This window comes from Rutilus rutilus (genome assembly GCF_951802725.1).
Source record: "Rutilus rutilus genome assembly, chromosome: 13".
NCBI lineage: Eukaryota > Metazoa > Chordata > Actinopteri > Cypriniformes > Leuciscidae > Rutilus > Rutilus rutilus.
The window spans coordinates 14,427,411-14,498,825 of NC_140218.1; the positions used below are offsets into that span (position 1 = coordinate 14,427,411).

Sequence of the window (71,415 nt, forward strand, 5' to 3'; positions counted from 1 at the left end):
TGATTCCATCCTTGTGTTTGCCTTCTTCAATTGTGACATTAAGGTGATCAATATTACAGAAGCTTATTTCTGCTACGGAATAAAACATTTTTTAAAAACTTTTTCAGTTTTTTTCTCTCACAATTCTATGGGGAAAAAAGTAAGAATTACAAGACAAACTTGCATTTGCGAGTCAAAATGTCAGAATTATAAAGACAAAAAGTTGCAATTACCTTTTTAATTTTCTTATTTCGTGGCAAAAACAAACAAACAAACAGAATAACGAGATTTAAGTATAAAGGATCAAACCATTTTTAAATGTAGAAACATTTGTTTTAAATAGATTCTTCTTGACAGCTACAAGCCTGCATTTATTTGATCAAAATCAAAAAAAAAAAAAAAAAAAAAAAATTAATTCCTGTGATGCAAAGCTGAATTTTCAGCATCATTACTCCAGTCTTCAGTGTCACATGATCCTTCAGAAATCATTCTAATATGATGTTTTGCTGCTCAATAAACATGTCTTATTATTATCAATGTTGAAAACAGTTGTGCTGCCCAATATTTTTTTGGAACCTGTGATACATTTTTCAGGATTCATTGATGAATAAAAAGTATAAAAAAAACACAGCATTTATTCAAAATATATCTTTTCTGACAATATAACTCTTTACTATCAACTGTTTTATCAATTTAACACATCTTTGCTGAATAAAAGCATTAATTCCTTGATTTAAATAAATTACTGACCCCAATCTTTTGAACGGTAGTGTATATTGTTACAAAAGATTTTTATTTTAGATAAATGCTGTTCTTTTTTTACTTTTTACAGAATAATTTCTGAAGGATCATGTGACACTGAAGACTGATGGCTGATGAAAATTCAGATTTGCATCACAGATATAAATTATACTTTAAAGTATATTAAAACAGAAAGCCATTTTTTAAATTGTAATAATATTTCACAATATTACAGTTTTTTCGGTATTTTTGATCAAATAAATGCAGGCTTGATGAGCATACGAGACTTCTTTTAAAAACATTAAAAATAGAAATGTTTCCAAACTTCTGACCGATGTATATATCAGAAGACATCAGAATAAAAATAATAGAACAAAAAAGAGCTGCTAAAAATGTGCACAAATACTAAGAACTGACCAATCAAATCAGTATGCAAATAGGTGCAAGAAGAAAGACCCATCACAATTGCAATCACAAATGCAAATCATAATGACATCAAGGCCCTGTTCTTAATCACATGCTTGATGTGGATTTGCGGTCTCATGGCCTTTTCATTCGCATACAACCATGAACTTCACAGAAACTGCAGGGTGTCCTATTTGACATTTTAGGCTTGAGAAGAGTGTCCGTATCGAACAGTCCATGAAGCAAAGCGTCGACTCAGAGGAAGACCTCTAGGTATCAGTGTTCAATTTGGGACAGGGCCAAAGTGAAAGGGAAATTTTCAATTTTAATAAGTTTCTATAAAAAAAAAAAAACTAATATAGATAGTTCACCTAAGGGTGAAATTATCTGCAAAACAAAGTGTGAATTGAGTATGTAGAGCTGAATTAATTAAATTAGATAAAAAAAAAAAACAGTTTGAGGAATTTCAACACACAACCTTGCAAGCACTTAACAGAATCCAAAAGGAATGAAACACACAGAACTGTCACAGAAAGTTTCACTTCCTTTCAGGCCATTTTTACTTAGTATGGATTTGAAAAGTGCAGCCATACCCTGAGGCTATAGAGGCCTCTTCTAGAATTACAGGATAACATTCGGACAAGGTCATGTCGACAACCATTGTTTTGAGTCCATGTAAAGGTCTTTAACACAAGACTGACAGGAAACTGTCACAAAGCTGGATTTACTGAAGGAAATGTTAGTGGTGCTTTTCTATAAATGCTAGTATTTCTAGTTATTTACTGGCCCAGGTGGGAAAAAAAAAGTTCACCCTCCAAGTGTCTGTGGTATAATGGCCATTACAAATGTTCCTTCCTAAATGTGATTTTTTTTACCTTGAAAAGTAATTTGCCTCTCCACAACAACTAACACATTTTGAAGTATAATTCATAGTTACGCTCCATACTTGGGGTAAGGATAAAAAAAAAAAAAAGTCTGTTTAGACCATAACATAGAACTTCCTGCACCAAAACACACAGTAGATGAAGAACAGGCATTCAAGGGTCCTAAAAAGATGACATCACGTTTGACGGAGAGAGCACCTTTATCAGATTTCTTCCTAATTGGAAGTTTAATTAAAAGTTCTTTAGAATGTGTTTTACCACTGGCTGGGGGAAATTGCATCAAAAAGCCTACAATGGGGACACAACCTGCCCGCGCTTCTCCAGTCAGCAGTTCTCTTTGTGAGAGGGAACACTCGCCCTATCTGAGCTCTCCGGCTTTACAGCTGTTTCATTATGGACCACAGATATCCAATTACACCAAAACGGCAAGGGCTGCTTTGGGACACGACACGCAGATCTGATTTTGATGGGAGAGGCAGATTGTACACTATCTCTCGTGTAAATCCATTAGTGTGGTATGGAAACACGTAAGATGCTGCCTCTAAAAGCATTATGAACATTTGCATGTCTGTCCACAAAAGGAAGTTGTGACCTCCTGTTGGAAGGCCCCGTGTTGTGTGCCTGAATCGTATATTCACTATAAATCACTATTGCAAAATGAAGCGCAAAAGGTTAATCAGGTCTTGTGTATTTCAGAGCTTTTAATAGCAATAATATGTACATGTCCTGCTCATTATAACAACTATTCACTAAATAAATAAACGTGTTTTATAGTCTTAGCATGTTGTTTCAAAGCCTCTGCTCGAATAAAAATTGGCTTTGGCGAGTATACGAAACAGTGTCACCGGTAACATTTTTATGAATTCAGTGCATGAACTTGAACAAAGCTCGGGACAAGAAGACGCAAAAGGGAGCTCATTTCGTTACTCCTTACACATCCAAAGCACGCGCCCAGAAAACTGAGCTCTCTTTCATGTCTCCTTGCAATTGAGTAAATAAATTCACAGTACTCACATAGTCGCTTATGTCTTAAGTGAATGTTAACAGTTGAGATTGAGAAAGTAACAGAGGAAGCACATGCACAGTATCAGTATCGATCCATTCATTCGCTCTTAAAGAGATAGCAGCCTAAAATTCCTGCTGCTGTCTGTTTTTAATGTTAATCAAATAACAAAGGGAAAAAAATTATTTTCATTTGTATCTTTGTGCTTTTGCTTGTAATTTGATTATTTGTTCGTATTTTTTTTACTGACTGTTGGTTTTAGGCCCTGCCTAAAAGCCTATGAAGGAAGACATTTGACTGTCTTGTCTTGTGTACTTTACAGAAGTGTTTTTTATTTTATTTATATTCTTTGTCAGTAAAATAAGCTTCTTACAGACTCCCAAAAAGAAATCATAAAGTGATACGTGAAACACTTAATACTTGAATTCTTGCCCAAAAATCTTTAAAAAAACATGTAGATAATGAAAACTTCTTTGAAATGTTTTTGAAAGGCTCTCCTACAAGGAGAAAAAGGTTCTTTGTGGCATTTCTTTTCTAGAGATGTGAAAGAACAGATTAAATGTGCATGTGTGTATGAGCAAGCAAGCCGATCTTCAATGCCTGCCCATCTGGATGACAGAGGGACAGCTGCCCAGTTTCCACAAAGCATTGGATCATTTGTTCATCAATTGGCTGAGGTAGGTTGGCAATCTGTCCCGTGTACAAGCTACCTTTGATACAGAGAAAAGAGCTTTGTGGTCCTCTAGTGCTTCTTTTCGCCTTAACAGCCAACAGCGACAAGCTCCAAGGTTTTGAATCAATGGAAATTGGGTGGGCCACACCAAACACATGAGGACGCTGCCTCGAGGTGAATAGTGAGGGGAATTTCAGTTTATAAAATGAGACTCTTTAGCATTAGATCTAAGACAAATCAACCAAGACCGCTAATTTACAGTTACATCAGGCAGGAGAAAATAAAGATCCCGTACAGAAACCTAGTGAGCTGTCTACTGCGTACAAAGGAAGCATCTTAACTGAGGGGAACCTTACTAACCCCTGGTTTAGATTTACACTTGCAATGCTCTACACAGGCAGCACCTTTAAAATTCAGAACTGAAGAACTGGTTTTGTTTCCATTCACAAGTTGGAATTTGAACAAATTGATTCTGTCTGTAAGGCCTATAAATCGACATATTTCAAAGCTTTTTACATTTTTTAAACTAATTTACACTTTAAATGCTCTGCAGACAGCAACTTATATAAAAATTAAAGGATTTGTTTAGTCTGAGTTGGATTGTGAGTCAAATTGAATATGTCTGTAAGGCCTATAAATCTTCAAATTTCAAAGCATTGAAAACTTTTTTATTATTAAAAAAACTTATTTACACCTTCAACGCTCTGCAGCAATTTGAAAATTCAGAATTGAGGAATTGGTTCTGTTTCAATTTACAAGTTGTATAAAATTTGTATCAAATCGAATCTGTCCTTAACCCTCTGGGGACCAAGCTGTTTTTGGGGCCCTTGAGATGTTCTTACATGCTCTGACATTTGTGCTTTTTTCAGTTATTTATAAACATGTTAATGGCAAAGGTGTAAATTCACTCTATATAGCACAAACAGGCCTACCATAATATGCGAGCAACATGTATGTAGATGTTTGTATTTTTAAGAGAATAATGTTTATGCGTGGTTATTTAAAAAAATAAAAATGAAAGTTGCTGAAATAAGACCACAAAACTCATACAAAATATGTGCCCACAAGACTTTTGACTAATGTAGCAAGGTAGCTCACTAGTTTTGGAACAAAACTAAATCTAAACCAACCACTTCCGAAACTTTTATTAAGACACATAACGCACAATCTACCACCTCAAAATGCTCTAATAAGGCATAACCCACAAAATTAGAAACTTTCTCTCACACGTCTTTCCCTCGGTGCTTTCACTGGAGCATGAAGTTTATCAGATGTTCACACTTAATCATCTTTATCACAGACATGGGAAGAAACCAGACTCACTTTCCTTTCATTAGTGACAGGAAATTTGATCAGTCCGATTAGCTTTCTTCATTATCCTCTTTATTTACCTCTCTCTCGTCTCGGCTGCTGACTGGCAGGTGGAGGGTGACGTGGGTAACGACGGGGATGGGTGATGGGTGAAGTTTGAGCAGATGTCTTTTAAACCATCATAACCGGAAATCAGAGAGTATTTCAGTGGGGAAAAAAATCACAATAGAGCTGTTCAGAAATAACGTCAGTTTGTAGGCCAACCCGGAAGGCTAATTCACCATGGGTTCCTGTGAGAATTCCTAAATTTTAGAAAAGCGGTTTTTAATTTAAGAGTAAAATAAGGTCTGTGGTTAATATTACTTGAAGAGACTTCACCATTTTGTTCATAAATGACACAAGGTCATACCTCAAACATGAATTCCAACTTCCAAAGTCTTCTGAAGCCATGCTTAACAGACTAAACATCAAATGTGTTCCTATGAAAATAAATAAATAAATAACAGAATGCAGGTTTGGAACAACATGAGAGTCAATGAGAAAATTGTACTTTTTGGCTGAACTATCCGTTTAATTCAGAGTGTAAACAAGGCCAAAGGTAAACCGTACACTCTGTCACACATGATCCAAATCTGCCTGTGAAAATCCCTGCTAATTATATGAAAAAATACTAACCGTGTATTTATCTCCACATGGTCTCGGTCACGCCGTTTCTCTCCCTCTCTGCCTGTCTCTGTTTCTGATGGACAGATAATGAAGAAGGTTCACCTTACACTGACAGTAAGGCTGTCCGTGATGTCTGTGTGTTTGGGTGTTCCTGGCCTGTGGTCTTGCCTTAGGCTAATCACCTTGATGTCATGGCCAAGCACATGCAATTACCTCTCCTAATACAGATACAAAAGTGCCCTACACTCCAATGGTCCACCAGAAAATACATCATCCACTCTCAGACTGTGTGTAAAGATGATTTTGAGTACTTTGCAGTTATATTGACAGTACTTGACCTCTGAGGAAGACAGCAAGATATTTTTTGTATTTTTTTTTCACTGAATCCACTCTGATTCATTTTAGTGAATCAGTCTATTCAGATAAGTTATATATACTGTGCATATACAGTAGTCAACATTTGAAGTGGATCAAAACCTTTCATTAGGCCGTGTGTCCACCAAAGCGTTTTTTCACGCGGCTGGCGTATTTTTTCAATTGTTTTCAATGGCAGTGCCGTGTTTTAAAACGCCATGAGCGTAATTAGGCGCTGAACGTTCGCCGTTTTTTAAGGGTCGCCGAGAGTTGAAGAATGTTCATCTTTGGATAAAACGCAGCGCTCATCACTGTCACTTTTTACCCAACCGTCCAATCACAGTGGAGAAAAAATGCTCAGTGCCTCGTTACGCTCATGGTGTTTAAAAACGAGGCGCTCCCATTGAAAACAATTGAAAAAAAATACGCCAGCCGCGTGAAAATACGCTTTGGTGGACACACGGTCTTAAAGTTATACATGAATTTTGAATAATGCCCGTTCTTGTTTTAGGACAACTTTGATAAACTTTTTTTTAAATATATATATAATAACACGGTTAGTATATTTACTGTATGTTAAATATGGTAAACTGTTATAGCTGTTTTAATGATTGCGCTTTTATCTATAAGCATAGGCTGTATAACCCATTATATTCTGACAAGAATCCAGTTGTAATTCAGGCTAACACACCCGCAAATCCGAACTTCTGTTGCTGACTCAGCACTGAATGTAATAGATGACTATTCAGACATGGAACCAGGAACAGAAGCCCAAGGGCATATAAGTAGCATGTCATGCTGAGAGGTAATAGTTATTCACCAATTAGCAGGAGCTAGAGCCCTGTTTCTGCAGCGCTTCATAAATTACGGCAGGGCCATGCCAGGCTCACATCTATAAAGTAGAAAAAATTATTATTGGAGTGATGAAGGTCTTGTTGACATAACTACGGTCAGATAAGAGATTGTGATTGATTATACAGTATATATATAAATACCAAATGATTGATATTATAATCTTGTACATATGAAATATATATATGATATATAGTGCATAATGATTGATTTCAGCAGCAAAGAGAGATTCATCTTGACACCAGCCAACTGAGCTCCAGAAAGAAGGGTCTGCTACTCTTCATCATTTAATAAATAACTGCCATGCCGCATAGATCAATGTATCAATGCTGTTTCACTTTGGCTTTAAATACAGCAGGATGAAACACTATAGTATATTCAAAACAGTATGTCAAAGGTGCCTGCATGCCGTCTGATTGATGGTGGATTTTTGAAGTGTTCAGGCCAAAATAAGGGTACGTTTACACGACAACGATATGCTTAAAAGTGAGAAGTTTTTCCTTTGAGTTTTCCGCGTACAGACGACACCATTGTCAAAACGATCCCTATTCACACGGATCCGCGAAAAAAGACGAAAAACGTTGTATTCTGCTGCCAGGTCTTTAGATGGCGATGAAACACTATAGACTGAACACGTAATACGCACGTGTATGACGTCATCGTCTTCAGAGATTCACGTTTTTGTTGTTTACACAGAGACCGTTTTCAAAAACGTGCACTTTGAAACCCGTTTTCATGCACCCAAAACGCTGTTGTCGTGTAAATGAACGGCCAAAACGCATACAAAGTTTTACGTTTTAAGTTGAAAACGGTGTTGTGTAAACAGCCGCTAAGTGGCACAGTGTGCTAATCAGCTATTAGAAATATAGCAAATTTGTCTTGATAATGCCATACTGGCTTATATACTTAAAAGTACATACTTAACCATTGCTAGAACAATATTCTTCATATCTGCAAGGGAATCAGCCTATATCAGTGTATATATGTAGAAAAGCATGTTAAAGTTCCATATGTGGGGAATTCAAGGTTTCCTAACCATGAAAATAGCCTACTGAGTAAAGTAAAAAAGGTCGAGGTTATTTCCAGGCAGTTTGTGGCCTTGTTGTGGAAGACACTTTATATTTAAGTCTCAAGGAAACTCTTGAATGTAAATGCCAAAGCATACAAGAACCAAATCCATGACAAATGGGCATATGTGAATGAAGGCAGTGGGGAAAATTATAATCAGCAGAAAGGCCATATATGAGCGCCAGTATCTGTAGGAGGCTAATTTGGCTAACATCAGCGTCTAAACGTCTCGTTGGCAGGGTTTCATTTCAGGTGAAGGGAGGTGAAGAGTCAAAAACACTTGCCAGAACAATCAGTGCAGTCTCCTTCAGTGTTTGTCTTGCAGAGCTTCACATCCCCTCTGGACTTCAGATACGAGGAGAGAGATACCTGTCAGCACGAAGCTCTCCTCCTCTGCCCATCTGTTTGCAGCCATCAAAGGCGGCGTCTTCAATAGCAACCCTTTACCTCATACCAGAGCGCAGCGGGGGGAGGTTAGGTTAGGTACGACAAAATGGAAAATGGGAGGGTTACTTTCAGGCGGCCTCACCACTCCATAACCCTGATAATGCGAGGATGCATATGAGACATGTTTGAGCATTAGGCTAAAGGGTCTCGGGGGGGAAGTGTCTGTCGATATGGTGGGGAGGGGGCTGTCAAATACGAGCTGTCAAATTTAAAGCTAATGGGACTGCAAATGTGTTTTCAATCCTAAGGGTTGTGGACAGTTTGTGTTTGCGCCTGTGTGCATAGCAATTGCTGTTTATGGTTAAAGGGAAAGTAGCCTACATAAAAAAATTTAAACTGTCATGGTTTTTCTTACCCTCATGTTGTTACAAACCTGCTTGGATGTAATGGAGTTTGTGATCTGCTGAAAAGAGGTATATGTTAGGGCTTCATGACTTGAGAAAAATAAATCTAATTAGGGTGCATACTACAGAGCCCTATAGTTAATTAGTTAGCAATTCGTTATCATGACTCACTAATATATCAACACGTTTCACTCATTCGTTCCCTCGTTTTAAGTAAATAATGCGCATGATATAATCATTTGTTCCCTCATTTTACTAAATCATCATGGCCACTTATATTTGGGTGAAATATACTAAATCATGGCCACAATAGTTTGCTCACTTGTTAAGTTAAAACAAAACGAGGGAACGAATTAGTTCAACGTGGCCTCGATTTACTAAAACAAGGAAAATAATTAGTAAATTGTGGCCACGATTTACCAAAATGACAGAGCGAATTCTTAATTCAGGGCCACAATATATATACATTTCTTTCTGCATGTCTGCATGTACATGCTGGGGCTTTGTAATTCTGATAAAAATTTTGCAAAAAAAAAAATGCCGGGTTTGCCGTGCTTGTTTGTAGGGCTGCACAATTTGGGCAAAAAATATCTGATTTATATAGAACGAGGGAACGATAGACTTACCGTTTTCAATGGCATCCGCTGTAAAAAGCTGAATAAATCCCCTAGATAAGTTATCATTTTCCACTGCTCATACTGTCCGGTTTTTACTGTCCATATATATACACACACACATTACATTAAATAACAGTACAACCCACTGAAGACATGTATATCTATCCCTCACAGTCTCACTTTCATTCCCCTTAAAAATCAAAGATGGTGCTGCTGTGAATAAGGCATATTCTTTCGTTTTAACCGTGTAAAACTTTAAACTTTTATTTTGACGGAAAACTGCAGGGAGCTTTTGTTAATAAGAGTTTTTCATTGCATGTATGGGACGATGGTTTGCACATGTTACAGGTTTGGAATGACATGGTGGTGAGTAAATTAATTTTATTTTTGGGTGAACTACTACTACACAGTGACACTCAACTAAAAGTGACTTGTGGTCTCCAGATCGGTAAGTATTTTTGTTTTGAAGAGCAAAAAAATTGGCAAGTAGGCAATAGATATAAATACAGCCTAAGTATAAGTGCTGGCACAGATCCATAAAAATAAATAATAAAAAAAAAGAAAAGCTTGAGCAGCTTTTTAAGCTAAAAGTGAGCTATAAATAGACTCCATTCTTCAAAGAAAGAGCCATAATGAGTGATTGAGGAGCATAGCAAAAGAGAGGGAGCGTTGGTAGAGAGAGAAACGAGATAATGAACAGAAACAAGCCTCCAATATTTTCCACACAGATAAAGAACACAGCATATAGGAGCAAAGTCAGTTTGTTTCTGAGGTCTTGCGCATTTAAACCAAGACTTACAGACTAGCAGAACTTGGTTCTGAACCTAAGCAGGGTTTTGATTTAAGAATGTCATTTGTGTTTGCTTAGTGCGTGGGAATAGTTTTTTTTTTTTTTACACATATTGCATACCATCATTGCTATGATTAATAGGTGCAACAAAACAAGATGTAACTGGTAAAGCATAGCACTATAGCAATAGCTAAATCAACGTCTAGATTTGCATGGAATTCAAACTAGATTAATATACATTCTGATAACGCGTATAATTGCTCTGAATAAAAAATGTCTGCCAAGTGGGTAAAATGTATTGTAGCCTACTATATATTCCAGATACTATCAACCATCTATGGATTCATAGTGTGCGTGGAGAGAAAGTTGACAGAAGCACTCATTAAACAGTAAATGGAGCAGAAAATACGCTTTCATTCACTCCCCGTAGACTTCCAAACAAACGCTATGTGTAATGACAGAACTTGCTAAAAGCCATAATGTGAAAAACCACAATGGAATTAAGCTGTTAATTATGAGCAGAAGACTACCTTGTACGCAAACAAGATATTTTACAAGACAAATGAAGCCTGGAATCCTTGATTTAAACTTCTAATGGACAAGACCAGTTAAATAGACGGCAATGAGCTTTTAAGACAATGATCACGCGTGTTATTTACCCTTTTGGGGTAACTGACTAAATTATTATTGGTCGTATTGTATACCATCCTCAAAGATGGTGAAATTTCATTTTTCGACTAAGCAAAAATAGCAGTTATATAAATTAGTTTACACTAGGCAATAAGCATAAAAATACAACACAGCACACGAAACAATTTGATACAATAGTACCCTTAAAAATAGTAGGCGATTGTTTTATCAATACCATTTAGAATTGAATGAAATATACTTTTTCAGGCATAGTAAGATTATTATTTTTAAAGAAAATTACTTTTATTCAGCAAGGATACATTAAACTGATCAAAAGTGACAGTGACAGAAAAAAATGCATCACAGTTTCTGAATGTGTGATGTGACACTGAAGACAAAGTAATGATGCTGAAAATTCAGCTTTGTTTCACTGACCTCACCACAATGCTTTGTGGGATTGCCTCCTTATTCATTCTGCCAGGTATCTCAGCATAATTCTCAGCATAGGCAACATAATTACATTACTTCTGAAACAGCCTTTGCATTGGGAGATCTATGAAGCCTTAAAATGATCCCTCTGTAGACACCTTACTAGGTTTTGAAACACAATATGGAAAATAGTCAAGTTAAACAGGTGTGCTGCTATTTACACTCAGTCACAACTTTTGGATAATTGATATGAACTTTATGATTGGCCCAATTATTCAGTAAAGTGTTGAGTTCTGCCCTCAAATGATGCCAAAAATCACAGTAAATGGCGAGGCAGCAGAGTATACATGTGTATTATCATGCATATGACGCATTCTTGCTGCTTCCTCTGGTGAGCTCAGCGATGGTGTGAAGAGCGGGCTAATTACTCCAGGCCAGAAGACTGGCAGCGACCCACGCTCTGATATCTGCTCCTTTTAACACACCCAACTGGCGAGTCGCAGGCCAGCTGGGGATTTAGGCGCTAAAGAATCACGTTGACCATTTCTGCCAGTTGCGTCGTTTTTTTTTTTTTTATATTCCCTTGTAACCAAGACAATGGCTCATCAAGGCAAGTGAGACTCTGCATTGTGCAAATGAATTGGCTTGGACGCTGCCTCCACCTGCTCCTCAATGTGTTTGTGAAGCTCCACTATTGTGGACGAAAAGACGACGGGCATTTTAATCCAATTCTGCTGGAATTGTTTTTAGTCTGAGGATAGAGGTCCTTTTATTCATCATTTCGTTTTTGTTTTTCGTCTCAGAGAGATGACATACTGACCCAAATTTGAATGATAGTGGCAAGAGGCAATAGGAAAGTTTCTGACCTTAGCCCTCATTGTGTGTGAAAATGACAGACACTTTAAAAGCTTTAAAAGATGGAAAAGAAAGGTATGAGGGGGTTTAAAGTCAACTTGCCTTGTTTTATAGCCTTCAACAAAACTGTTCTATTGCAATACCATGGTCAAAGTGTTCAAAGCGTTTTTTTCCCCAGAGGCTTTCAATGGGAGCGCTGCATTTTTAAAACGCCAGCAGCGTAACAAGGCGCTGGGTTGTCTATTTCACGCTGAGCGTTCTGCGTTTTTTACCGGTCGCCGAGAGTCAAAGAATGTTCAACTTTGGGTATACAAAGCGCTCATGAATGTCACTTTTTTACCCAGCCATCCAATCACAGTGGAGGGGCGGAACAAATACAACACAGACCAACCGCCACATTTTGCTTGTACAACATCAATGACATCAACAAGCAAAATAACGGAACAAATTTTTATTTTTTTCATATCAAAGCACTAAAATGCATCTCAACTTTAAAAACGCTGCGCTGCTTAAGTGCTCTCAGCTCTCGTTAAGTGCTCTCGTTTTCAGCTGGCTTAAAATGCTTTGGTAGACACACAGCCTTAAAAATTTCGAGACGCGCATAATTGTATTGAACTGCAGAAAAGAAGGCTAGGTCTCGAGCGTGACACGCTGAAAACGCTGCGAGATGCGCTGCAATGGTCAAAGATGTACATCTAGCGCATATTTACATACAGTAGCTTACTCAGAGCAGAGTAATTACATCATCTCCATAAGAACTTTATGATTGGCCCAAAGGAAACTTCTTACATCAGCGTTCTGACTTCGTATGTGCTCATACTTCTTTATTCTTTGCTCACACACAGCATCATACTGGTAATTTACTGGTAATGTTACAAATTCTCACACCGGTAAATTACCAGAACTGATTTACTGTTTTTTTTGTAATTTTTTTAAAAGGTCCAGTTCACACATTATCTCTTAACGGTAATTTACCAGAAAAGACTGTACTGTATGTGTCAAATGGGCTAATTTCATACCGTTTTCTGTAATATTATCAAAAAAGTCTATAATAAGAAGTTATCTAGTTGCCAATCTCTCACTGAGCAATGGTACATTTAAGCTCTTCATTATGCATTCTGAGGTTGACCAGATCATATTCCTGAAAGATAAAAAAATATTAATTTTAAAAGCTACTGTACATATTTAAACCTATTTTGCTTCATCTCTCTGTCATATATTCACATCTGGCTTTCCGGATAGTCCTGCACTCCTTGCTTTGTCAGCTTCAATGTTGCAGCACCCAGCAGCCAGTGGATCAGTGTTGCCAGGACACAGGAGGAAATGGAGAGGGGTAGAGAGCTATTCATAGCGCCCACACCAGGGAACCATCAGACAGAGGGTGCCAGGAGCTGTGCTGAGATCAGCACGAAACCAGCCGACATGAATCCACAGCAGCTGTTTCACTGCACGGAGAACAGTTGCACCATCCATGGAGTAAGTCGGCTTATCTGAATCCATAGCTGGGCTTCAGTCTCGGTGGACTTGCCCTTTCTGATTTGCCCAAATCCTTTAAGGCTCAAAGAGACACTACATAATCCCAGGTGTTGAGAGAATAACGGACATGTCGAGACGACCCTGTGGACCACAGCGGCACCCTACAGATTGAGAAACCAGACAACCTGCTGCGAGCCCTACGGATGCCTCGGCCCGCCAAACTCCCCGGAGATCCCCGGTACTCTCAGCTATCAAAGTCATCTGTAAGAAATAGCGAGGAGGCCGACAGTAACCGTATTGTTGCCAAGAATGTCACATCTCTTAGACCTAGATAAAAGAAGAAATGCAGGGTTTGTTCAAAGTTAGATAGAGACCCTTAGAGGGGCACAGCAAGTCAATGCATTCTCAGATGTTAAGCGTAGGAGTTTCTTTTTAACAAGCTGCGGTCCTGAGAAATTCAGAGTCGTTTAGGTTAAACACAACCCACTGGAACAAAGAACTGAGACGGAGCACAATTAGCAAATCAATAGCTATATAATACATGCGGTTCCAGCTCAGTCCACACGTCATTGTTAGGATTTATTTCTGAACTATGCTAATTATTAAAACTAAAGTGCTATTTTTTGAAAACCACTTCAGCAGAAAGTACAGCATTGATTTGTTTTCTTGCTTATCAAAAGGCAATAAAACAAAATTGGCACCACCCCACCACCCCAAAAATAAAAAAAAGTAATAGGAGCTCAACTGAGAAGACACACCAGGAATATAACCATGCACTTTCACATGAGCTGTGTTGAGTTTACAAATATCTAGTTAATTTAATGCGTCAAATAGGACGGTTTTAATTGGAAAGTTCTCCAATCATGAAAAAAAGGCCAATGTGAGGCAATGTCAGACAGCTAGGGATTCTGGTAAAAAAAAAGAAGTTTTTTTCAGGGAGTTCAGCTAAAAGTAGAGCAGCAAGTGCTTCTCATGGTTCAGCTTTCTACATTATAAAACACCTTTAGAACTATGCAAATACATTGTAACTATTAATTTGAGTTTAATCAACTTAAATAATTTAAGTCAATTGGTTTCCTCATACCATGTGAGTAGCTATATAGTTGTTTAGACTTGATTAGATTTATTAAATGGACTCAAACCAGTTAATTTAAATTAATGGAATTAACTTAAAATATTCAAGTTACCTATATACTCAAAATGACTAAACCAACACTAAATTATGAGTGAATATGACTCAATATATATAATTTCACAATACTCATATGTATTTGTTTTTAAACTTAAATGGTTTGAAGCAATCAGTTTCCTCAATCAGTTTGAGTTGAGTTAACTTATTGGGTTTTACAGTGTGATTACAGAGGCAATAGCAGTTGTTGTCTTCCTGACAAAGCTAACAAAGGTTTACTTTAGCTCCAAGCTTCCACATCAAAGTTTAAGGAATATTCCTTGAGTGAACTGAAGAGTGAATCAAATTTATTTGTGTGGAAATCCACTTTTTGCCAGAAATGCTGCAGATATTTATTAAAAAAAATCCATGATGTCACAACACTGACAAAAGCAGACCATCACAAGGGCTGATGTCCAACAGCAAATAACACTGATTTCTGAGAATGGCCTGGTAACTGCGGGCACAACACCCTGAAGAGTGTCATTGCGACTCTAGATGTTATTAAAAATTGACAGATAACAAGGTTGATGTGTTGTAGCAGTCTAGGCTCCAAGCCAAAAGACAGGTGTGATCTTTGGATAAAAGTGTTTGCTAAAATGTGTGGGTCTCAACAGGTTTAATTACCGTTTTGGTAATTAGGTACCGTTTTGGGTCGCCAATAATAATAATAATTATAAAAATGTATCTTCTACTACTACTTTTGGAAGACGATTTAATCTGAAGCAACTCCTAATAAATCCTGCAGAGCCCCTAAAGGGACATGATGATAGTAAAAAAAAAAAAAAGATGGGAGGAAAAATGATATTTCAAAGCTTTTCCGTTCTCTTGCAAAACTTTTGCGTTCACTGGCAAAACTTTTGCGTTCACTGGCAAAACTTTTATGTTCACTCGCAAAACCTTCATAATTACAAGTTATACGAGGTGGGAGAAGATCCTTGATTTCAGTGCTTTCACGAGTTTCACAATACTTTTATAATAGAGTGCAAAGGTTTTTTGTGAGTGAACACAAGGTTTCTTGGGGGAATGCAATACTTTTGCAAGAGAACGTGAAAACATTCCCCCATTTTCACAGACAAGATTTAAGCCTAGTCTCAGACTAATATCACTGTTTGAGCTTTGTTAACTGTCATATCTTAAAATATCACTGCCATTGTTTTGTTTCAAGATGCACACCAGTTATGTTTTTTTTTTTTTTTTTAAGGCATGTTTATAAAAGCTCCTTAAATGTCCTAATTGAACTAAGGCATAATCCTGACTTAATCAAAGCCCTGTCTGTGAAACCAGTCCTTTGAAAAAAATTATTTTCCTTATTCCTCATCTAATTTTGTTTTCATCGTCATGTTCCCTTAGGGGCTCCATAGCATCTCACTAGTTGGAAACCCCTGTTCTAAATAACTACATACTCCCTTGCAGTTTGTTTTAATGATTTCCCACAATGCAAAAACCTAGTTACACATTTATGTAATGGGGTTACGGATAGAGCAGTACAGCCAGACAAAGAGGTATCGGGGAGCAAAGGAGAGCATTGTGCCAGCGAGCACTGTCTGTACAATAAATCTCTCCAAGCCTTTAAGTGTCTCTTACACTATGTCTCCCAGAACTCCTCCGTTTCTCGTAAGTTTACAGTACCTTAAACTCCACTAAAGGTGAAACTGCTCTTGAAATTGATGAATTGGCTTCCTATTGTCCTCCCTGATGGCTCACTTTTGTGGAGCCAGTTCTTTTGTCCTGGTCTATCAGCCGCTCTTTCTGAATGAGAGGCTCCGGCGCGCCACAAAGTTTCCTAGCCGGAGCCGTTGACGGGCGGCTGTGGGCCATGCGTGAAGCTCTAATGGTTGGCCGTGGAGTGGTTTGGTCGGGCTGACAGGTCCCTGTGTCTCTGTGGACAGGTTCAGGACTGACACCTCATCCATCTCTGTCCCTGAGGGGGCTCTTGCTTCTCGCTTTAATGACAGGTGAGCGGTCTATATATTTGTGTGCGTATAGAAGCGTGTGGGTCCTCGCCTGTAGCGCCACAGGCTCTGTCAGAGCACAATTACCTCCCATGAGCCTCTCTGCTCAAGGTGACTGCAGAGCTCAGGGTTAATCTCAAGTGATGTTGTGGCTCTCCGCATGGTGTTTAGGTGAGATGATGTCTGGAACACAACATTAACACCATATTTGATCTCCTAATGCAAATATACTCTTGATCTCCTAATACAAATATACATAAATCCCCCAATAAACTCAGGTTCAACCTTTTTCCGTAAAACAAAGAACTCTATGCCTTGTTTGTCGCCTTGTTTGATCCACTTATATTTCTGTATAACCTCGTGCAAGGTTCAATACAAGCTAAATGAAAGAAACATTGATCCATTGAACATTTATCAGAATAGTTCACCCCAAAACAAAAAAATGATCATGATTTACTGACCCTCATGCCATCCCAGATGTGTGACTTTGTCTTTTAGATATTTTAAGCTCTGTATAGGTCCATACAATGCAGTTGAATGGTTAGTAAAACTTTGACGCTCCAAAAAGCACAGCATAAAAGTAATCCATTCGACTCAAGTGGTTTAATCCATGTTATCTGAAGCTGTTTAAATTTAGATTGCGAATGTAATTCTGTAGATAAATGTGAAGGCTATTCAAAATTGGTTATAACTTCACCCAGACAAGGTTAGTAAGGTCAGTACCATATACTTTTCTCATGCTAACACAAAGAGGCTACAATTTGCACGAATTTGCATTGGACAGTTGAAGACTGGAAAAATGTTGATTGGTCTGATGAGTCTCGATTTCTGTTGAGACATTCAGATGGTAGAGTCAGAATTTGGCGTAAACAGAATGAGAACATGGATCCATCATGCCTTGTTACCACTGTGCAGGCTGGTGGTGGTGGTGTAATGGTGTGGGGGATGTTTTCTTGACACACTTTAGGCCCCTTAGTGCCAATTGGGCATCGTTTAAATGCCACGGCCTACCTGAGCATTGTTTCTGACCATGTCCATCCCTTTATGACCACCATGTACCCATCCTCTGATGGCTACTTCCAGCAGGATAATGCACCATGTCACAAAGCTCGAATCATTTCAAATTGGTTTCTTGAACATGACAATGAGTTCACTGTACTAAAATGGCCCCCACAGTCACCAGATCTCAACCCAATAGAGCGTCTTTGGGATGTGGTGGAACGGGAGCTTCGTGCCCTGGATGTGCATCCCACAAATCTCCATCAACTGCAAGATGCTATCCTATCAATATGGGCCAACATTTCTAAAGAATGCTTTCAGCACCTTGTTGAATCAATGCCACGTAGAATTAAGGCAGTTCTGAAGGCGAAAGGTCAAACACAGTATTAGTATGGTGTTCCTAATAATCCTTTAGGTGAGTGTATATATATATATATATATATATATATATATATATATATATGACCAGGAACTCGAGCAAACAGGGACAGAACAAAACCAAACTGAAACTAAACATAACGCTTACAATACATACATGTTCTGGTTGATGACTAGAGGTGTTTTTTTTGTCTAACCGCAACACTGCATCATTAGGATCCAATACTAAAACTCTGTTTATAACGGCAACTTCACTAGTTAAATCATAAACATATTTCAGCTTAGTATGTTCAAACTGAAATAGAGCTGTTAATGATAACAGCGTAATTATCACCCTGATTTTGATTGGAGTGGTGACAAACATGCAGCAGGCAACATGGCTGTGGGGGCAGAGCCTCGGAGGAGGGTTGTTCTTGTACATTGTACATGTAACTTGTTTACGTGAGTGTGTGTGTGTGTGTGTGTGTGTGTTTGCGAGGGTCTGAGGAGGCAGGGGACTCCTTTAACACAGCAGTGAGCTCTCATTAAAAGCATCTTTCTCTTGGCCGGCAGTGGACGCTGTCAGCTGTTCGCTTCCACTGCATGCAAATAAGCCTAATTAGTCTGCGAATCTTCAGAGCTTCCGAACGATAGTATTTCAAAAAGGCAAATTTCTACTCGCACCATGACAAAAATCTCCCGGCTCTCCTGGGGAACATTATTCATGCGTTTAAAAAAAACATTATTCATGTGTTTTTGATCTAACAGCGAGTAATTTGATAAAGTATCTCTTTCTTTCATATCCAGATTCTTTTCGTGTCGGCCATGGATCTCACACAAACATCACACATACATCACAGAAGTGGCAATAAATATGTCTAAACAGGGTGAAGTGAGCTGTCAATCATTTTGATTAATGACCGGCATGTTTCTAAATGTGTGTGATCCAAACTGTGTAGTCAGCAGGTCACGAGGCAGTGCCGAAGCTTTCTCTCAGTGATTGAGACTATGGGTCGCTTTAAATGGGAACATTTCCTGAAGCGAGCGTACTGACAAACATGCTCTACAGAGACTCCTGCATACGTTTGACACTTCACATCTAGATCGGTTTTGATGTTGCTGAATGTGGACAAGCAGGAAAAAAGAATTTGAAAGTAAAAGTTCAAACAAAAATGAAAATTAGAGCATCATTTATTCACCCTTATGTCATTCCCAAACCTTATGACAAATCTGTTGTTTTTTCTTTTCTTTTTTTTCTTTTTTCGGTTGAACACAAAAGGGAGCAGTGCTATTTTAATATTATTTATATACTATACATATTTATATACTTAATTTGAATAGTTATTTAAGTTTTAGTTTTATTTCAGTTTGTAATTTTAGTACTTCTAAAATTACAATTATTTCAGTGAGTTTAAAGCCCTGTCCACACGAACACGGGTATTTTCAAAACCGCAGCGTAACCAGTAATAACCTTTTATTCAAGGCTTCTGATTGGCCAACATGGCTTTACGGTTAGGGTTATATCGCCACCTGTTGGTTTGGCATGCTCTTGACAGCACTTCATGGCTGTTTTCGCGTTTTCATGTGGATGCAAATTATAATTTTTTTAACAAAGGAGGAAAAACTCCTATAAAATGACCCGTGTATGTGTGGACTATGCTTAAGGCAACAGTTCTCATTTTTGTATAGCTTTACTTAAATTAACAGAAAGGCTTTTTAAAAGTTTTAGTTAAAGATAACACTAGCAGGGAAAAAGTGTATGCTGCTCTTTTCCAATTTATAGAAGGAAATGGACATTTCATGTTTCAAAATATAATATAAAAACTAAAAAGCACCATAATATTTTATAAAAAGTGGTTCAAGTGTTCTGAAGCCTTTTGAGAGCTTTTTGTAAGAAACAGACTGAAATTTAAAATGTAAAAATGTCTCGCAAATGTAACCCCTCACCCGGGTCCTACTCGCCCTGCGCGGGCCTCGAACCCAGGTCTCCGGTGTGGGAGTCAGGAGCTCTAACAAGGAGGCTAAAGACTGCAGCCTCTAGCATCTGTCGCTAGAACGCCTATTGAGATCAGAGGAGTGAGGTTTACTCGCACAGTGACTACTAGCTGGCCTCTGTTACACAAAGACGACCATGAAATAGGTTTGAGAGAAATAGAAACATTGGTCTACCCAGACAGCAACATAGTGCCGGCCCAGATCCGGCCTACATCTAGTACGCGAAGAATGGGTACTGAACGGACCAGTTTCACCGTTATGCTCATGTCTTGGCAAAAAAGACACAAGCATAACGGTCAAACAGGTCTGTCCAGACACATAGAAAAACTATAGAAAAGCAGCAAAGTGAAATGAAAAAACGCAACATGTCAGTGTTTGTCCGCATTAACTTTCACTATGTGGCAGATGCAGAGTAAATACGCAGACTAGCGTCTTCAGGGTATATACATTTATTTTAAACAGAAAAACTTTGTATTTAACATATTAAACAAATTTTATGTTTTAAAATTTGAAACAAAGACATTTTAAAAATCGACAGACATCCTAAAATGCTTTTGTTTTCCGCAATCCTCATAAAATCATACTGGATTAGAACAATTTAAGATGGGTAAGTGGATGAACTGTTTCTTTAAATGATGTCACTTTAACTTCTAAAGTATGAGGCCACGCCTCTCTCATCCAGCACGGACCAACAGGGTTTCAAGCCCTGAGGCTGACGGCCTTTCTAAAGGGCCTGTCAGAACCAATCAGCAGTCGCATCACACACCAAGGACAGACGTGCTAGGTGTCCATCGCTTTTGACTCACCAAACCAAGTGTTCCACACTCTCTTTCTGTCTCATTTTGTTGCTCTCTTCCTCTTTCATTCTCTCTCTCTTGATATGCAGTGTATTGACACCATCTGTCAGAGCTCCAGCCGGTGCCTTAGGCTGATCTCTTCAGACCAGTGAGCATCTCACCGTCCAGACAGAAACCCCCTGACCTGGACAGACACTTATAGCCAAGCGAAAAAGCCCAAAAAGGTAACTCAGTTCTGTGCCTTGTCCAGCTGAAATGAATACGAGTTGCAGCAAAATACCAACAACTTTTATTCCTCTTCATACAAATTATGATTACAGGGACTGATTATAGGACTTATTTATGTGGGGTTCCTTGCACAATATGTTAAGACTGCAAAACACTTTTATCATAGTGATTTGTAAGCTAATGTAGCATATCTAATTAGATTTCACATAATCAGCTCCATACGTATGGCTGTTCTGCAGTAGAAAACTTGTTCTATGGCTCACCTGGTACAGTATTGCACTAGCAATGCATACAAGTCCCCTGAAAAAAAAGTCATGATAAAAGAGCTCAAAGACTTGTAGAAGCAAGCTAAAATGGCATGGTGGTCACCAAAAGCATTTTTCAATTACGTTTGATTTGTTATCGGTTAAAACCAATCGATTAGGTTTAGTGTATGTGGTACCTTTGTGTGCTGCACAAGCCCTGAAAAGTGTAGCCAAAGCATTTTGATCGCCCCCTCGTGGCTGCAGTATAAATCTTAAACCCCGCCCTCTCCATGCAATCGATCTTTTTTCGAAAATCGACATTTCATTTCCGAAACATCTGCAATATGTAGGGTGAATTCAGGGTGATTGAGAAACTTTTTGCCATTGAGATGACTTAGAAAAAGAGTCTCAATCAACCTGAATTCACCTACAACAAGCACATTTGCTTGTTTGCTTGTCTGTGTCAGATAAAACAGAACATGCTTTTAGTGTCACTCAGTTGACTTTTTCACTTTGAATGAGTCCTGAAACGTGCAAGAATCAACGTAATATCACTTTGCAGAAATGTTGCTGCAGGAACATTTTTTTTTCAAATGAGCCTGGATTTATAGGTTATACGGGGTCATTTTATGAGCAATCAAATTTTCCATGATCTTCTGCATAAAATACTGTAATTTTCAGAACTTTTATTGAAACAAAGCAGCAAAACCAGCTTATCCTTAGATTTTACGTGACACATTTACTTGTCAACTTGCCTATTCAGTGTTAAAAAAAAATAACTAACTAAACCCACCCGGTCACTGTGAGGTAATAGGGATGAAATAGGGTAGAAAGCACTAGTCCTAATAAATTACTTTGGAAATTAGTCAGGAAAGTGATATATACTGACAACAGGCAACAAAAGAACGCACACTGTCCCAAACTCTTCATTAGCGACTATCCTGCATGAGCAATTGCATCAAAGGAAGTAGGGAAAAATGTGAGTCCAAACACAGAAGCCTTAAGGGCTGTTCACATCAGAGACGATAACTAATAACTATAAAGTTTTAATAATAATTCTAATTCAATGAAAAAGGGAAGTCGCTACAACTATAACGATAAGGTTATATGAATCACTTTCAGAATGGTTTTTCCAGCTGAAGAACGTTAAAAACCATTGACAGCCATTCAGAATCCACCTTTAAAGTGCAAAACATTATTGTGCATTGATGTGAATGCTTATAGCTAACGTTCTTGGTGTAAACAGGCATTTAAAGGCCCAACAACACAATACAGACAGTTTACCTCTATAAAGGGTGGAAAACTGATACTTCATCAAATTTTCTGATGATACAGCAATATTGAGTTTACTGAATAAAACCCTTGCAGTATTTTTCTGATGTTGACGGATTTCTTGGCTGGTGTGACACTAATTCCTTGATTTTAAATGAAATGAAGACTGTTGAAATGATTTTTGATCCTTTCCAGGGGACCATAGCCCTGTAATAATACATGGTAATATTATTGAACAGGTTTCTTCATATAAATACTCAGGAGCTTATATGGACAATTCATTGGTCTTCTCACATCAACACTCTTTGTTCTAGACTGCAGCAGAGGCTATATTTCCTGCGAAGGTTAAAAGTGTTTGGAGTGAACCAGAGGATCTTGTTTCTGTTTTATCAGTCTGTTTTGGGAGATTAATAAGATATTGTATCACTGCATGGTATGGAAATCTGACTGTTAAATCAAAATCAAAACTAGCACGACTGGTGCATACTGCTCAAAAAATTATAGGGTGGGAGGAAAAATGAACCATACAAGAGCTGTACAAGGCATCTATTTTAAAGCAAGCTAAAAAAAAAATAATGTTTCTGATGATACACACATTTTACATATGAATTTTAATTTGTTATCATCAGGGAGACTATTCAGGGTCTTGATGTGCAAGTCTAATCGTTAAAAAAACTCTTTTGTGCCAACTGCAGTCAAAATTTAAAATAGAGATTTTCAAAATTGATGTAGGATGCTGCCAGTTTTTATTATTGGAATGTTGTTATATTCTAATTATTGTATGGTATGTACTGTGTTGTGTGTGATCGAAGTTGTGTACTGGCCGTGTCATGTTGTCCAAGACAAATTTCCCAGGAATGGGACAATAAAGTATAAACTGAAGTAAAATGGTCCTGAAAAATGAATTATGACCAAAAAAACGTAACTAACATTATAAGTGAATTGGGGGAGGTGGTGAGTGAACATCACGGAGATCACTTCATGATGACGGCTGCAAGTCAGTGAACTAGACGAAAAGCATCATTGGTTTAAAGTGCATCAAAAGGCATTCTGCATTAATCAGAATATGTTCTCCAAAGGTTAAGAAATAAGCCTGAACGAGTTAATGTCAGAGTTTAGGTGAATATAAATCAGAATGTGAAAGACACCGCAGACAGAAGCAGGGGAGCTAGAAAAAACAAACAATAAGGCTTCAATATTTGCCCTTCATCGTTATCAGCGAGGCTGTTTGCTTCTGATCCCATTCGCCATGCTCCTGAGCCGAGACGGCAGCTACCGAGACACAGAGAGAGAGAGAGAGCAGGCAACAGCAGGGAAATCACCCCCAAAAAGCCCCTATTGAACCATCAAGTAACAGGCTTTGTTGAGACAATGCTAGCCGGGGGCTGGTGGAAAGATGGGTGTATTTCAGGCAGCCAATAAACACTGGGTTCCTGGAGGGCATAGAGGAGGCAGAAGACATCGGAGTGAGAGAGAGAGAGAGAGAGAGAGAGAAGCGGAAGCAAACTTCTCATTCTCTCACCCTAAACTGTGACTTTAACCCTCGCCTCATAAACATATGAATGGATCCACGGCGCACACTTCCCCCACAGAAGTGCTAAGCAACACCTATGCACAGCGTATAGGCTTAAGAATCCATTCTCTCTGAGGCCTGCATTTCTGCAATGCTGGATTAGTCCGATTTGCAGAGATTAAGAAGTTCAAGCCTTTCTTTTAACGGTTTAATTCTTGGGACGGGGGGAGGGGTGCTGGGGGTGGGAAGGTTTAAATGGATCGTCAAGTGTTGTCAATTAAGCTCATTAGCTCTTTTAAAGGAGCTGCCTGACTCGTGCGCCCATCAGATCCTTTGAAAATGAGAATCAATTAGGACCATCATTTCTCATCCTTGTCTGGGTCGTGAACTCATGGTGTTGATCTTCACATTTATCATGAACTAGGACACTGAACACAAAGCCAGGTGTGTTTAACACGGGGAAGAGATTTGAGGTGTCTGGTTATCAGGGAACTAAATGATGAGCTCAGGGAAGGTACGGTGACTTCAGAGAGAGTGACCCCAAAATGCATTTGGACACTTAAGCAACTCTTTGAAATGTATGCATAAAGTTATAGGCTAAATAAAAATGCACAAATAAATACATTTCAGATCGTTCATGCAGAACATGCTCTTGAGTTCAATGGAATGGAATTTAGGGCTTTTAACACATTCAAAATTTTAACTTTTTTTTTTATTTTGCATGCTAAAAATGTCTCAATAGGTGGTTTGCAGTCACGTGATTGTGATGACGCGCGGAATTCAGATGGAGGGCAGGAAGTGAAGAGCGGAATGGACGAGATGGCGGAAAGTCCGTACTGGACTACTTTTGACACGATTACAAGAGAAATATACAACAAAAAATCGAAACATATGTTGGACGTGATCCTTACGTTATGAAGAGGAGAGATTTTTCAACTGAATTGAAAGATTTTGCCTGTAACGTTACGAGTTTGTCTTCAGTTACAGGGGTAACTTACAAACTCAAAGAAAAGAAGAAACAATTACTTTGACTTTACAAAGTTCAGAAACTGGTACGTTACACAAACATAGCCACATAAGTTAATTCACCTTTGACAAAGTGATCACTGCACACACAGGCATTTTCCGACGTAGGTTTGCAAGCCATTTTTTTTGGGGCGTTTTTCGGTCAATTTCTTGCCTTTTTCCCCCTTATGAACAACAACTTTTGGTAGGGGAGAGCGGGGTAAGTTGTCACACGGGTAAGTTGTCACACTGTCCATAACTCCAACACTAGAGGCTCTATCTCAAAAATCCAATAGCCACTTTATGTGACTTCTTCTTCTATAGTCAACTTCCTGTTCACATGTGGTCAAGATCACTGTAATCTGAGGTTAGCACAATTTTCTTATTTTTCTGCTTAAAAAGTAAAAAAATCTCACTTTACATTTTATGCAATACAACTTTGTTAGGTATGAATGTTTAAAATTATTATTTTGCACAAAATAGAGGAGACAGTAACGTGTCTTTTGGTACTTTAGCTAAAGTGATATGTTGAGTTAAACTTGAGATTTAGCCAACATTAGCTCACATGTCAATATGGGGCAAGTTGTCTCAATGACTTTGGGGCAAGTCGTCACATGTGCCCCAGCACCAACCCTGTCCTGCCTAGCACGCCCAGTTATGCTTCTGCTATCACCAGCTCACCCTTACCCAGCAATGCTATTGCTGACAGTGGGCTACCAACTCCAGTGGACATCCGGCCATATCCCAAAGACGGCCCCCGAAAACCAGCCAGCAAAGGAAGAAAACGACGCAAATCAGCAATACTTACTGACACTCCAGTGAAGCAGCAACTAGAAATAGAAAATAATAAGTCTCAATCTAGCAAAAAAGCGGTTTCAAAAGAAAGGGAAGCAGAAATCTGGACCTATGAAAAACAAGGCAGCTACATTTACATTTAGTCATTTAGCAGACGCTTTTGTCCAAAGCGACTTACAAATTAGGACTAAATTAAGTGAGTCATTGTGAAGAGGCAAAAAAAACAACACAAGAAGTGCTCAAAATACGAAGTTCAGGCATTGTTCAGAGTAGCATATGCGTAAAATGTGTAAAATGCAACAATTGGGCCCATGATGCTTGCACCTCAGGCCAGGCAATTTATGTGTGTCAGAATTGTGACTCTGGAGATGAGTCCGATTAGTCAGATACAGGGCATCTGTTTTGTTCAGAGGTTAAGTTAAGCAGGTTATCTGCAGCATTCCATTCAGTTATCAGGATCTATGTGCAAGCCATAGAACGTTTGAGTTTAAAGTTCAAAGTAAAGTGGTTTTGCCACTTAATTGAAATGTGCATTATTTGGATTGAAATAATTGTTTTTCCAGGTTCTCCAGGCACAGATGTTTATATTTCCAGTTCTGTTTTGAGTTTAAAAAACAAAATCAATATTCACAATTAAGTAGTTGTGTTCTTATTTTTAGATAATCTAGTGTGACAACTTACCCGCCCTAGTGTGACAACTTACCCGCCGATGGGGCAAATTGTCACAAGTGCACACTCGCTATTCAACAGTCTACAACTCCGTAATGAGATAAGATATGAAGATGTTATGAATACAACATATGTGCCCAAGACTTCCTTCTTTCATTTAGTATGAGATTTATACCATTTTGATGTATGGTGCTCAGTAAATGTTAGACAGTGTGAAAAGTGTGACAACATACCCCGCTCTCCCCTACTCGATAAAAACTCCTTGTGGTTTCATCGATTTGAGCAACCATAAACGACGCAAAACATAGGCATTTTGAGTTTGTTATAGTGGTTCTAAATGTAGCAAATCACTTCCTGCCCTCCATCTGCATTTCGCGCCATGGCAACGCAGTGAGGTGACGTCATATGCAAACAAGCTATAGTCAAAGACTGCATCTTGTGTGAACTGAGCAATGTAAAGTTATCTCTGAAAAAATGTTGATTGTTTGCTTGCAGATGCCACTTGAATTGATATTATTTTATTAAATGCAATTAAATTCATGCTTGAGACCAGAAACTCACCTTTCAGCACAGCAGTTATACAGGAGTTGAGTAAAGATGGACATAGACACAGAAAAAAGATTTGCACCGGTCATCTGATGACATAAAACTGAAATCTGAAGGACCTTGGATCCATGGTTTGCCAAGCTGGTAAATGTAAGGGCAAAAGAAGGATGTGGTGCTTTGATGAAGTTTCTTTGTCCCTTTGAACCAATTTGAAAGCGCTCGAAATTCAACTCTTTTATACATATTTCTGGGTTTAATCTCTCGTTCGGCTCTCTGCCTTTGGTTCCTGGTGGGATTGGATGGAGTTTAAATGTTAGCTCAGTGGGTGTGGGCTCTCTGCTCTTCCTGCCCTTTGATGCCTGCCACCCTCAGTCTGTATGTCAGAAACAGAGAAAAACACACAGACAGAGAGTAAAAAAGAGAGGACGACAAAGGTTATATGTAATGGTGGCTTTAATATGCTTAACAAATCTTTTAGCATGCTAATTAATAATCTTTTTTTTTTCTTCACTACAAAGTAACCGTTTGAGTGAAAACAGCTTAGCTGAGAAGAGATAGACAGATTGACAGAGAGGGAAGAGAATGAACAGGATGCTGAATAGAGAGGAGGAGGAAGTGGAAATAGCATCTTTTACACACATGGCTGCCATAAGGAGACCGTGTCCAAAGGACCTGCTGATTTCAGATGAGTTTTTAGATTTGTGCACAGTGCTTGAAAAGAAAAGGGGAAATAGCTTATGGCTACTTTGCTCACTGGCGGCATGAAGGGTACACAATGAAGAGAAATTCTTAAAGGGATGGCTAAATAAAGAAATAAAATTTACTCACCCTCATGCCGTTCCAATCTTGTATGGCTTAAATATAGGACAATTTAGGCAAAAATAAATAAATACATTTTTTACCATATATATATATGGTACACAATTATCCCATTCAAATCTAAGTGATAAGCGAGTAAGGTCAAAAGTAATCTAAAAGTAATCAAAAAGAAGTCAGAATACTGTACATTACCTAATATAAGCCATCTAGATTACGTTAATGACTACAGTTTTCATCATGTAGTAATCAGTAACAAACTACAATTTGCAAGTTATCTACCCACTGTTTATGGGTGTACTATCCTTTTGAATGAAAATTTACAGAAACTCTCAACTTACACTACCGTATCATGGTTTCCATAAAAACATAGAGCAGCACAACTGATTATTTTTTTTTTAACATTGATTATAATAAGGTGTTTATTGGGCACAAAATCATCAGCATAAAAGAATGATTTCTGAAGGGTCATGTGACACTGAAGACTGGAGTAATGATGCTGAAAATTACAGGAATAAATTACATTTTAAAATAGAAAACTGTTATTTTAAATGGTAATACTATTTTGCAATATTACTGTTTTTACTGCATTTTTGTTTAAATAAATACAGTCCTGAGCATAAGAGACTTTTTCAAAAACATTTTACCCATCCACTTCAGTCTCAGTTAGAAAATTCAAACAGTTCAAACAAATCAAAGTCAATCCGAACACTAAAGTCGATTATTCTGCTTTTACAGCTTTTTAAAATTTGTTTCTTTCTCCAGTCCTCCGTTAGTAACTATCAACCGCTTGCACCTTTTCTCTTTCATTTCTCATAATTTTGCTCTAATGCTTAAGCTGCTGACACTATTCAAATGAACCCTTCATGTAATCCCTCCGTCAGTGCCATGGTAATGTCCAGAAAGATGCTATTTACAGTAAGAATGGTTAAAGAAATGAGAGTGAGGAGGAAGGTGCAAAAAAAATAAATAAATAACAACAATGTTTAAGCAGAACTATAAAGAGACTTACATGAATATTAAAATTCTCACATTTCATTTGCAGTGCATGTTTGATCTTTGCGAAGCACCAGGTTTGATGTCAATGATGCCAAATGCAAATGAACAAAGCTGCAACATTTTTGAGATCTGAGAGCAATGAAACATTTTCAAGTAACGAACGATAACCAGCACGAGGATGAATAAATGACAGAGTATTCAATTTTCCAACCCAAAGACTTTTTCAGTTTCTATAGAGATGAATAGAGACAGTGACTTCTCTTTTTGCACTTCTAAGCTCATCTCTGGTTCTGCTGGGCTTTCACAGGCTGTCCTTCACATCTGGCCCTCTGAAGTAGCTCTCAACCCAATCACTGACTGATCTGTCCAGGCGGATGTGTTCTGTGGCCATGCACGCTGCATGTGGGCACCTCAGACTACATCTCTAAAACTCAGACAGGTGTGAGTGCTCAGACAGACACAGGGGCCACTGAAACCAGCCATACACATGACCAAAATACAGACTATCAATGCTTTCCTCATCACATACTATTCAGTTTGTGAGAAAAAGAGTTGACGCAATCCAAATCGTCGTTACATCAAAAATAGCATTAAAAGGATACTATTTCAAACTATTTCTAGAGGATTGTTGATGCGTATATGGTAATTTTTTTCCACAACCCCTTGCACAATGGAAGTTCTTTTTCAACTTTCAGTTGTAGACAAGTGACAAGGAGTGTGATGCTGATGTTGCTACAGAAGACATTAAATTCATGAACCTGAATGTTAAATCAATTTTTTTCTTGATCTTAAAAAACGTAGCTTCAAAAATTAGCTTCAAAACTGACTTTTTACACGGTCAGAAAATGAAGATACAACACAACCATGTTTACACGTCAATGACACTTAAGTAATCAGAAATTTGGCCCGCCTTGTATTGATAATATGCAATATTGGCATTTAGCATTAATATTAAAGCATATTTTCTGCATATATGTATATATTTTGTTACCTTCAACCTGGCTGGGGACAGCAGATGAAAATAAGCCATTGGCTAAATCTGACACGTTTGCATCATTGTGATCTTTAATAAATGTATCCTGTTCCTGTAAGTAAGTACGCACGCAAGTAAATTAAATAATTTTCTTATAGACTTGAAGTCAGCATTAAATGGCAATTCACCCCATGTGTTCTCTAAATGCATATCATAGATCTTATAGTGAACAATTCATCCGTGCACGTTTCATTTTTCAAAAATCTCCTAATGTTTAATCTAAATGCCATAACTGGAATGTGTGGTGAAAGCAACAGACTTCTCTGTGGTGACGAATGCAGAACTTCTCCAATCATTTAGTGCGCTCAAACCCTGCCCTTGTAACCTCGTATTCTTGTGTCTCCACTTTTCAGTGCAATGCCCACATCTCAAAATCTAATCTACAACCAATGCACAGAACAAAGTCCCCAGCCTACATTTTTTTCTTTCTTGAGAAATCCATTACACTTGGATGCACATCACAATAGAGAAGAAAATATGTTACTACTTCCGTTTCAACACAACTTTAAAGACTTTGTTGTTTTTGACTCAATTATGGAGTTCAAGGGAGCTCTCAAGTAAATTATCTCTGTGAATTAAGATCTTTGCTATAAGCCTTAGAAGAATCTGAGATACTGTTGGAGGGACCAGGATGAGTTCCCAGTGAACACAAAAAAATACCATGAATTGCCCCAGAATACTAAAAAAAGGATGAAGGAACCCTTGTCTTTGACAGGGAATCAAATGGACATTTTTTATTCTGTCTGTTCCCATCCGTCTCCCTGGCTGTGCCCACCCTCCACAGCCCTTTATTTTTATCTCCACCGATGCGCTTGCGGCAATGTGACTTTGTCTTATTTCACGTCCAAAGATCGCCATTGCAACACTACTGCCAACAGCTAAATAGTCAAAAGCGATCCAAACAACAGATGAAATGTACAGAGGAGAAAAAAAGCCTTTGATGTACACTATTCATTAATGCGCTGTGACGATAGGACAGACCAAAGCCTATCTGTAGTGCGGGACCTGACTGAGAAATGAATTGTGGGAAAACTCATCATCCTCAAGGTTGGCAATGTGAGTACCTCAAGTACTTGTACTGGGCCCCATGCAACTCTCACAGGAAGCTTGTATGAATGTACGACTAGATACCTGACCAGCTCTCACCTATCCATGTTACCATGCAGGTCCATTAATGACTCCACCATGGGCAGCCCTGGAGGCTCTTGGCACTGCTGCGCTGGCTTTATTGACTGTTCTGACATGCTGAGGTCTCAGGAGAGGTGCTGGGGAGAGCAGTGAGTCACACAGCTGCAGGGCCAATGTGACAGGCCTGACAGACACATACTCTCCATGCAGAAAGAGAAACCATGCATTCAGTCTGGGAGATTGGCCCACGGTTGCATTCAGCCACCGTGTCTCTGTAAATCTATGCAATATGTCTTGGAGAGACTGGCTATGCCATCCCGCCAGCAACTTTGCGGTAAATGCAATTTATTGCATTAGGAATTTATAGGCTCCTGTCACACATTCATTAGCCCCATCAATTCCTGTTAAAGAACATTTTTTAATTTTCCTATGAAAAATTCCTCCCATACAAGCACCAAATACGAGTATATAAAACAGTGTCACTCGTGTCACTATTTTTTAGCCAAGAATGTAGTTGTTTGAACTTTAAATATGTGGTTTATTTATAAAGATAGCGCCTGTTTGAAAATTCATTTCGACATTTTTGGAGATGTGAGCTCCAGGGTGTCGAGGCCATTCAGCGCTCATGTACCTGCCGAGAACAGCCTTACCTTGGCCAGTTCTTCTAGAATTTTCTGCTGGCTCTGATGTCTCTATAATGGTTAAACATGAGATATTATTCGGTTTGGGTATATCTAACTAACGGGGCAATCTTTGTTCTCATTAATCTATTATTACTAGATTAAATGTTGTTCCAGAGCAAATCGTTTTGGCTGAGGGCAAATATAGAGCCATATCGCACTTGTGTGACTTGTGTTCTACACAGAAGAAAGCCCTGTCTAGTCTATTCCCCGGTACGGGTTGTGTCGAGCCATTCGTTAGTCTGGTTGTTTGATGAGAAAAAGATGAAATGTGGTTACAATAAACGCGTTAAGAATCCGTACAATTGCAGCAGCGGAGGACTCTTATTCTGCTGTGGGAACTGAGGAAGAACTAATGACGGAACAATTTGATCTTCGGCTGACAAATCAGAGGAAAGGGGCGTTTCATTCCCGCCCACATGTGGAAATCGAATATTCCAGCTGTTTATTAATTTTTCTACCTCAGAACGAAAAACGAAAAATCAAGCTGAAATCTTGTTTTGGAAAAAATGAAAAAACGAAAAAGGAACCGTTTTCTCATTTTTCGACTTCAACTAATGATATGAATGATTATTTCCCCACCCTAAACTCAAACGATTAGTTAGGCCTAGAAAGATGCATTAGAAAGAGATGCATTTTACAATTCTCAGCGAAACACACTTATGACCTGCATATAGAAAGTACTTCAAACATTAAGTTAGTTTGTGCTTTAGCAAATACTTATTTTTAAAATCAACATAAAATGGAATTCGCAACCCATGCTACTTCCATGAGGGTTATAGTGACACATGATATTCAATTAGAAATAAAATAGAGACTGACATTTTATCTATTGGGAATTTATGAATTGTGAAAGGTGGCCACTAAATGACAGGTGGTTGAAAATGAATAGGGATCATTTCAGGGTTATTACACTTTGAGGAAGGACTATGAAGACCAATATTTTTGGTTTGGAATAACATGCACCAGTGAACGGTTCACAATAAGACCAAGTATATGTACCAAGTAAATGGGGTCCATTTTGTCATCTAATCAGCACACTCTTCATGTAGTAGGCTACTCACTAGTACATGAGCCCAACCTTAATGGAGTGCGTTTAGCTGATCAGCCCAATGAGTTTGGTACACAACTCTGCCTGTGGGCTTCCCTGGGGCCTTCGACTGTCGACTTCATTTAGCCTGTTTCGTTCCCCACGCTGGGAGAAATACACAGTCTCTGGCCTACTGAAGCGGAATGGAACCACAAGAAACCACCTTCAGGAGGCTGATTTACCTGGGGCCGTTTCCACAGCAACGCACCCCAGGGAGGTCTCGGAGACAAGAGCGAGGATGCCCAAGCACCCACCCCAAATTTCATGCAATATATACAGAGGAGATGGTGTTTTCTAGCATGCGGAGGAGGAACGGAGACATACTCTGGATTGTTTTTCCATGCTGATGCACATCCACTAACCTTTTCAGCGACGATAGTTCATCTCCGTCACTCGTCTCCACTGCACTCGCACAAAAGCGCCCTGCAAAGGCCGGGCAGAGAGAAAACACACAGTAATTGCTGTCACACAGCGGCTAGATGTGTTAGCCTGCAGTCCTACACATGTACAGCAGCCACAAAGACTGCCGTTTAAAACGGCAAACGTGGGACGAGTTCAACCCTTGTCTCGTTTTGTTTTCGATTTACCTGCAGAGCTGCGGCTTAATAAGAGAACGTTCATTAAAGGGAGTCTTCATTAGAATTGCTTTTATGTTTTGTCTGTGACACTTATAGTGCCACCGCTTGTCAACGAGCAGAAGTTCAGCTACAAATATGCCATTTAGGCTTAGAAAGAGCTATAACCTGTATGCGTCGAAGGATTCTGGGGGATAATAGCCTCGTGACAAGACAGGCTGTGGTATGAGCGTCCCATCTGTATGTCTAGCGCCCCACCTGCCCTGTCCTTCTGTCCATCTGCGCAAATGCCCGAGCACAATCCCATGCTGCCAGAGACAGCATACAATGATTAATAAACACAAACACATACAAGCCACACCTCTGCGCTGGCAATGGACATTGTAACGGCTACAATTTTAAAGCTCAAAGAGGTGCTGTTAATACTGATCACACATTAGCATGAGAGTTTGCACAACAACAAATGTACAATTTAAGCTACATGCTCTGTAAAAAAAAAAAATTCTGTGAAATTTACGGTAAAAAAAACTGGCAGCTGTGGTTGCCAAAAACTGACAGTAAAAAAAAAAAAAAAAAAAAAAATGGTATCAGGTTTACAGATTTAATGTAATACATTTTTCATTAACTGATATATTTTTAATATGCCAACCTATACAACCTGAATTTACATTCAGGGTTGACACCTTTTGGGAGTAGGAGACCATTTGCCTATAGGCCCACCTTCCTTTGTGTGCCAGTTATCTCTAAACTTTTGTTTTACTTCTTTGGGAATGAGACCTTTGTACCAGTCGCACTGAGACATTTCAAATGATACCAAACATGTTTAATACTGTATGATAATTATTCACATTAAACCATATAGATTCTTGGGTGAATTTAGGTGGGGATGGGTGAAGGGAATGATGTGTAAATTGGGAGGTGGTCAACTCAAGTGTGATCGTGTCTCGAATGATGGTGCTAGCTTCACAAGAGGGAGTTCAAATGTTAATTTCCTTTGTTCTCTCAGAGAGTTGCCCTCTGTTCCAGTTTTTCAAAAAATTAGGGAATTCTGGGAATGTCAATTTACAATTTTTTACTGTCAATTATATATGACTTCCAAAAAACTGTCAATTAAAGTTAAATTAAATTAAATGTAAGGTTAGATATATTACAGTAGTTCATCGTATATAGTAAGGAAACTTATTTTTAACCAATTACCTTTTTTTTTTTTTTTTTACTGTCGCATTTTACCGTTAAAATCACTATCATTCTTTAAAGTGCGAGAGTCCGGGGCAAGTTGTCACAATTTAAACTTCAGTGAATATTTCTCACTTTTTAAAAGTCAGTTTCTGTCTAGACATGCCTTAAAGACTTGGCTACAAAAATGGGAAATAGAAAAATATACTAGGCAAAAATATATACACAGTTTATTTAACATATTGACCTTTTGTGACATCATGCCCCAGTGCATTGACATGCTTGATTAGTGACCTACAAATAATGCAGAATCTTTGATAACACCTTAGAATGAGGAATAATTAGTTTACATTAGTTAATGCACATGTTATCATTAACTCAATTAATTGAACACTCTTTTACAGCATTTAATGTTAACTTAAGGTTAGTGTTATATACTAATTTATCTGTTCATAATTCATTAAATAAAGTTAATTTATACAACTTGAAATTGTTTGAAGTATACAAATGAACAAACCAAGATTTATAAATACTTTAAAAGTAAATTGTTAATTCATGTAACCTAATGTTAACAAATGTTTATACCCATATTTCTAATTATCTTTCATAATTGTTTCTTATTTTAAAAATGGTCAATTTGTTTAAATTAGATTTTGCATCCCATATTTTCAATGAGCACTCAGACTTTTGGAACCCTCTATATATTTTCAGTTTTTCCCTCTGCCTCTATTTCTATGTCAGATGGAATGTAAAAGGCAAGCGTTCTGCTCCATGGATAAATCACAGATTGTGGCACGTGATGCTACTTCCTGTTGCCATGACTGCCCTGAGAGCTACAATTTTAAGGCTTTTTTTGCCACCTCAGTATGATGATTGAAGAAAAGAAAGAAAAAAAACTCTTTATTTATTAAGAAATTCTGATTTTAATCCAACTGAAAATGGCAATTTTACACTTTCTCACAAAAACAGGAGGTCACAGAATAAATTTAGTCTCTGAATTTGATGGCTTATTCCTTTTAAATGCCTGGGGAATTTATGATTTAGTGGTGAACGTAATGTTTCGTAATTGCATGGTTTCAGTATGGAAGTCACAGGTGAGAATAAATGAGTATTAAAGAGGTGCGCTTGAAAAGAAGAAAAATATGGTCTTATTAGTGCTCATTTATAAAAACTAGCAAAAGGGAGCCCTGAAAAAAAAAATCTGAAAGGAGGATAGAGGAAGTGCACACAGTGGAAAAAGTTTGCGTTAACGCCTCTATAATTGACTGAGTTCAAAAGCCTGGCTTCTTAGTCAAAAACCAAAGCGAATTAGTGTCTTTCGTCGCTGCAAAAGTCTGGACCGTACAGGTTGAATGCATGCCTGCTGCCTTACTAAAATTAATTAGGAGTTCTTAACAAGGTTCTGACGGTCACTTTCTCTGGTTTTGATGTGCATTCTTTTAAGCATGAGAATATGACACACATAGGAAAGTTTTCAAACTTATTAAGACAATAATGATCTCATCTGTATTACTTCCAAGTGCAACAAAAGAAGCCTTTCCAACTTTGAGCACAATGAACAAAGATGCCAGTGTTTGGTTTAGTCCAATTTTTGCCAAGAGCTGCACTGCGTGTTGAACGGCACACTTAATAAAGAGCATGTACAGTTTGTTTTTTAAATAAATGGCACTTTTCCCCAATATCGTCACCCAATAGTTGTGTAATTTCTAACACCAACATGTTCTCATTGTTCATCTACAGCAAAGAGGTGAAAGACACTCTCTCTGTAGGGAGACAAAGGTGCATACATTTATCATGAGCGCTCTGTGTATCTATCTCTGCAGTACTTTCACAATGCAACGCCGGCAACAAGGTCTCTGCAGATTCATAAGCGTGAAAAATGGATGAATAAATGCATGAATAAACAGTATGGAGAGGAAACATATTCATGAGATAAAACATTTATATTTGCATTCACAACAAAGTGGGTATTGCAGTTTTCCTTCCTGTAAATATTAAATAAAGGACATACTGATAGAGATGAATTAAATACATTTCCACGGGCGCTGAGCCTCGGGTTCAAATCTGTCTGACTTGTTATTTTCACATTTGACCTCACTTGAGTCAAATTTGAATCAATATCCTCCTAGTGAAAATTGGGAAATGTGTCATAAAATTTGAACATGTTTTACTCAGCAAGCATTTCTTTAACTAAAACAAAAATATTATATTTATGCAGAAGTTATAATCCATTTATTTACTTTTTGAGCGTAGACCTGAAAATGGAATTTCCAACTTAAAGGGGTCATATAATGCCATTTTTGTACAAGCTAATATGATTTTTTAGGGTCTAAATTAAAAGTCTGTAATATACTTTAATTAAAAATTCTCATTAGTATTGTAAGAAAACACTCATTTTACCTGGTCAAAAACAGCTCTGTTTTCAGCACGCCGTTTAAGTGCATGTGTCTTTAAATGATAATGAGCTTTGCTCACCCCGCCCCTCTGTTCTGTGCCTACACTGTAACACAATAACAATAACGCGTTGTTCATTATAAACGTGGGATTATGAATTATATTGAGAACGTCGTACATAGAAAACATGCCGTAATGTATCCTGAGTGTAAACCTTAGCCGCATTCATTGTGAAGCGTGCAGCAAGCAATTTGCAAAGATTAATATAAATATTAATATAAAGGTTAATAAAACTTTACACTCACTTCTTCTTCTGGAGGTGCAGCAGGAACACGAATAGTTGGTACCGATCCTTTTTTCAGGAGCAGCTTCTTAGCAAAACCAGTTTTATATTGACCTCGTTTGTAAAGCAGTCTGGTGTGTGAAATGATTCGCGCAAACATGAAAGCATTGACGTTGATCGTGGGGAATATTCCCTTCAAAAACACACTCGATTTAGGAACATCAAAATGACTGCTGTGTTCCTTATTACACCCAAGAACAGAACACCATAATCGCTTAGACGCCATTCTGCTCATAGACAGTGCTCCAGCGTATCAACAATGACCGCGCCGGTCCGCGCGGACTATGATTGACAGCTCGCTCACGAGCGAGGGCGGGTCTGTGTTGAAACGCTGCTGTCAATCAACAATCGTGGGAGGGGCGTCGATTTAGTCACAAAATCAAACTGCTTGATTTGAGAGGGGAGAAAACATATAAGAAGATAAAAAAAAAAAAACACTGGATGGATTTTTATCATTTTATGATGGTTGTGTATAGGCACTGCCAACACACATTTCAGTACAATCAACTTGTAAAAGTGCATGTACCATTATATGACCCCTTTAAACTGTTATAAATCTTGAATGCTTTTTAAAGAAGATGCTTGGCAGATTATTGCTAAATTGAAAAGGGTAAAAAACAAAACAAAACAAAAAAAGTCACCTTAAAGTTATAGAAGTTTATATGAAAAATGCACAAAAATACTATTTAAAATTTCTGAATGAAATATCTATTTTCCAAAAACATGTTTTACTCGAAAACTGCAGGAAAGCCATACATCTAAACAAATTGTGTTCCAAATTAGAGGTTGATATCTCAAAAAATTAGTTTTCAGCAAGATTTGTTTGGTCGCAGTACAAGATTTTTTTTAATTAGATGAAATTCCTTTCCCATTCACTTCCAATGCGAGGAGTTTGTTTGTTTGTTTGTTTACTTTTATTGCCCCCCTTGGGGGACACTAGTTTTGCAGAAAAAGGTAACAGACATACAGACAATACATTAAAAAAAAAACACATCGCACACATCATAGTTCATATATATTTGAAAAACACAAAAACACCTCCTATGAAGAGTTCAATAGACCAACAGCACCAACACAAAAAAAAAACCCTTAAATCGTTTTGTTCTACCACCCGGCACCCTAAAAAGACGCCCAGAAGGCAACAATTGAAATTCTTTAAGTAAGGGATGATCAAAATTTTGTACAATTGAATGTGCCTTATTCAAAACCTGTCTATGATAAATATCAATAGGCTGGATTTGACTTACCCCTATAACTTTTCCTGCAACCTTAACAAGACTATTTAGTCTATTTCTATTTGTCAAAGTTAAATTGCCAAGCCAAGCTACAAGACAAAAGGGAAAAAAAATTATTCAATAAAAGACTTCTTCATCTTAGAGCATTCACTGAATGTTTTCATCTTCCTTAAAAAAAAAAAAAAAAAAAAAAAAGGCTTTGTTGAAACTTATTGCAAACGATCGATCCATTTGCTTCAAAACTTATTTTGTTGTCAATCACAGTTCCCAGATATTTATAATTGTCAGTCATTTCAATATCCACATAATTTGTCTTTGTCAACCCTGGACTTAATGTTAACCTTCCAAAGTCAATCAACACGTCCTTAGTTTTTTCCACATTCAACTGAAGGTACGAGAGTGACAAGAGTGACAATTTATTTTCCAGGACCTGAAGCATGAGAAATCATGTCCATGATTGTGTGTGTGTTGGGGGAGAATTTTTTTGGTCCATTTTAGGAAAACAGCTTATAAATCATAATAAGTGATGTTTTTTGAAAATGTAAAAATGCAGAAAGTTTTCTGTGATGGGTAAGATTAGGGTTAGGGGACAGAATGTCCAGTTAGTCCAGTATAAATATCATTATGTCCCCATAAAACATGAAAACACAACTTAGATAGATAAGATAGATTGATAGATAGAGCAATGGATAGAACGAACAAATGAACGAAAGACAGACAGACAGAATGAAAAAACAACAATGACAGACAGACAGATAGACAAATGCCACTGTTCATGTGCATTACAGCCCAATTTACCCCCATTTTTAATAGTGAATCTTTACTAAATCAATTAAGTAATTAGACAAGTTGAATATTTCTGAGGTCACACGTCTCAGTTTCTGTGACTGTATAATTAGCGTCTCTTTCTCTTTTAAGACACACATCTATCAGTTAACAAGCCCTAAATACCACCTGTGTTGTCAGACAGCTCTGGGTAAGTCATGCTGAAACCCCACAGTCATGTTTACTCCAGCTCTCAGAGCCCCACATAAGCAGATGCTTGTACAGGCTTCTGGCACATTGAGCTGTGTGAAAAGTCACTTTCTTCCTCTCTCTTTGATCACTGCATATAACAGGCTGAAAAAAAACAACCCCTCAAGTTCATCACGCTGCAAATAATTACCACAGAAAGGTGGATCGCTCTAAGGAGCTCAGAGTAAACGGAAAATTTTAACGGCTGATTTTCACAGCTCGCAGCTGCTTTGAAGTTGCTTAGCTACAACAAAAGGCTAAAGAAGTTAAGAGAGCGCTTGGGTTTTAACTTTTTCCACCATTCGACAAGTATTCGCCTTTATTTACCTATCACAACCTCCTTTGTTCGGTTTTAAATATTAGTCAGTTTTACTGTGAAGCTCAGATAAGTAAGCCTGCATCACATTAGTACAGTCAGCACCTTGTAGGAAATACGTAGAACAACCTGCGTATGACAGCCCGAATCATTCTCTGTGTCTTAAAATGCCAAACCACTCATGTCCCCTCGGTGCCTGAGAGTCTTTAGGTCCCTTAAGATCCCGCCTGACTGGATTCATTAATGCAGGAGGAAGTCTCTCTCCGACATCTCTCCCAGTGCACAATGCTCTGCGAGGCGGCAGATAAGTCCAGCTCAGCTCGTCTCTGGAGCTCTGTAGGGAGCTAAAGATCCTTGAGCGGGCTATGACTTCCATTCCTCACGGGGTAATGTCAAAACTTTATGCAGTGGCGAGCGTATGCGCATAAGCAAAACCACAACCACTTTAATGATTCCCAGGTCAAAGAACCTTCAGTTTTAAAGTGTCCTCGAGAGGGATAACATCTCATTATTAGTCGAGGCAAGTGATTGCAAACAAACCGATTGTGAAACTAGTTTTTCTGATAAACTGTTTTCAGGAGTGCGTAAAGCACAAACCCGATGAAAGTGCTGGTTCAGATGGGCTAGTGATGGTCTAGCAAAGGGGTGCCCAACCCTGCTCCTGCCGATCGACTGTCCTGCACAGTTTATCTCCAACCCTAATCAAACACACCTGAAGCAACCAATTAACATCTTCAGGATCGCTTGAAAATTAAAGGCAGGTGTGTTTGATTAGGGTTGGCGATGAACTGTGCAGGACAGTCGATCGGCAGGAGCAGGGTTGGGCACCCCTGGTCTAGCAGGTGGACCAATAGAAAGCTAGTTCTACTGGACCAATAGAAAGCTTGTAAAGTTAGTCAAGTAGGGGTTTCCCGTACAACGACGTAACTCGCTGGCTCACTACCATAGTACGATGCATCGTTGAAGAAATCAACTAGCCAGTCACGACCGTTTCCCGAAACCGTATTGTCGCAAATTGGTCGTTCAACCACGTTGGTAATGTTGTCACACAGGTGGTGGAGTAATAACTTTCTTTAATGAATCTGTTTGAGATCGAATTAATGCTAGATGTTTTGCTATAAATTACGAACATGGCATCTGAGGACTATTTCTCAGTTATTTTGCTTTATTTCCAGATTCAATCATAAGTCTCGTTCTTGCGTAGTAGAGCACGTTCGCACATGCGCACTCTTCAAAAACGGTGCTTTAAATCTTTTGACAAACTAAAAGACGTAAATGACATTTTTATGTATTCTAAATTAAAGACACAGGTTGTACTGAATGTCAGCTTGCTTATTTGGCTCAAAATAAGGATTTATTAAGTCCACGTCATGTAAATGAGAAGCTATGCTTCTAACCACAGGTGGAGAGCTGTCGTTCTAACTACACAACTTTGCGATGCTGTTTGCGAATGTTCGTTGGAACGATGGTTTCGGGAAACACGGACTCGTTGAACTATGCTGATAACGACGGAACTTGCGAACATAGTTGGCCAACGATGCTTTTGGGAAATGCTTCCCAGCACGGTCACTGCCAACAGTCCATTTGCTGACCATCTGATGCAGAAAGTTCACTTTCTCGATCTGGCAAAGTCTAATCTGTTTATTTAACTTACGATATTTTTATTAATAAAGCTGCAGTCGGCAAGTCTGGCAGATTGGGTCGACTTAGCCAAAATGTTGAATGTTTACAACCCTCATGCCCCTCCCCCACTACCAGCGAGCACCCTCCCATCGAATTCGTGCTCGTCAGTGCGTGTGCACCAGATTTTCTGTGAACGTGTCCGTCTCTTCAGCATCGATCAACAACATGGACTCGGAGGTAGGCTGCCCTGGCTAATCTACCCATAGATAGCAATAACCGAGGAATTGGAAGCTTGTTAGTAGATTTTCTCTCCGCCATCATGATTCGTACAATCCATCACACCTGCGAACTTAAGGCGTGTGCACGAACTGTGATTGACAGTCAGATCTCACACAGCCCTGCGCTGATTGGACCCGATGATCCGGGAGCGGTGGATTTTTGCAAAACAAATAACAGGCTCCAGGTGGAGGTAGAAGCACTGGTTCTTTTCTAAAACCGGCTGATTTGTGTTGTTCTGTCGGAGCATAGTGTCGGTTTCAGTGAATATGATCAAAAAAATCTTGCCGACTACAGCTTTATCAGCAATTCTGATCATCCACAAGCGATTAGTAACGATTTCAACATATATACATTATATAACAATACAATTGCAATATCCATGTAATGTATAAATGTAGAATATAAAATTATTATAAAATATACAAAAAAAATAACATTACAAACACACAACCAATTGGAGTAATAAAAGAAAACATTTTTTTTATAATTTTTTTACATAAATGAACATTTTTATTCAGCAAATATGCATTTATTTGATCAAAATAGACAGTTAAGATAATTTAAATGTGTGTATACAGTTTTTGCTAAATTATATTTATGCAGTAGTTATAATCCATTTATTTACTTTTTGCATAGAGGTAAAAGACGTTAGCAACCTCTAGCATAGACCTGAAAGTTGAATTTCCAACTTAAACTGTTGTAAGTCTTGAATTCTTTGGCACAAACTTAAGTTTTGTCTCTGTTAAAAGAAGACGTTTGGCAGATTATTGCTGAAGTAAAAAAGGTAAAAAAAAATGTATTAAAAAATAAAGCGAATGTATGAAATTTGTTTGAACAAAAGAGACAGTAAAGATTTGTTATTAGGCAGCACACAAAAATGTAACATTGAAAATAATAAGAAACGTTTCTTGAGCATCAAATCAGCATAAAAGAATAATTTGTGACCGGAATAATGGCTGCTAGAAATTCAGCTTTGCCATCACAGGAATAAATTACATTTTTAAATATATTAAAATAGAAAAGTTATTTTAAATTATAATAATATTTTACAATATAAAAAAATATACATATTACCGTCCCATACCGTTTTTCCAAACTAGCTCAAAATATATTTCCAATCACCCCACCCTTAAATGGCATATAAAAAAACAAAAACTGTGGTTGGTCTCTTTACAAGTCAGTTAGTCAGTCAGTCTCTTTCTGTCTAAGTGAATGATTCTTGCCCAGAATAACACGGTTCAAACGTTCTGCCGTTTATGTGAGCCTACAGTAGCTGAAAAAAATGGCACCTTGCTAGTTAAGCTACTTTGAAAAAGTCACATAAGAACACCAGCACAATGGCATCCCATGCTGGGAACCCGCATCCAAAACACAACATATGCTGGTGACCACTTAAGCTGGTCTTTTCAGCAGGGAAAATGCACATCTGCTGCACAAAGCTGCCATGTCATCTTATTTAGTGTCTTACTTCTTGCTAGCATACATGCGCCTCACTGTGTTTTCCAGGGACGGTCTCTACAGTGTCCTCTTACTGTCTTGGTGAGGATTTGTCCCTGAGTTTTTTGACAGGAAAAGGGTTTGAGTCTTGCGAGGCAATGTCAAGCAAAATTGCGAACAACAAAACTGCGAATAACACCAGCTGTAACACCTCAGTCTGATCTCCTTTTAGACTGTCAGCAGCTTCCGCAGCCTGACAGACCAAACGGAGACGAGTGGGACAGCTGTAGCAGCAGCCTAGCCGTTTAGCACCTAGCTTTAGCGCTGCGCTGCCTTTTGAACGCAGCAGCCAAGACTGTATACGGATGGAGGGAGGCGGTGACTCACAGGAATCAGCTCCGAGAACCTGTCGGGAATAGTTAAACACGACACTCCACACAAATAATAAGCACCGATTGTATTTCTCTAAATATTTCCCTTGCTCTTGGGAGGAGAGAGCCGCAGGGAAGTTTTCCTCCTACTAAAGATGTTGACCTTTACAAATAGAGTTGTGTCTCAGCCAAGGCTCGCCTCCCTTGTACCTGGCCGTTTCTTTGCACTAAGCTACTTTCATTTCCATTTCAAATCACATCATTTCTTTTTTTCATACAGTCACCCAGACGCCCACAGCACTGCTTTGCGCTTTAATGTGAATTAGCACTGTACTGGAGACGGGCAGAATTATTGTGGTGGGCTGATGCTTTTATTTGGACGTTCTGTATGGCTTTTGCATTATAAGGTCACGCAAATGCATGAGCACGTAAAACATGAAGTCACATGCAAGGCAGGTATGAAAAGAAGAGTTATCAATGCCCTGGAGTTGGAGCATTCGGAGTGCGCTGACATATTAAGAGGTGCCTCTCATGGGAACGCCAGGTTCGAGTCGAGAAATTGCTAGTAAATTTCACAAAGGAATTGCAAGCAACACATTGAATTTAACGTGAAATTAAGTAGAAAGACTAAAATAGTATTTTCTTGTGAAACATACTACAATAATCAATCTCTCTCTCTCAGCATCAAAAGAGTTTGAAAACCCCTGCTCTAGGAGAACAGAAACACTAAAAAGAAGACAACTTGATCAAAAGTCTTCATATGTCATCTCCATTTAATTCCATTGCCATCTAGGAAAAACATATAGAGCACATAAATACACACTCCAACTCAAATACACACTCACGTACTGTATGTAAACATGTTCATACTCTTACATGCAGGTACTTATTAAGATCTCCTTATCTACCTGCAGAGAAACACCCTTTATGTGTCATACTCAATGGATATCTTCTTGCACACACACGCGGAGTCGGTTGGCTCAGCGGGGGAACCTCATGCTGTGTGCTAAGGGACACGGGTGTTGTATTATACCAGGGGTGACAAATGAAAGCTGGCATACTAAAAGAAACGGCAGCTTATTTGGTATGCTAATGTGAGAGGGAGAAAGAAAACACAGGAGGCTGGTGTGGAGCGCATGAAAGAAAGATCAATTTGCTCCAATTGGCTCCAGCCATCCTTGGTTTTCTCCAGACTCTCCCACTGGGAGAACTGCGGCATCCACCTGGGACTCCATCTCTCTTTACACAACCTATTCTTCAAGTTGGTTTTAAAGCCCAGAGCAATGCGCAAAAAAACAGGGGCCGATTCTGCGGGAGGTTGGGTGCAGTGTGTCAATAAGCTTGGCCGCCCTATGTTTGGAATTGTATCACACCAAAAAAAAAAAAAAAAAAAATCTGAAACTGTGTGCAATGCATGGTTTGTCCTGTGGTGGTAGCGATGAAAATAATAATTTAATTGACATGCATTTCTTTTAAACAATGTATATTATTTCTAAAAAAACTCCTGAGATGCCTTCATCTGATCGATTTTTGAAGGCAGCATAGATGTATCCTTCGCTGCCTTTGAAATCCCACAATCCTGTGCTTTCCATTCGTTTGTGTGTAAATGTACATTTTTGATCAACGTTTTCCACTTGTCATTGTCTAGCGAGAAATTACTATTGTAGTCATTAAATATTCTCTTAGTTTTCACCAAAGCTCACTCACGTGAGGTACCATCGTGCGTAAACGCTGCCTGCAAAGTCATTGCCTGATAGGGCAGCGAGACAACAAGTCAGTCGGACGCAGCCAAGAAGAGAGCATCAGTAGTAGTGATGGCCGTTCAAGTGTGCCGCACACATCCTGAAAAGTGTAGCCAAAAATTTTGATTGCAATGTGCTTGCGATTGAGTTTGCAGGAGTATGAGCGATTATAACTGCACAGACTCCGGCTCCAAATGACATCATCAGTACAAGATGGCAACAGCTATTTCTGGGATTTCCCCCCAGCCCCCCCCCCCCCCCTTTTTCCAGTCTATTTTTCACCCAAAGAGTATTCAATTTCAGACTATAATGGTTGCTATGCACCTGATTATACTTCAAATAAGCTTTCTTTATACAAGCTGTGTTTTTGTGTGACAGCAGTGATAGATCAAATAATTTGACTGACTTTATCTTTGAATTTTGTTCAGCAAAATGAAAACCTTAATTCATGTTGAATGGAGAGAATAGGGTATTTTTCAATAGCTAATTGGTTTGAACATGTCCACATATGCAATCTTTTATCATATTCCAAATTAGGAAAACATAGTGTAGCCAAAGATATATTATGAGAAACGTGAACCATTTGTTCGCCCCTCGAGTATTTTGTTTATTTGTCAAGTGGCAGAAGCCATAAACGAGTCGCTAATGAATGGCCCGTCAGTATTTAACAGTTCTTCATCATAGATTACTGTCAAACAAATAATTGAACCTTTAAAATCATTTTAGGATAGGCTATGTGCAGGGATTGCAGAGTGATACATGACATAGTCAAATTATTTCCAATAATCCTGAAAAAAGGTTAAGATAAATGTTAAGAGTCCCTTCTTAGCCACAGTGTTCCTGTGTTCTAGAACCATCAGTCAACAAAGGAACTTTTGTAAAAGTGCAATGCTAGCTGCTAACGTTGTTGTGCAACAGTCCACCAATCTTCCAGAAAAACGTCTTTTTTTTTATGACTACCTAAATAGTTAGAGACATAATAATCTGAAACAGTCCTGTTGGCGTTGGCATGTGGTGCGGACGCCTATTAATTAATCCAAGAGCGCTGCTCTCAAAGAAAACCATAAACTGAACCTCTCAGTATAATGTATGGCACATGCAAGAACGCCCCAAACCGAAAACATATTGAGAGACATTTACATGAAAGTCTTTGGGAAAGTAATAAACTGCTGTGTGGAGTTTTTAAGGCTCTAGAAGAATCACTTATAGTTGCAAAAGACCTGTGCACTTTAAATGTACAGTTCAGTAGCTGTCTTAAATAATCCCTGGGCTCTCAACCAGTCAATTGCAAAAAATAAAATAATTATATTTTAATTAGTAGTGCTTGCTAAGGCAACCATCACTTTTGCCGAACACTTTGGGTGTTAGGGATTTGTACTAACTCCTAATCCTAAGTACATTAAACTTTAGAGCGTAACTCATCCAGGATTGTTAATGCAATGAACGTGAATGATATCTCAAAGAGGTGTGCCGTTACTTTTCTGAATGGTTTTTACTTGGCAAATAATAAAACAGGTCTAGACGTAAAGTGCAGTCACAAATTTTGAAGGTGATTTCAATAGTTTTGAGACCCTTTGACTGGGATAGTAAACATCCACATCGACATAGAACAAAATAAATCACCTAGCAACCAGCCAGAACACCACATGCAAACACTCAACATGCACTACTCTTCAAACAATGCAAAACTAAAGAAGAAGAGGTTTTCATGGGAACATGTGAATAAATCTAGTTTTAAATTCAAAGAGAAAAGATAGTCTATCTATGCTGCCCTGACATTTTATCCATATCCAAAACGATGCGATGTGAACATTATAGAGCATTAAACTCTCTCATGTAATGCCTGTTTTATTTATACTGGAAGATGGAGGGCGCCCTCGGGCAGAAAGTCCACAAGTGAGACTCATAAGCTAAATCCGAAATCGCCCCGTAAACTCTCATTCACTATTCCCTACGTTATTCCACTAATACTTTTCACTTAAAGGAGTGAATGAAAAGGAGTGAGCGAATTCGGAATTGCCGTTGTGCGTACATCGGTTGTACACTCATTATTGCAGTGCAATGTGGGATAGAATGAGTGCACTCAATAACGTCCACTACGATTTCGGACACCACTACAAATGGCTGTCCCCTCAAATAACGCCCCATTTGAGAGGGTATAGGGGGGCGATTTTGGATTCAGCCACAGAAGTCATTACACTTCATTCCAGGAAATCCCTTATATGGACAAAGGCATCCAGCTATCAATGTAGCTGAATAAAAAGCAGAAACGTTTCTCCTGATGAAACATGAAGACAATAAACATACGATTGTGATTGTGAATATATAGTTTATGTGCATTTTTCAAGCCATCTCATAGCCTTTATTACAGTATAAAACTATAAAATAAATGTTCTGCCTTATTCTGATTGTTTTTTACATTGTTTAAAATCCATGACTTAATGCACAAGTGTTTGTAGTACATAAACCAATCATTCATTTGTCATAAGTAAAATATAGGAAAATATTATAGATTTCAAATTAGTGGTTATTGTTTAGCAGTGTATTTGATTTCTTAGCCAATTAAAAGCAAGATTTAAAAATAAAACCTTTCTATTAGACAAAGGTGAGAAAAAAACAGGTATTACACTTGACATTTCTGTCCTCTGTACTCCTCTTAAACGAAGACGTTCAAAAGAAGAAAATGCAAGTGCGATTATTCATCTCTGTCCTTGAGACTGCTTATACATCTTCACAAGGTTTGTCACATTGAGATGTAGCTGGTGTAACGAATGGGTTCGAATTATGATTTCATCTTTGTGGGGGTCTCTTTAAAAAAAGGGGAAAAAAAGTAGCCTATGAGCAGGCGCAGTGTAGTTTAATGTAAATAAATAAAAATGTTTCATAAAACAGCGTTGCTAACACAATTCAATTTAAATAGTACATTTGGTTTAATTTGTCGTTTAATGAGGTCTAATATATGTTGTTAGTGGTGAGAATTTTCACGTGAATAAATAAACAGATCCGACAATTTTAAGCGTGTATTTAAATGGTCCGGTGGCAGAACTTTTGCCAAGCGTGTCAGAGGTTCTGGGTTCTAATCCGCACTCGTATAGTTTTTTTTTTCTTTTTCTCACCAAAACCGATTGTTTATCAGTGGTTGTATATCAGGCAAGGACACGTTTGTGTGCATTTTGTTTTGTAATTTCACCGGAACGAATAGAGAGTCTCCACAACGGATTGAAGCGTGCGTCCGAGTGAAGACTGTGCGCGAGCCACAAGAGAACACAGTATCCGCAACGAGCACTTTGATCACTTGATTTCAGAAACAACACATTTCAGCGCTAGATCGCCTCTTATTTAACAAACGAACTAAATGAATGCTCTGCTAATTAACTGGAGATGTTTTATTTATTTGTATTGGTATATGCGAGATGTTTCAAAAGTGGTGGGGACAATATCGACGTTAGCAAAAAAGTGGTGGGGACATGTCCCACCCGCAAATTACACCTATGTTAAAATAACACTTGCCTGATGGGTTATGCTACTGCTAGATCGGACGTTGACGTCACTTCTGTGAGTTGAGAAAAGTTAGTAAAAGTCCTGGCAGAAAGCGAAGCATAAGGATGTAGTGTGATGACGATCCGAGATCCCGCGAGATCCATGTGTTTGGCATCTTGTCCTATCTTTAAAGTCACGCTACAGTAGTCTGAAGGAAAAAGTGCTTTATTTGTAATTTAAAATAATGGTGCTGATGATTTTTAGAGACCCCCACAGGTGTATGATTTCACTGCTTTCATGGGAGCTCATCCTCTCTCTATGGGAGCTCAGCTCCCACTGGCTCTCACGTAATTCGAACCATGTTTATAGCCCATTCCAGGAATATGTGCTGAGACTCAAAAGGTATGTAAATAAATAAATACATTTTAAATAAAAAAAATATATAAAAAAACACTTGTTTTATATTTATTTCAGTTATTAATTATATTCATTATTTATTCTATTTATCTCATATGATGTCTGAAAGTTTTGCAAACAAAATTAGTATAGCACAAAACATTACTTAAACATCACAATTAGATAAATTACACATGATATAAAAACGTTTGAATACTTTTATTTAGCAAGAACATGTTAAATTGATCAAAACCTTTTATTTATAATATATATTATATATTTATAACCTATATATATATATATATATATATAGACTGTTATATGTGAAGCTGAACTGATATAGCTTTATTTTATAACCTATATATATATATATATATATAGGTTATAAAATAAAGCTATATCTATAACCTATATATATATATATATATATAGGTTATAAAAAGCTTTATTTTATAACCTATATATATATATATATATAGGTTATAAAATAAAGCTATATCAGTTCAGCTTCACATATAACAGTCTCGGGCCAAAAATATGTGTAAAAAATTGAGAAGATGAAAAACTATTTTTATTTTTTTAAACTATCTACTTTTCATTGTTAATTTTATATAAGATAATAGTTCAAATCAAACATGTCTAATAGTGTTCACAACAAAAAAGTAATATACCAAAGTGAACCAAAGAGCCGACATGGATTTACGAACACCATGCCAACTTCTCAGTGGCTCATGCACCTCCTCACACCAGGCTAAGCACCCTTATAAACGATACACAATCACGTTAAAGCCTATTAGACATGCATTAGTTACTCGCTCACTCACACGCAATCTCACACACACACACCCGCACTCTGTCTGAAGGAGGGGTGCAACACACACCTGAGGGGAGACTGTTGGGGCTAACGGCAAGATCCACATGATGACAGAGTGTCAATACAAAGCAATTTAAGGGCGCATGAGAAATCGACCCCCCAGATAACAGGCAATTTCTCTGCTCCGATGACTCCTGTGGACAGCCAAATAACCACAAAAACGAGAAGAGAAAGAGGGAGTCTACTGCTGAGAAGCTGTGATTTGGATCACGTTGCACTGGTTACTATTGCACATTCACTAGTGGCTTCTCGATCGCCCTCTCTCTATATCTGTCTAGTTCTCTTTTATTTTCTGTCCATCTCTGCCTTAAACACACACACATATATGCAGCCCACCACTCTACTCAAGCCTTAAAACAGTAGCTTAAAACAAGATGGAAAGGTGTAAAACTTAACTTGAGGGTTTGAGATTTGGTGTCAAGTTAGGCAAGTTTGCCAAAGTTTGGGATGTTCATAATATGATTTTCAAGACACCATCGGCACATATAGTATGTTTATTTGTCATTCTACCTACTTTTTAAAAAGAAAAATGTACGCAGTATATATAGATTGTACTGTGTGCACTGTGAGAAATACTGTAAAGCAAGGTGCTCAACTTGACCTTCTGTTTTTAAAATAAATTTAGATTAAATACATTCAGTTTAAGTTCAGTTTGGGCGTGTCCAAATCCACTTTTGCTAGTTCAACAACAAGAAAAATGGTCGGCACGCTGGTCTAAAAGGGTTGTCCCTATTCTTATAATGATTAATGACTGTGTCTTGAGCTTTACGTGCAATAAACCAATGGCGCAGTCTATTTCAGTTGGCTCAAAATAGCAACGGTCCAACAATGCGCCAGAACACACATTGTTTTCAGACCAGCACGCATGGGCGAACAAATGGGCGCAAATGCATTTGCTATTTAAACAACATGGCGCAGGACGTGAAAATGTTCACTGCGTCGGACTGAAACTAGCAAAAAACACTTGGCGCTGCATTGCGCCTGGTGTAAGATAGGGCCCAAACTGTCCTAACTGCGAATTATCATGGGTGGATTCAATTTAGTGTATCGTTTCATTCAGATGGTTCATGTAAATAGTTTGCAAAATGTGAACTGTTTGATTTACATGAGCTGTCAGAACAAACTGATTCGCTAAAATGAATCAGCCTATTCATTTCAATGAATCGACTCATTCCGATTCATTTAAGTCAGCTATTTAGTTTGGATGGTTCATGGAAATGGTTGACGTTCATGAACAGTCTGAACAAACCAACTCATTAAAATGAATCCAACTAAAATTATATAATGAATCAATTTGTCCTGATGGTTCATGTAAATGGTTCACAAAAAGTGAACTGCTTGACTTACAAAAACCATCCAAACAAAAAGATTCCCTAAAATGAATCACAATTACCAACGATACAGAGAGAACAGTTTAGCACAATTTTTAAAGCTACACTGTGTAGGATTTTCTCCCATCTAGCGGTGAAATTGTTTATGACTACCAACTGAATATTACTTTCTAGCCCCTCTCATTCCGAGGGCGTTTTAACTCCTACGGTGGCCGTATAATTTCAAATCTGCCGGCAGTCATGAGTAATCTCCCCCTCGCATTCGTCACGGTGCCACTGAGTGTAAAAACGCGAAAGGCGAAACTTGAATTTCCAGATATGTCCCTCTTTGTCTAATGTATTTTCAAGATGGATGCGCAACATGGCTTCCGCCATTCGAGCGACTCGCTCGTATGTATTCTAAATGGCAGATTATACACTTACGAGAATACTTAATTAGTTGGTTGAAGTGATTACACATTAATGAGAATGTATAATTTTGAAAGAACAAAGTGTTTTTTGCTAAAAATCTACATAAAATATTACACAGTGTAGCTTTAAGATCGATAAACTGAGTTTGCAAACAATATAGTATAAATCTAGCCTTCAACTCGCCATAGACACGGCTCAATCCGAGGGTCGATAAACGGCTGTCTTTCAAATTCCCTCTGCACGCAATTCCCTGGACAGCGCTTCAACCAACCAGAGCGTTTTCCCAACAGCGGAGCTAACGTTAGTTGATAGATTCAACTTTTGAATCTGGTTGGCAAAACTACGAACACATCTTCCTTTTTTGTCATCTTGCCGTTCTTTGCTCTTTTCTCAAAGAAAAACTTAACTCCAAGTCCTCCAGAGTCGCGGCCAAAGCCGATTCGAAAGACTGTTCTCCAGCAGCAGCCGCCATTCTTTGTTTTCAAGTAGCAGGGAACCGTCGCAACTCTGTCATCATTATGTTAAGCCCGCCCCACCTACTCTATACACGATGTGATTGGCCTGACCTAATTTTGTTTTTTCCAGCTCCAAAGTCAACGGAGAGTTGCTAGACTACCCTGGCTGCAAAATAAATTTTGCTGCCACTAGGGTGCGTCTAGATTTCTAGGCTAGTTTTGTTGTGCTATTTGTTAAAGCTAAAAGTAGCTTTATACTGGAAAAATTACAATATTTTGAAAACAACTGAGCACCTTTTACACTAATCAAAAGATATTTGCTTCTTCTCTGGTATGACAGCCGTTCAAAGTAAACTTCTAAGATAAAGGCCTATAACATAAAATCACAAATTATACTTGATGTTTCACCAATGCCCAATGTTTTGGAGGGCTTTTAACCATGTGAAATGCAGAGGGAGACTTTGTAATGGAGAAAGAAAAATGACTCCAGAATGGTGTAGTTATGACATCTAACTGGCCAATGTTAACCAGCTAAAATCGTATCCACTTGGGGATCACATACCAAAAAGAAAGTAGGCATCATATTATTCGGTACACTAGTATTCCATTCCAAACACAGTCATACATTTGAAGCCTTGACTCATTACATTTATGACTCAGTTAAGGGAATCAGACATTCCACTCCAAGACTGAAGTTCAAGACTGAAAGAAAAGGGAGGTTTCGGCCAACAACCCCATATTAAAGACTCTAACGCAGGAATGCATAAGAGTTATTTAATTGCCATATTATATTTCCTTATAAAATGCTCTATTATTCAGAGCATGCTACGGTCGCATTCAAGAACTGTTTTTTGTTGGTGCTCTCAGAGACCTGCCTGCTAACAGGGAGTATAGCTTAAAGACTGACACTTCCTGCAGGCAGTGTTTGGTAATAGGGTGGGTTGTCAATCACAAGCCGTTTCCCAAAGACGACAACTAGTCTATATATTCTCAGTGTTTGGGTGAGTGCGAGGTTACAGAAAACTTTACAGATTTATAGATTTATGACTAAGAATGCATTAATTTTTCAGAGATGCAGGATATGTTGAAGGCATTCTAAGGGACGGGTGTTCTTTTAATCATTTTCATGCATTACCAATTCATGGAGTCACTGACTGATTTGTTTAACCATTCAGAGACTTTGTTCAAAGTAGTTTGAAGGATATTAGATATTAGTACTCTTTATCTTTAGATAGGTGATACAAGTTGTGTGCCATATAGCTGGATGTTGGAAAAGTCAAAAGGCATGGCATGGCAACACTTTTATAGACAGTTGTTAACCTTAAGTGTTAGGAGGTAGGCTATAGTCTGAAAGAAAATCTATCTTTAGCTTGAGAGGTGTAAAATGTAAAACCTGATATCACACATTTTCTTAGACAAATGAATAAATTAAACAAAAGGAAAAGAGTATATTATCATTACACAAGATTCTTAACACAAGGTTGTGGCTCATACCCAACGGGCTTGATCAAGCTGTTGAAGTGTGACTCTAAGATTTAAGGTGGGTGCCAGAGACTAAATTTAAAGAGACTGGCATGAAAGACAAAATCAAAGGAGGTTTTTGAACCTGTCATTGCAGGAGTGAGAAGTGTGGGTGAGAGGGACACGGATGAGGGTGGACTTCCTTTGAGAAATTGTTCATCAAGCAAACTTTTCAGAGAAAAGTTTGCAGTTAATCTTTCTGACTCATATGAAAGGCATAGAGAGATCACAAGTAGTGGCGTGAAAAACTCTCCTCTTTTTCACGAAGGCTATATTACGTTCACATCCAACAGCTCATAATCATGTGGAAATCACAAGTGAAAAGGTGTGGGATCATGATGAGGTAACCATAGAAACACACACACACATTGTCCCTTCCTTGCGTGTTGCTTTATTTAAAAGGTTCTTTGTAAACCTTTTGTCTTGACATGAGCATCATCCTTATTCACACTAAAAGAGGATTTTTTTTTTTTTTTTTTGAAGTGTTTGTGAAGAGATGAGTTCTCAGGGACTGGGCTGTCCGAATAGGGTTGGGAAGATCATTCCACACTTTAACTCTTTCTTTCTCCACCAGCGTTATTGTAAACACTTGTCAGCCAGTGCCAGCATTTTTTATTATTTTTATTTTAATATAACTTTCAGGGCCACCAGAATATTTTGTTGAATGAATATCTGAACATGCTGAACATGTAAAATGTTTTATTCAAGCTTCATGCATTCTTTTTTTTTAATAAAAATGTGAATGTGGGTAAGTTTCGTAAAAAGCAACATTTTGAGCAAAAAGCTGAGAAAATTGCGTTTTTGTCAAAGACGAACATTGATCAAAAACATAAATGGAGTAGATCGAGTTCATCAACATCCCCAAAGCGTCACAATCCTATAGCTCATCCTGGGTCAACATTTCATTCAGTAACATTAGGCAGTTTTGATTTATATGCCGTTTAATGTGACAATCGCGATATTTTACATATGATTACATATGATATTGCTTGTTTCTCCTTCTTCTTTGGATGTTTTGATCAGGATATTCCAGCCTGATCTCACGGCAATTCGTACGAATCCTCACTCGTATGAATTAGTACGTTTTTTGCTAAATCGTACATATTTTACAAATTGCCCAATTCGTATTAATTCATACGAATGACCTACCCCTGACCCCGCCCCTAAACCTACCCATCACGTGGGTTCAGACAAATTGTACAAATTCGTACGAGTGAGGTCATACGAATTTGTACGAATTAGCCACCTTTTTATCACTCGTACGAATTCGTACGAATTGGTCGTGAGATAGCGTTGGATATTCAGTACTCTTTCAGAAGATGTGTAATAGCGACCTCTACCGTGTGAAACAGTGAAAACACGGAAAGCCAGAAAATTCCGTCAATGTTTTCTTATCTTAAATGTTTTATAATCCTAAAAAAGCTTATATTTCAGGCTGGACCAGGCACTGTGTATGTGCAGTCTTAAAATCCACTGTGCGACTTTTCCATTGTTTTTCAATGTAAACATGCGCTAAATGGACGTCTTTAACCTTTGCGCTCGCATCTTTTGCTGAGTCTCGTGCGTGACACAACATTCTAAAAAAGCGACGCTCAAGTTAAACGATGTTAAACATTTTAAAAATGCGTCTTTAGACCTTGTGCTTTTGTTGTTCCACTGAACTGCAACCTGCCTTTTTAACAGCAAAAACGAATTCTTTGTGTGTGTCTCAAAACTGTTTCTATGGCAACCGGAGCACATGTGACACAATGACTTCACCAATTGGCGATTGGTTCTTTAATTTAGAAGGTAGGAGTGCCATACTGTTCACAAGACCTGCTACATTCTGAGTTATGAAGGGCCTGATCATGCTGTTGTTGCAATGTGGTTTCTGGCCAAACTCGATGGGATTATACATATATTTTATATATGGACAGGCCTATTGTTTTTACTATATTTTGTGTTTGGTTACTTTAGAGAGTCCATCCCTGCTTTAGTTTACTCCAAAGTCAGTGTAAAAAGTAGAGCTGGGTCTAAGTGGCTGTCCTTATTACCAAACTACAGATAATGCACTTATTAAGTGATGCGTAGTATAGTTACCGTTTAGCCTGTGAAAGTCTGACACATGCTCTGGCATTCTAAACTCTAGAGACGTTTCCAACTGGATGCAGTAATTGTGCTTTTCATTCTTAATGATCTGCAAACCTTAAAAGGCTAAGGATTTTTCCTTCCCCCTTCAGAAAGTTTGACCAAAACTGCCCAAGTTAACTGCCTGAGGATGTGTAATTAGGAAGTTCAAACTACGAGTCTAAAGTCTCTCTACAAAATGGTTAGGATTTCTCAGCACAGCCTACTAGAGTCTAGATTAGCTGCAGTTGTATTATAATATTTATGAAATTATTAATTATGTAGAAAGTTTGTTTTATATGATAGCAGAAACTGTTAAAAAACACACTAAACAGTTACTATTATGGTGTGAAGTAAATAGTAAAAAAAAGAATGCAAAATAAACTTCAATATAGACTACTTTAATGTTATGTATACTGTATATCTGCTATTTTACAATGACCTTGAATACAGTTCATTCACGATTAAGTGGGGTTGTACTGCTATTGCTATGTACTGTAACTTTAGCATTCAGTCCATAACCACAGAATTATGTAACTGGTATTCCTTTTTGATCTGTGAAATTTTGAGGTTGAGGATATTTCACAAAGTTTTGAGCAGTACCTCCTTTCCTTTAAAGAGGAACAAGTTGTCAGTGAAAGCCAGTAGCTGTTCATTTCACAGAAGTCAAACCTCTTCCTTCATCAGGATGATCTGCTCAGACTTCAAGCCATTCACATAAAACCCCTTTAAAATAAGAATGGGGTCATTCTGTGTCAACTCAACCAGAGGTCCCTGGCTACATTTTTTGATTTTGATTAAAAAAAAAAATCTGGTGAAAGAAATACATAAATGAAGAAGAAAGCCAAATTATTAAATTTTATGGGTGTACTATATTTACTGAGCAGTTTTGTAGAGGGGGGTCAATATGACAGTTTTCACATGATATTCTTGGTGCCAAATTACACCTTTTCTTATGGTATCTTCTTTTTAAAGGCCTATTCTGGTTCAATCCCAGATATATGTAGATCTTAATGCGACTCCATGATTAAATTGGTCAGTTGTACAAATTTTTTGTGGTCAAAAACCAAATGCAGCTGTAACAGCTGTTACTTATTGTGTTTGAAGAGGAATGTCTGAAGAACGAATAATACTGAAACTAGGAATGTATCTTTTTTCCCTCTATCAAAATTACTGCATACAACACACCTCTCTGAGTGCCAAAAATATAGATTTTTTCTGAAGTGTAATGTTTCGTATGTCTGTAAGTGTTAAAGATATCTAAATATGAATTTAGATTCTTGTTCCTATGAATTTTTTTTCTTTTTGGAATCTTAATTTTTAAGGCCCTATATATATGTATATATATGTGTGGTGTGTGTGTGTCAATGTGGTAACATAGTTACGATGCTGCGTATTTGAACTCTTGGTAGCTTCAGAAGCTTCATGAACAAAATCTCTTCTTCCAAATATCCCTGAAACTGATTCAAATATAGGTTCTTATAAATACACTTTTGAGAGCAAGTTAAAAAAACACCTGATATTGCTGGATTTACAGTATCAGTCGAGTATGAACGAAAGCAACCAACATTACAGAGACTCGGCAACCGGAGTGTGAACGCCCATTGAGTCATAATTGCAAGTTACCATGACACTGCTTCATTTTTACGAAATGAGCTCAACACATTATATTCCTTGCATTGTGACTACCACATAAAATGAGGCAGTAATTTGTAATCCTTAAAAACAAGCAAAGCGGTTTGTTTCTACATATTGTTGATGTCTCATTCCCAGGGATTTCCCCCAACAAATCATCTGTCTCTGTCTCCTTAGAAAAAGAAACATATGCTCTAGCCTATACAAAAAAAGACTGCAATTTGAAAGATTTTAAACCTTATAAAAAGCTATAGAAATGTATTATGACCTCAACTCAAAAATAATTACATTAACCAAACAAGTGTGCATGCATGGGCACAAGACTGACTTGCATTAGATCTCATACACACTACCTATAATGCAGAAACTACTTCTGTTTGGATTTCTACAAGCCGGTTGATGCCACAGAGCTAATGATTGTCAGATTTACAAACTAATTGTTCTTTTAAGTGGGTGTTTTTAATGAATCGATAGAACCGATTTGCAAATTGGCCTGCATCAAACTCACGCGTTATCAATTGGACAGATTACTGAGTTAATAACACTCTCACTCGCTGAATCGAAAGTCATCACTTCTAGTAATGCCAAACTGATCCCAAGAAAAAAGTGGTAGTGAGTGGTATCAAATAATAACTTGCTATTGACATGTTCAAAATAACACTTTTGTTTTGGTTCTCTCAACCAGAAATAAATCATGCAGAAAAAAAAAAAAAGGGTCACTGATATGGAACAAAACACTGAATTATACACCAATCAGAACCCTAATGGATATAACGTATAACATATGTTTTAAAGCTAAAACCATCAAAACAAAAGGCATTTTGCAGATGCATTCATAGCGCATTTGTTGCCACAGTCCACAACACACAAGTAACCTTAAGTGCCAGAATACAAAATTGAAACATTACCAGCCCAAATTCACCAACATATTTCAAATGCCATACAGTTCTGTAATCTTAATAAGTTTGATTTTACGCTATATGAAAGATGGCTTCTCCATTTTTGATAGTTTCAAAACTATTGTGCTCGATTTACAACAATCACATATTAGTGGAATATCTATTTGTCTGTTCCATTTCTGTTCTATAACATTCAATAACTCACACACACTAAGATATTAGGTCAAATATGAAGCATTTATGTTAAAAACACAATGGGGTCGTTCTATAATTGCAGTGACATTTCCATCTGATTTTTTCTTGTCAAAAATGAATCTCATCAATAATATATTAAACCTACTTTACAATATTCATTATCTTCTTTCGCATTTTATGCAAGGTCATACTAACTGTATAAGTGTAGGATTAAAAATATGTTTTACCATATAGGCTGCGGTTTTGACAATGGTGTTTCACCTGTTTCAACCAGTAACACCACAGATGCATATGGAGGAAGCCATTGCAAAAACAAACCTGCTACTACTGATCTCGTCACATAACCAAATCTTCAACATCACAGACATTTCAATGTAAATGTATATTTCACAATAAACCTTCAAAAACTCAAAAAAAAAAAAAACAAGCAGAAACTCACTGTCAGTAGATCCAGTACTCCCCTACCACACATGACCTTTCACCTCAGGAAGTGTTTCAGATAAAAGTCCCTCTGCTGTTTTTATATTTTTTCGATTTGCTTATTTTAATTTACATACTAGTCTATATTAAACATTAAATTTTACAGCAAATCTCTTTTTTTACCTCTTCTTACTACCTTTTCAACTGAAAAGATACCTCGACACAGTTGCATAATAGAACAGTGACATTGATATTCACACTTTTCTAAATAATTCGATATTTTACATATTAATAATAATAATAATAACAACAAGATCATCTATACTGTTTCAAGATGCAGATAAAAGATGTATTTTTTTAATTGCATTTTAGCCATCTTAAATTGAGTTACAGCATTTGTAACCACAGTAATTGTACATGAATCAAAATCCTTCAAATGTTCAACAATCAACATTGTTAATCTAGGAAACGTTGTTGACTATGCTCATAAGTAGTTGCAGACTAAATTAAAGGTAATTCTTTCAAACATTTTGTAACAAATGTTCCTCAACAGGCCAAAAGCAATGCATAAAGAATAAGAATAAATTCCACATGCAGTGATTGCTGAGGATAAACCATAGACCCTTCCAATATGTGTCTGTGAACTGCCAACAGGACTTCCTGGTTAAAAAGGATTTCACTTCCTGTTTATAGTCCACTGCGAGCTTGCTTAAATCCAATCATGCGAAAGGCTATAAAGGCGAGGGTAAGAACAAACATTGTTAACGTAACAAATTACAAGATCTCTGGCGATTCTCACCCAGCTACTTTCAATAATCAGTCAATTTGAGTAGGCCTATCATTTCCAAGCTGTTGTAGATGTGGGGGAAATTATTTCATATGATTTTATGACTTTTAAATGTGATCCAACTGCACCACAATCGTACTGTCAGTATTGCATGCATAATAAAAAAAAATAAAAAAAACACTAAAGAAACACCGCCATCGTTCATATCCATGTGTGGCCCATGATTCTCTCGAAATTCGAATTTGAATCTGCAACTACTTTTCAATTCATTTTCATTTCTTATTTATGAGTAGAAAATGAGATTCATAAGGTGACTCAAAGGCCTATGGATGGTGTGTTAAAAATAAAAATCTATAAAATATCACTTGGCTTCATTTTATTGGACTAGGTTAGCCCAAGGGGAATCTATGTAGTTTGCCAATAACTAAATCATTGATCTTCTAAGGTTACAGTGAACTCAGAGGGGAATTGCCTTATTTGCGTGTAAGCGAATACCTATATGAACCAAATCAAACAGACTTAGCCAGTCTGATTAGATTCAAGGGCCTTTAGCAATAGGTGGAAAATGACAAATGCAAAGTACTTTGACTGTAGTGCTTCCATTCCATTTCAATGTGAAATAAAAATGTACCTTCTTTTATTTCTTATTGCATGGTCCCAGCAAACAAGGAATGCTTTTAGAAATTTGGCTAACAGTCTGGCAATGTTCTGAACAGACATTCTTCAAGTAATGTTAATGTAATGTTCGTTCAAAGTTATCTGGTCTTTAATCATGTTCAAAACAAAAACATTATTTCTACATTGTTCAGGGAGCATTTTTGTCTTCAATGTTTTGGTTGGATGTCCATGTAACATTTTTCAAATGATACGACTTGTTTCAAAATATTCAGAGAACATTCAAAATAACATTCCAGTAATATTCCAGTTTCCTTATTGTTCGCATAACCAAGAAAAAGCTTTGAAACATTTAAAAACTAGACAGAATTCAGAAATAACGTTTTCATAAAGCAAAGCGTTCTTAAAGCATATTTGTGTTTGCTGGGTTACTCTGCCAGTTACTCTGTCTTTCCTTCTCTGCTGATGTTGGATAATGTTAACCAATAGCAAAATTGCAGTTGGCTCCATGCTGGTATGTAACATCTTGTCTAACTGAATATCCAGTTTCACTCATCATATTATGTAAGTAAAATGGGTTGTGAATGCCAATTCATGCTGACTTTAAGGAGGCTAATGAGCTAGTTTGAGTGATTCAGGTGCATGCTTAAAGAGCACATGCGCTTGCATTACTATTTAAAGTAATGATTTATGTATTTTAAAACAGGTCAGCTTTCCCAAAATAACAGTCATATTATTTCACACTCCTGTTCCTATACTTTAAAGTGCACACATACAGAGACTCTCCCTCACTGTCACATTTTTTTCAACACATTGACGAAAAGTTTGACGGTTTCACAGATCATCCCACACATCAAAACCCAACTGCACTCGACAGAGGGGAACTGACATTCATCAATGTACGACCATCTATTAGGCGCAAAATCACTGCACATATGAGTCCTTTACTAGAGGACGTTCTGTCCTCGGTTCGCAGTGATCTTCCTGTCCCACCGGGCGTCCCTGCCATATAGTGATGAATAAGCCCTAGGATAATGAGAGGACGTATAATGTAGGGCAGGCGGACGGTATGGGGGCCGCTGGGGGCCCTGGGGCCGCGGTTCTCCAGTGAGTACCGTTGAGGCAGGCTCCTCTCCCCTGACTGCCCATGATGCATTGAGCTGGAGTCTGCTACTGTACTACACGGAGACGAGAACGTGAGCACTCTCATTTATTATGGACGAGCAAATTAGTGCCATGATGCATGCATTAAACATCCTGACGGTGGCATTACCTTGTGCATGAGAAAGAAGGAGAGACGGAGAGAGAACTTCATGAATGTATCATACACTCGGGAGGAGAGAGTTAACAGTTGCACAACTGCATTAATAGCTCTTTAATGCGACTCTTAACCTCCCAGTCGTATTGTATAACGAATAAATGTGCTTTCAAAATCAACAGAAACTGAAGCGAGCGTGCCCTTTTCACCTTCTGTTTATTTTCGCTCCAAACAAGTGCATTGGAATTCCAGCCGCCGTTTTTTTCTTTTTTCTTTCCCAGTACACTGGTCTTGTGAAGTGAGACTCAAAGGATCTGTGACACTGGGTCTTTGACAGCTTCTTTCTATTGATTTCTTTTGTCTTTTTTTTTTTCTTTTTTTTTCAGGTGTGGTGAGCTATGACCATAAGATGGATAGCCGAGGATGGAATGGAAACATCATTATCTGTAACCTTTGGTTGACTCTGACAAAAAAAGAAATAAAGAAAAAATAGAAAGCAGAGCTCCAGACATTCAAAAAGTAAAGTTCTAACATTTCGTTTATTTCTGATAAAAGTGGCTTTAAGCTTTCCTATTTATAGTATATTTACTTTTTTATATGACTTATTTACTTTCTTACAAAGAATCATATGTTCAGTGTACATGGAAGATATAAATATAAAACTTACATTGCATATATAGTTACCTCAGTTATTGTTGCTACTGAACTGATAAAAACTGTTTTAATGCAATTTGGCAAATGCATAAATGTAAATGTACTGTAAAACATTATCATGGGACCTGGAAAGGAAAACTTTTGGTCGGTTTATAGACCAAACTACCCCGACTTTTGATTTACAGCATAAGGTCTGTTAGCAGTTTTCTTTTTTCTTTTTTTAGACTGGAAAAAAGCAACAAGGATGACCAGGGAATGCATAAACTGATCAAATGTATAAATGCAATGTAAGTTTCTTTGGCTAAAGCATATGCCAAATGTGGTGCAATATGGATCAGATGGTCAGTGTGGGCGGTCGTTTGAAGCTGAGAATACATTTTGGTGGAAACTCTGGTTATCATAGTACATTTATCATCACCGGTAGAAGGTTTGTTCCTGGATTTGCTCAAAATGTGGGATTGTTTTGGAGTGTGGTGTAAGTGAGAATGTATTATCACATGTGATAAGCCAACAGCATGACTTCAGTTAAACACCCACCAGCTCTTTCTCCAAGTTCTAGTGTCATTTCTCTCTCTACCTCTCCATTCCACTCATTATACCGGCTCTGTTTAAATAATGGGAGCATCTCTACAGAAACACACTTAGAGCTCTTGCCGCTAGCGCTATCAGCAGGGTACATGCACCGCTGCAGAGGATTCTGGATGGTGGAATCTACACAATCTGACAGCGACTGGGAGTCAGCATGTATTCGCTCTGGCAAGTCATATTTCCTCTTTCGGGTAGACTCCATTTTTCCCTTTCATCTTTCAGAGGAAGCGCTGCACTGGCAGGTCCCTTCTTTCTTTGTGCTCTTTCATTTTTTTCCTGCACCTGCCGCTGTACAAATGGCCGTTCGCCGTCCTCACCACATCTCTTCTGTGATGTGAAAGAAAGGGTTCACCTCACCTATTCCACCACCAGCCCCACTTCAGCCATTCTGCACTACTCTGTCTTTAAAGGACCTTCTTTACTGATTCATTTGATTTTTTTCTCCTTATTTTCCTTGTATTTGTCCCCATCTTCCTCTCTCTTTTTACTCTAAAGAAGTATATATATATATATATATATAGAGAGAGAGAGAGAGAGAGAGAGAGAGAGAGAGAGAGAGAGAGCCTATAGCATTCCAATTTATCCCATTCAATTTATATTTTAATAATTTTAATTAATATTTATTCAGCAAGGATACATTAAAAATTGAGAGTAAATACTTGTATAATGTTACAAAAGAATTATATACATATAAGTTGTTCTTTTGAACGTTCTATTGATCAAAGAATCCTGAACAAATTTACAACGGTTTCCACAAAAATATTAAGCCGCACAACTGTTTTCAACATTGACAGGGCTCGACATTAAGCCTTTTCATGTGCTTGTCCTTCGGACAAGTAAATCTGTCATTCACTTGTCCAAGTAAAAAAGTTGCTAGTCCGGATTATTTTGTGAGTGTGTGTGTGTGTGTGTGTGTGTGTGTCTGAAGCAATATTCTCATCAGTGTTCAATCAGCTTTGATGTATTTAAATCTCCATATTGTAATATCTGCACCTTTAAAGACCGAGCCTCAACAGCGCAACCTTGTTACCGTCAATAGGCTAATATATTTATTACACACTATCATTCGCAACTTACAATAAATGTAATATAATTAGGGTTGCAAAGGGGCGAAAAATTTTCGGTAAATTTCCGGAAAGTTTCCGGTAAATTTCCATGGGAAGTTAAGCTGGGGAATTTTGGAAATATTCATTACCACGGCAACCGCTTGCGCGTCCACTCTGAAAGTAACTGTACACATAAGAGACGGATAGATACATTATTTAAGATTATTTCTATTCGTTAGAATATTGATATATGTACTTGTTGTCAAGTAAGCCCCGTTCGAGCATGTGCGTCTCTCTAAACTTTCAGTGTGCTGCACTGCTCTAGTTGACTTCTGCGCCTTCCCCCCGAAAATATCACGTTAATTTTGAAAACGTAATTCCTTTTGTGGATCCTCTTGGTCATTCTTCATGTTTCTTTGACAAATATCAGTGTCTCACGCACACTGCACGTGAGGTAACCACGCCTACTTATTTACATGTTGCGGTATACACGGAATAAAAAAATCTGTTAAGGTTGACATTTTCTTCCGCGGTAACGATATATACCGTCATACCGCCCAGCCCTACTTATGTGGTAAATAAAGTTATGCTAGCTTATTTAGCATCTAACTTATCAGCTTGCTATCTACTAGATGAATACATTTGTATGTGATATGTGCAATTTAAACATTTAATAAATATATTTCCCCATAATATCATTAAAACGTACTTCACTTTGTTTAGTCCACAGGCTCAAATGTGTGCCTTCAATAGTCTTGTGCTTTGGGTGTCTGTACATGTGATGGAGGCATGCACAGTGCCAGTAGGGGGTGTGGTCTCAATAGCCATGCAGTAAGCAGTGTGCTATGTGCATGTGATTGAGGAATGGCATGGATATTCAAGTGTATTTGAATGGCATCTGTTTGTTTTAGCCAAGATTATGCTAAAATATACTTTCCTCAACTATATTTAAGTTCCCTATAAGAGCCAACCTTCAACTTTGAAAATTCCCAGTTTATTCCCGTTTATTCCCATAAATTCCTGTTAATTCCTTTAAATTCCCATTAATTCCCATGGAAAGTTTCCATCTTTGAAAATTCCCAGAATTTTGCAACCCTAAATATAATCAGAATCATTCTCTCGTTTTAGTGGTTCACTAGTTATTGACGTTTTAATCAGGCTACTTCTCCGGTCGGGACAAGCGGACAAACGTTAATGTCGAGCCCTGATTGTTTCTGGAGCAGCAAATCAGCATATTAGAATGATAGCCTATCTGAAGAATCATGTGACACTGTAAAAATATTAAAAGATGACCCCAAACCTATATGATATAAATAATTTTGGTAACACTTTACAATAAGGTTTCATTAGATAACATTAGTAATGTATTAACTAACATGAGCTACCTATGAACAATATATTTGTTACAGTATTTAATAATCTTTGCTAATGTTATTAATAAAAAATACTGCAGTTTATTGTGTTAGTTCACAGTGCATTGTCTAATGTTGACTAATACAAGTTTAGATTTGAATAATGTATTTGTAAACACTGAAACTAAGATTAATAAATGCTGTAAAAGGATTGTTCATTCTTAGTTCATGTTTACTAAAGTAGTTAACAAGTTTAACTAATGAAACCTTATTGTAAAGTGTTACCACACACTCATACATGTATATAGCCCAATATTGTGTATACCAAGCAGACCGCAGATGATGTGGTTACAGCAGGGGCGAACTGGACCATGCTAACCAGCCAATCTTGACCCCTTGATTCATTCATATCTCTCTGTGATTCTGAACCTCTGGAGTCTATTTAACTGTCTTTCTCTTTACCTCATCTTATATTTCCACGTCTCTGTTTTCCCTCGCCTGCCGCTCATATGTTTCTCTCACTATCTTTGTCTGCTTCTGTATTCATTATAAACACGGAATGCATGACCTCAATCTGTCCGTCCGAGTTAGACATTCGCACTAGACACTCTCTTTCGTTCTTTATGTCATGTATTTGTGTTCTGATACACTCACTCACCTTTTACATGACAGATACGGAGGTTATGTTTTGTTTTTCCCTTAGCTAATTAAGGGAGTTTTTTTAATTAATATCATTAGAACTTTTCAGTGTTCAGGAAGCTACTTTGAGTTGTGAATCTTTTATTAAACTGATTCAATTGAACCTTAAACTGATTCAGGAAAATGAATAGAACCAACACTTCTTGCGTTTTGTTTACACCAGTAGTTATAAAAAAAAAAAAAGTTAGATTAGTTAGCTCTGCTAAGTTTAATTAGCTACTCTGTCACATTTTGTTTTTGTGGGAAACCATAGTGCTGCTAAAAGCATGCATTCAATAAAATAATCATAAGATTCTGTCAGATTCAAAACTATGCTTTGCCATGTATGTTATGTGTTTGGGAGAAAAGAAAACCGAGAGAGAAACAGATGAATGGTAGTGATTTATGATATAACTTCTGTATGTTTCCCTCAACACATTTTGTCCAGCACAATTATAAAATTTAGCCTCAGACGAATGAAAATTATCACACTTTGGCAGCCCTTTACTTTGGCTACTCTGTCGGGCTGCTGCGTTTTAAATAATTACCCTCGCTGCATCATCCATCATGTCTATTGTTTTCTTTGTTCATATTCGTCTTATGGTAAAAGGCACTGGACACATACTCACAGCCTGGTTTGTTTAAAGTTGACGGCTGGAGCCACAGATATTGTAGTCGAAAAGTTGGCTCTGCTTGCTAAAAATATCCTCTAGCAAGCATCTTGTCTCGTGGTGACCGACCGCAAAACCTAGCATGAGCACAAGGCTAATAATGCGCATGGTAGACGTGTTTTACCCAGAGCTAGAGGGATTCAAAGCCATGTCTGAAGAACGCAGCCTGCACTTGAATGCTCATTATGCAAGTGTTTCAAATCGAAGGTGAGAATAAGGGTGTGAATTAGGTGTAAGACAGGCAGCAGTGACACTGACAAAGTGAAAGAAGCTTCTAGAAAAGCCTCATGTTCATTCAAACCTCAACGTGTAACATTTCCTCTCTCTCTCTCTCTCTCTGCAGGTCTCATTTCATAAATGATACATGAACCTGTGGAAGCCGTCAGAATAGGTGCTGAGATCGTATTATGGAGTGAAGTCTGAACAATGAACGGACCTGAGAGTGTGACTGCTGTCGGTGCTCGGCGTGATTTCGAGGGTTCTTGTTTTAGATTCGGTCTAATGGTTGTCATGGTAGGAAGCCGTTCTCGCTGTCAGCCACGGAGCTGTGGAGTCGCCATATTTTTAATTGAGTCTATCTGGCAATGCGCTAATGAGGTCTGAGACGTTGACTTGACCATTATGACTTGTCTTTGGTAATGAGGGCCTCTCACCGACCCGCGGTCAGAGCTAAAAAAAAAGTCCTTATGTTTGGAGATGCCAAAATCTCTTTTTCGGCAGTAATCTTTGAGCCACAGTATTGTTATACCAAAGCCGATACGCATTTCTTTTATTCTTTTTTTGCTATCCGTTCGAAAAACAGAAATGGCAGCCAGGATGATGCATACTCTAAATCATCAATCAATGCAATTGCTGAGGCCATTTCACACTAAATGATATCAGTTATGTCAGAATCAATATAATGCACTCCAGTAGCAATGTGAGGAAATTATAAGATGCTGTTGAGTCTCTCTCACATGAAAGAGGACTTAAAATGTTCTATGATCTTAAGATCTTAAGACAGTCAACAATAGCTGTTTTGCTGAACATGGACTGACAGTCGGCCCATGGGCGCCGTATAGGGGGGGAAAGTTAGGACGATTCCAAGGGCCCCTGACTGACAGGGGCCCCAACAAATAAGTAAAAACTCATTTAAAAAATGTATTATATTATACACTATATAAACCATCCAAACCAAAAGTTACCAAAGTTACAATAGTTATATTTATTTAGTTACAATATTTACCAAAGTTATATATCCCCACTGACCAAAAAGTAAACATTCATATTGACCGACCACCCCCCTGTATCTGCATGAAATGGTTTGGTCCTGTGTTAGCGTGCGCGGTGTTTAAACTTGTAGACAGTCAGTCGATGCGCCAGAAACACAGAGACCATAATGTTGCATTGTAAAATAAAATCTGGTTTTCAACAAAGGAAAGAAAGAAAAGAGAGAGAGAAAAGACAAAAGAAAGGGTGTCAATCTGTAAACCAGTTTTTCCCCAAGAAAGGTGGGTAGCCTTTAGTCTGTGAGTGGTATTAACCTGTTGTCCATAGTGAAATAAGCTAACTAGCTGCAGGCTAGTGTTAGGCTACATTTCATTAACATTAATCAGTGAAACGTTAGCAAGATATTCATATTAAATCATTGTCCATGCCCATTTTAGCAGACTAAACAACAGATGAGTCAGCAGCACCCCAGTCTCCCCATAACTACCCCTCCCTGTCCCAGTGAAGAAGGTGAGCAACACTGTGTTAATGACTTAGCATCATTCTAGGGAGTCTGTGTGGGGTTCTCTGACTGTCTCTCTTGCTCTTTTTCCCATAACAAAAAAGAAAAAGAAATATTTATTAATGACAGAAATCAAACAAATTATTTTCTCACATAATGACCACCATGACAAATAAAATAAAAAACTCCTGTCTGTACTGGATGCAGTTAGAAACAATGAGTAGCTTACCTCAACCTGCATGTTAGTTACAGACAATATTTAAATAATCCAGTCTGAGCTGATGCGTTCATTTAGACTGAATTTTGGCCGTTAATTGACATCTATAGATACAGATTTTATTATTCCCATCATTCCAGACCTCAAAACCTATTGATTTAGTGATCACTTGATCTGTTTCGTAGCACTATAATAACCCTGATGTGGAAATTCCGTTTTACACGTCAACTTTATTTTGTTATTGGCATATATGTGCAGTTATGTTAAAAAATCTGCTGTTTTCATTGTTTTTAGATGATGATGTTAATTTATTTTAAATTGGAAAGTTAATGTATATTTAGTTTTTTTTTTTTTTTTTATCTGTCATTAATTAGTTATGTAAAGTTTTTGATGGGACAGTTAGGTCCTAGAGATGTGGTGACAACAGCTGCGCAGAGGGGGCCCAATTAGATTTGTTTGTCATGGGGCCTAAAATTCCTGGTGGCGCCCCTGAGTCGGCCATTTTGATCTATCATGCATGCAAACTTCAATACTGTAGTACAATCTGGAAAATGTTCTAAGCCATGTGCCATGATTTGGCCTCTGACACAAATTTTGTGAATCCTAAAAGATTCCTCTGATCCTAGGCTAAAATCTATCTTTGATCTTTAGTTTGACATGTTCACAGACAGCAGATTAATGACCTTTGGGATAAAATTTGACCTCAGATTAAATTCTGGCAGTGTCAGAAGTTTTGAGGCGCAGTCCTGCAGCGTGACTTCAATCAACCTTCAAATCAAGAACCAGTAGGAATGCCAACAACAAACCACCACATGCTCCACACACACGTCTTATTTTTTTTTCCTGTTTTCTTTTCAAGAAATGCCATGATCAAAATGAACACTAATTGTTTTTGTTTGCTAGCCACCATTGTATTCTCATATGTAAATGCAGCTCAGTCACTGAACGTGTCACAGATTGTTGATGTAAAACTCAAGACGAGTCTTCTTATGTGCGTCCGTTTTTAACGCGTCTTGACTGCTGTAAAAGTCCTGGCAGAAAGCGATGCATAAGGATGTAGTGTAAAGACGCCCAGCTCCAGGAATGCACTAATATATTGTAGGTAGTACCAGTTTGCAACAATTATTAGTTAACACTAAGTTGTCAACACTTCGGTAAAAAATATTAATTCGTCGTTACACATCCTTATGCATCGCTTTCTGTCAGGACTTTTACGTCACGTGCTTTTCCCAAATAACGGAAGTGACCTCGACGTCCGGGTTAGCGGTAGCATTAGCCATAAGGCAAGTGTGATTTAAATAAACTCCTGATGTACTTACAAACTTTCCAATGCCTCGTTTTATGAGTACAGAACCTATTTGTGCTACTGTAGAAGTCTGGTACCATTCCGGGCATTATTAGTGGGGTAATTTACGGGATACATCCTTGGATCCATTAGCGCCTGCACTAAGCCATTCGGCTGATATCTCTAAATAAGCTCTAACTTTAATAATGTTCGACCAAGGGAAAAAAGGCTTCTGGGAGGGGTGTTTGGCTCGAGGTCATGGTGCAAAGGACCCTAGGTTGATTTTACTCCGAAGTCCGAACCATCCCTTTAAAGACAACTGAGATCCTACAGTGTTACATGGCTCACAGAAGGGATCATGTTCATACAGTTTGACAAGCAACTATTGTAAAGGACTATTATAAATTGTACAGTGTGCACCCAGCTTTAGAAACTTTAAAATACCTTTTTCAGATTTAAATTTAGATGGCAATACAATCACTTGAATGATTGTTTGATTGGACGTCATGAATCAGTTCCCTATTGAAAATACCAGCATAATTAGTCACTATAGCAGCAGTGCCCTGATGGTAGATGCCATAACTACTCCACCTGAAACTACAAAACATTTATTTGTTCATTCCATTGCTGCATGTATGCATTATCTGGAAAAGAAAATAATGCAAAAACGACAAATACAGTTTTTACCCTGATTTGAGCAACAGAAGCAAAATGTATGACACTATTGTAATTTTTTTTGCCATGTTACACATAATGTAAAAATTATATTAATAACAGTATTGGATATCTTTGACAAGATGGATGCCAAGTGACCGGACTTGCCTAAGGGGACTTACTGGTCTTCTTATCAGGGTTTTTAGACACTGAAACTTTGGTAAAAGAGGATGTGAATTTGAAATCCACGAAAAGTTATTTGACAGCAGTGTGGAATTTTGTGTGACTGTCTCTCTGGGTTAAAAAAAAAAAGGGTCTTATAAATTAACCAGACTAAATTTGAGGGGAGGGAGGCCTCTGATGGTGTAAAAGTTTTCACCTAAGTCTTGATTCTCTGTATGAAGATGATGCCACTACCCCATTTGAAAAGTATTTCACACTATGGGCAGTGTAGAGGGAGCATATTTCATTCATGAAAGGCTTTGTTTGATTCTAAATTCTCTCTTTTCAGCTTATTCTCTTTAAAAGTCTTCTAATGATGTGGTCGTTCACTCCATGTAGGCAGTGCAGCTAGTGAATTCTTCCCTGTGACACGAATATTAGCGGACACATGAGCGACCCCTGAGGAACACCACTGATTCAGCTGCTAAGACAGGAAATAATAAAGACATATTTTAAGATACTACAGAACAAGACAGAAATATGTATGGAGCAAATTTGTGAGGGCGGCATGATCAAGACCTTTTTAATATCTCAGTATGCATTGTGGTAATTTTTGAAGTTGTAAATAAAGCAAAGACTATTGGAGTATGTTTTACAAGGAAATACTATGTCTACTTCCAAATTTCACATTCAAG

General features: G+C 37.9%; 1 long non-coding RNA gene across 1 annotated transcript; it reads right to left on the reverse strand.

Annotated features, from left to right (window-relative positions):
- Positions 1 to 27,078: 27,078 nt before the first annotated feature.
- On the reverse strand, positions 27,079 to 59,099 carry LOC311302689. The gene is made up of 3 exons (XR_014629648.1): positions 59,062 to 59,099; positions 33,177 to 33,237; positions 27,079 to 27,441 (listed from the first exon to the last, which is right to left on the reverse strand). It is a non-coding gene; the product is annotated as an uncharacterized lncRNA (long non-coding RNA).
- Positions 59,100 to 71,415: the final 12,316 nt, after the last annotated feature.